Here is a 72,089-nt window from a genome sequence, read left to right as displayed (position 1 = left end):
TTTGGGCTTCCAATCTGGATAAATGGCCGGAGCTCGCCACTTACGCCTTGGAGATCTTGTCATGCCCCGCAGCCAGCGTTCTGTCTGAACGTGTGTTCAGCACTGCTGGTGGTGTGCTGACAGATAAGCGCACGCGGCTCTCCACTGATAATGTAGACAGACTCACGTTCATAAAGATGAACAAATCATGGATCCGAAATGACTTTTCTACCCCTGTGTCATCCTGGGGAGAGTAAAAGCTTGATGATTGGTTAAAATCACCTCACCAACCGTTTTAAGCTTTCAAATTACTAATCATGTTTATCTGTATCTTGGCTGGAAAATAATTTGGGCTTTGTAGCAGTGTGCAGTACTGATTCTATTAGGCCAGCTATACTAAACTCCACCAGATTTAAAATTACTAATCATGTTTATCTGTATCTTGGCTGGAAAATAATTTGGGCTTTGTAGCAGTGTGCAGTACTGATTCTATTAGGCCATCTATACTAAGCTCCACCAGATTTAAAATTAATAATAATTTTTAGCTGCATCTAGCCCGGAAAATAATTTTGGGGCTCCGAGATGCGCAAGACACATAAGTGCCTTCTTGCTGCACTACCTGCAACATGACCCTCAGATTGTCAGAATTCGAAGTAATCCTGACTACTGGGTTGCCACACTCTTAGATCCCCCACACTCTTCGATCAACCTTTTCATTTTAATAAAGACCAAAAAAATGGTCATTTTTGAAATTATAAGCATTAGCAGGTTATTAGAAACTGAAATCAAACAGTTTTCAACTCAAAACTTTATTCTAGGTGATGTTACATTTGCACATAGGACCCCTTGTTCGAAAGGAGCTTCTGAACTCTCTCGTCCATTGAATTTGTCAGGTTTTGGATGGTTTCTGCTTCAATTGTTTTGCATGAGGACAGAATACCCTCCCAGAGCTGTTGCTTAGATGTGAACTGCCTCCCGCCATCATAGACACTCCATATGATGATGCTCCAGAGGTTCTGAATGGGGTAGAGGTCAGGGGAGCATGGCAGTCACACCATAAGTTTGTCCCCTCTTATGCCCATATCAGCCAGAGATGCAGATGTGTTATGTGCAGCATGAGACGGTGCATTATCATGCATGAAAATAATCTTGCTGCGGAATACACGGTTCTTCTTCTTGAACCATGGCAGGAAGTGCTGTTTGAGAAACTCCACATACATTATGGAGTTAATCTTTACCCCTTCAGGGATCCTAAAGGGGCTTACAATCTCTCTCCCCATGATTCCAGCCCAAAACATTTCTCCACCTCCTCCTTGTTGGCGCTGTAGCCGTGTTTGCGTGGGGTGTCCATCAACCAGCCATCCTCCACTCCATCCATCTGGACCATCGAGCGTTGCACGGCACTCATCCGTGAACAAAACAGTTTTGAAATCAGTCTTCATGTAATGTGTGGCCCACTGCATCCGTTTCTGCTTGTGTGCAGTGGATAGAGGAGGTCGACAGGATGGCGTACGCACAGCTGCAAACCTCTGAAGGACCCTGCATCTTGTTGTTCGGGGGACATTGGAGGCACCAGCAGCTTCAAAACTTGTCTGCTGCTATGACAAGGCTTTTTTGCCGCTGCTCTTTTAACCTGACGTAATTGCCTGTAGGAAAGAGTCCTCAATTTGCCCTTATCAGCATGCACACGTGTGTACTGTGAATCAGCTACATACTTCTTGATTGCCAAGACACTTCATCCTGATCATCGCACAATGTTGATTGTAGTCATGCCTTGACCTAAACACTCCACAATTTGTTGCTTCTCAGCAGCCGACACATCCTTTTTCTTTCCCATTTTGGCAGAAAATGTAGGCTGCTTAATAATGTGGGACAGCCTTCTTAAGTAGTCTTGCCGTTCATTGGACACACCTGCCAAACTAATTAGCACAGGTGTCTGCAATTGCTTACAGTGATATAAAGAGCCCTGACACACATCACCATCAATGAGTTTAACTGACAAACAAACAAATTCTTCCCTTATCACTCCTAAACACTTTTTGCATAATAATTTGGAACACAGTGTACATGTGCTTTTCCACAAAACACCAGTGGTTCACGTAGTGAATCTTACAGTTCTAACTTGCCAACCGTGGTCTGTATGGAGTTGTTCAATAAAGGGCCCAAAATTAAGATAACATAGACGGGAGAGGTCTCTATGAATAGGAATTCCTAAGAATTTGATACCCTGTAAGGGCCAGGCAAAGGGAAAGTTGGACTGGATGGAATCCTGTATGGATTTGGGGAGGGAGACATTGAGGGCCTCAGACTTCGCTGTATTGATTTTAAAATTTGACCATGTAACAAAGTGATCTATTTCAGCCATAACAGCAGGGATGGATATATGTGATTGAGTGATATATACTAGGACATCATCAGCAAATAGAGAGCACTTGTACTCGGTGCCTCCCACCTCAATCCACCTAATATTGGGGTTATGGCGAATTGATGAGAGCAGGTGCTCCGTCACTAGGATGTATAAGAGAGGGGACAGAGGACATCCCTGCCTTGTCTCATTGGTGATTATAAAAGGTGATGAAAATGTTCTGACGTGCCCCCTGGGCCTTGGGACATCCGGAGCCGGACCCTTTTTGGTGGATGCTGGTGGTTGTAGTCTCCGTAGCGGCGACCCGGTTCCGTGGCTCAGGGCGGTCAAACCAGTGGCGGAACTATTTATGTGGTTTTGATGTTTAAATGTCCGACTACGCCACCCGTGGATTGCGGTCAGAGTGAACCGCCGCTGCAGGGCAGACCGCTGAGGCTGGTGTTGTGGGTGCAGCAGAGCGTAGCATAACTCCCCACGGGAGGAGTATAGCCTCAGGGCAGTGTATGCGGAGGATTGGGGTGATGGTGCAGGGCAGCAGCAGTAACGACACGGAGTCAGTGATGTAGTCCAGGGCCTTTACTTATCCAGACCACTTCTGCAGGTAACGGCTGCCCACGTCGTACTGTGCTCACCAGGTGAGGGGCTCAGACAACTCCCAGATAACTTTGGAGCGCTTCACAGGACCCCCTTTGTGTGTCCTTTGTCTGGCCTTTCTTACCAACCCTTCTGTCCAGCTGCCTCGGGCCTCCTCTTGGTAAACTTGGCGCCAGTTTCCCTGACCCTATGTGCTGCCCTCCTAGCGGGTGTAGCGAGGGGCTGCGCCACATAAAATGTCACAGCCTCCGATTTCTAGCTGAGGGTCGTTTCCCGCCTCCACTAGTTTCGGGGACCGGTCTCCCCCTTTGGCCTGACCCCTCCACGCAGGTGGATTCGGGCGTGTGGTGGCGACTCGCCCGTCCACACCCCTGGGATCCCTTCATTCCTCGTTCCTGGAGCCTTCTCCGCTCCTCTTCCTTCCTTCTCCCTCTTCCAGGCCTGGGCCTCTGTTACTAGGCCCGCCTCTGGAGCAGAGCTCATGCAGAGCCCCTGCTCCCTGTCACTTCTGCTCAGACTACTCTGCACTGAACTAAGATGGTGCCCACCTTTTATACTCCCTTCTCAATGCACCCAGGAACTGCTTCCTCCCTGCTCCTGCACTACAGGGTTCCCCTTCCTCAGTGTTCCCTCCCCCCACTCCAGCCAGGGACAGGGACTGTCGTGCCCATCTCAGGGGCATATTGGTCGCCCTGCCCCATGGCAATGTGGTGTAATGCATGCAGGTGTCGGGGTCCTGATCCACACTCCATCCTTACCTGAGAGTGAGATATCACACCTCTGGGTGAGGTGCAATACCTCTGCAGCAACCGAGCCCTCGGGGTGCTACAGTTCCATTTATCTTCAGCCTAGGTGACGCATTGCGATACAGGGCCGTGATTTTGGCTATAAAAGGGTCCCCTAGACCCCTACCCCAAGCTTTTTAAGAGAATAATATATGGCATGCCAGGAGACTCTATGGAATGCTTTCTCAGCATCCAACGAGAGTATCTAATTACAAATTTTGAACTGCATCTAGCCCAGGAAATACTTTGTGCCTAGTAGCAGTGTCTGCTAGTCAGCGGATTATCCCGGCTGTTAAGCAAGCTACACCACCTGTAGTTTGGACACTTAATTTTTTCAAAGGAAATGCTTCGGGACCACGGGATACTCAGTGAAGAGCATCAGGAGGCACCCCAAGGCAAAGGGGCTGGGACTGGCGGTAGGACGCCTTGCGGTGGACAGCCGAGCTCGATCCTTATAAAAGCTTTTTAACTGCAGCAGCTTTAGTGGACGCTACTGGAGCTGGAATTACGCGGCTGCTGGCATGAGACTTGCCCTTCAATAGATCCTTGTAAAAGGATTTAAAGTGTATTCATTCAAATTAGAGAGACAATTTAAATTAAAAAGCTTAGAGCTGCCTCCACCACAGGGGGGCTCGCTCGACCCACCAGCGGAGAGGCACCAGTATTGGGAGAGGGGGGCTGGCCGTCAGGGTCCACCGCGGCTCTGGCACAAACGGAGGTGGCACGGGCAGGAACGGACTGGCCGTGTCGGCTTCTCACTTTTTGGATTTTAGAAGGGCATGACATGCCTATATCTGTGTCTCCCCCTCCTTTTACTCCTCCACCTCTTTTCTTTTCGCATGACTATATGTACTTGTCACTTTTCCATGTGTTAGTTATGTCTTCTGAGCAGTTTGTCAGCTTTTGGACACCTTTGAAGGTGTTTTCTATGTGTTTCTATGTGTTTTTGTTTGCCTGCCATTGGTTTTAATGGTGTTCGAAGGTGTTCGACGAACAGTTCGGCGAACACAAGGGTGTTCAACGAACCGAACCGAACTCGAACACTACTGGGGTGGCTCAACACTAGTCTTGAGCGCAAGTGCTCGCTACTTGAGTTTGCATCAGGTACTCCGCTATGCACCAAGTATCGCGGGTGCTCGAGTGACATGCTCGAGTCCCCACCCCTCATGTTTCACGGTTATTAGACACCCAAAAAAAAAACATGAGGACATCGCTCGTGCATGGCAGGCAATCCCCGCAAGTTTTTTTTGGCTGGATAACACCTGCAAAACATATGGGGCGGAGACTCGAGCATGTCACTCGAGCACTCACGATACTCGGTGCATAGCCGAGCACCCGATGCAAATTCAAGTAGCAAGCACTTGTGCTCAACACTATTCGCCTTATTGTCATTTTTTTTCTTTACTTTTGAAAAAATCCTAACCCCAACACAACCCTAACCCCCAACCTAATACAACCCCAACCCTAACCCTAGCACAACCCTAACCCTAGTGCAACCCTAACCCTAGCCCAACCCTAACCCTAGCCCAACCCTAACCCTAGCCCAACCCCTACCCTAACCCTAGCCCAACCATAACCCTAGCACAACCCTAACTCTAGCACAACCCTAACTCTAGCACAACCCTAACCCTAGCACAACCCTAACCCTAGCACAACCCTAACTCTAGCACAACTCTAACCCTAGCACAACCCTAATCCTAGCACAACCCTAACACCAACCCTAGCACAACCCTAAGACTAGAGTTTATTTTTTACGCCGTTCCTCATGCGGTATAAGTGGTTAGACGACATTATTCTTCGGGTCGGTGCGATTTAAGCGATACCAGATTCATATAGTTTTTTTATGATTGATAGCTGTCACACAATAGAAGACGCTTTTTTTTTTTGCAAAGACTAGTTTTTGCACGCCATATTTTGAGAGCTATAATTTTTCCATATTTCGGCCGACAGAGTCATGTGATGGCTTGTTTTTTGCGGGACAAGTTGATGTTTTTATTGGTACCATTTTCGAGCACGTGACATTTTTTGTTCGCTTTCTGTTCCGATTTTTGGGAGACAGAATATACAAAAACAAACAATTCCGGAATTGTTTTTTTTTTTTTTAATGCTGTTCCGCGTGTGGTAAAATTGATAAGGTAGCTTTATTCTTAAGGTCAGTACGTTTACAGCGGTACCACATTTATATTGTTTTTTTTATGTTTTGCCGCTTTTACACAATAAAAACTATTTTATGGAAAAAAAAATTTGTATCGCTTCATTCTGAGAGCTATAACTTTTTTATTTTTCGGCTTTTTTTTCTATAAAAGTTTTATTATCTTTGTATCACTTTATTGTGAGCGCTGTAACTTTTTTATTTTTCGGCTGATGGAGCTGTATGGCGGCTTGTTTTTTGCGTGACAAGATTACATTTTCAGTGGTAGCATTTTTATTTGCATTCGTCTTTTTGATCGCGTTTTATTGCATTTTCTGTTTGGCAGTATGATGATAAAGCATCTTTTTTTTCTTCGTTTTTTTTTTCTTACCGTGTTCACTAAAGGGGTTAACTAGTGGGACAGTTTTATAGATCAGGTCGTTACGGACGCGGCGTTACCAAATATGTGTACTTTTATTGGTTTATTTTTTTTCCATAATAAATAAATATTATGGGTACAATATACAGTATATATATTTTTTTTTTCACTTTCTGGCACTTTTTTTTACTATTAAACTTTGTCCCACTATGGGACTTTCACTTTTTGCAGCCTAATCGGCTTGATAGCATAGAGAGCAACTGCGCATGACCAAAGTAACTTCCTGCTGTCTGGTGACCCGGATGTTGTCATGACGACTTTGGGTCACCATGACAACATCCGGGAGCCGCCTCAGGCAGCGCCGGACACTGGCAGAGGAGGTAAGTATCGGCGCTTACCTCCCCTTGCCCCCGCAATGCGATCGACTTCGATTGCAGCATTTCGGGGGTTAATGTGCCTGGAGCAGTGCGGGACCGCTGCTGGCATATATCACCGAGTGTCAGCTGTGGCAATCAGCTGACACTCGGCGGCGATCGCCTAGTACCTTGGATCGGAGACCCTGCACTGCGGGAAAATAAAGTAAAAGTGCTGGACTGGCCTGGCAATTCACCAGACTTAAATCCTATAGAAAATTTGTGGAGCATTGTGAAGAGACGTCTTGGCAAAATGGACTGTACAACCAAAGAACGCATGATAAACAGTGTCATACAAGTGTGGTTCCATGATGAAGAATTGAAGAATTTATGCAAAAACTTGGTAGAATCAATGCCAAAACGCATTGAAAATCTCATATTTACTAAAGGAAGACATATTGCTTACTAAAATTAGTATGTAACAGTGCATTATAACATTTTATTATTAAATATTCAAAAATATATTTTTTTTGGCTTTGTCCCAATTAATTTGCACAGCACTGTAGCATAAGAATGCTGCTGCTGCTGCATCCCTATGCTATACAAGCGATCAGCCTGCAAAAAATCAAAATCCCATAGTGGGATAAAGTATGAAAGTGAAAAAAAAATGTTTTTAATTTTTTTTAAAAAACATATAGAAAAAATAATCAAATAAAAATATACAAAAGTACACATATTTGGTATCGCTGCGTCCGGAACGACCTGACCTATAAAACTGTCACACTAGTTAACCCCTTTAGTGAACATGGTAAAAAAAAAAAAAGAAAAACGAAGCAAAAAATGATCCTTTATCATCATACCGCCAAGCAAAAAATAGAATAAAACGCGATTAAAAAGACGAATGTAAATAAAAATGGTAACGCTGAAAACGTCATCTTGTCCCGCAAAAAACAAGCTGCCATACAGCTCCATCAGCCGAAAAATTAAAAAGTTACAGCGCTCACAATAAAGTGATACAAAGATAATAAAACTTTTATAGAAAAAAAGAATTATGTAAAAGCGCAAAAACATAAAAAAATTCCATAAATGTAGTACCGCTGTAAACGCACTGACCCGAAGAATAAAGCTGCCTTATCAATTTTACCACACGCGGAACGGCATAAAAGAAAAAAACAATTCCTGAATTGTTGCTTTTTGTTTATTCTGCCTCCCAAATATCGGAATAGAAAACGATCAAAAAATGTCACGTGCCCGAAAATGGTACCAATAAAAACATCAACGCAAAAAACAAGCCCTTACATGACTCTGTTGGCCAAAATATGGAAAAATGATTGTAAAAACTAATCTTTGCAAAAAAAAGCATCTTTTAGTGTGTGACAACTGCCAAAAAAACCCGATATGAATCTGGTATCGCTGTAATCACACCGACCCGAAGAATAAAGTCGTCTAATCACTTATACCACACGAGGAACGGCGTAAAAAATAAACTCTAGGGTTAGGGTTGTGCTGGGATTGGGATTTTTTCAAAAGTAAGGAAAAAAAAATGATGACGATATGGCGACTAATGTTGAGCGCAAGTGCTCGCTACTTGAGTTTGCATCGGGTATGCACTGAGTATCGCGGGTGCTCGAGGGATAAATGTTTCGTGGCTGTTATACAGCCAAAAAAACATGTGGAGATTGCCTGCCATGTACGAGCAATGTCCGCATTGTTTTTTGGGTTGTCTAACAACCGTGAAACATGCGGGGCGGGGACTCAAGCATGTCACTCAAGCACACGCGATACATGGTGCATACCTGAGTACCCGATGCAAACTCAAGTAGCGAGCACTTGCGTTGAAGACTAATGACAACTTATTGAATATGATGACCTAATGTTATCAAATTCTGTGTCATACCTCTGGGTTCAAAATGTTCAGTATACCCCTCGATAAAATCCTTGAGGGGTCTAGTTGCCAAAATGGAGTCAAAGTATTTCCCAAAACAAATGCATTAGGAGAGCCAACAGATCCCAAACTAAATGGGGGGTATTCAGCAAGGGCGTACATAGAAATCATGGGGCCCAATAGCAGAAGCTCAAATGCCCCCCCCCCCCTCAAAAAAATAAACAAATATTTGTCTGTGTCACAGAAGAGCAGATCTCACAACTTTCCAGCCTTTACATACTAATTTTCCTCCTGCTGAAGTCCTAGATTCCTCTTTCATTGCCCCATAATGTATGATGCCAATAAAAGTGCCCCCAAAACACAGTATGATACCCCTATGGTGCATTCCTCCACATTAGCCTCTACATGCACAGTATAATGACCCTATTGTACCCCACTCTAACTCCCAAGGCAAAGTATGGTGACCCTAACAGTATAATCCCCCAACTGTGACTCCCACACAGTCCTCCATACAGTATAATGGCCTGCACTAGACCTCCAAACAGTATGATGGCCCCCACACAAACCTTCCCACCGTATAATTGCTTTTATACAGTATAACGGTCCCCCACATAGCCCTCAAAATATTATAATGGCCCCACATAGCCTTCCATATAGCATAATACGCCACCCATAATCTTCCATATAGTATAATGTGGCCCCCTTAATCCACCATGTAGTATAATGCGCCCCCATAATCCTCCATATAGTATAATGAACTTCCCATGGTCCTCCATAGAATATAATGCGCCCCCCCATAATCCTCCATATAGTATAATGAACTTACCATGGTCCGCCATAGAATATAATGCACTCCCCATAGTCCTCCATACAGTATATTACACACCCCATAGGGTAAAATGCAGCCCCCATATAGTATAATGCACCCCACAGTCCTGCAGTATTATGGGCACCACGTACTCACTGATTTAAAAATACCATATATTTTAAATAAGCCGACCCGAGTATAAGCCGAGGCCCTTAATTTTACCACAAAAAAATGGGAAAATGTATTGACTCGAGGATAAGCCTAGGGTGGGAAATGCAGCAGCTACTGGTAAATTTCCCCATCTTGGTATGTATGGCACCCCTCATCCCCCAATCCTGATATGTATGGCATCCCTCATCCCCCAATCCTGGTACGTATGGCACCCCTCATCCCCCAGTCCTGGTACGTATGGCACCCCTCATCCCCCAATCCTGGTACGTATGGCACCCCTCATCCCCCAATCCTGGTACGCATGGCACCCCTCATCCCCCAATCCTGGTACGCATGGCACCCCTCATCCCCCCAATCCTGGAATGCATGGCCCCCTTATCCCCCCAATCCTGGTATGCGTGGCCCCCTCATCCCCCCAATCCTGGTATGCGTGGGCCCCCACATCCCCCAATCCTGGTATGCGTGGGCCCCCACATCCCCCAATCCAGGTATGTGTGGACCCCTCATCCCCCAATCCTGGTATGTATGGGCCCCTCATCCCCCAATCCTGGCATGTGTGGGCCCCTCATCCCCCAATCCTGGTATGTGTGGGCCCCCTCATCCCCCAATCCTGGTATGTGTGGACCCCCTCATCCCCCAATCCTGGTATGTGTGGGCCCCCTAATCCCCCAATCCTGGTATGTGTGGGCCCCCTAATCCCCCAATCCTGGTATGTGTGGACCCCCTCATCCCCCAATCCTGGTATGTGTGGGCCCCCTCATCTCTCAATACTGGTATGTGTGGACCCCCTCATCCCCCAATCCTGGTATGTGTGGGCCCCCTCATTTCTCAATCCTGGTATGTGTGGGCCCCCTCATCTCTCAATCCTGGTATGTGTGGACCCCCTCATCCCCCAATCCTGGTATGTGTGGGCCCCCTCATCCCCCAATCCTGGTATGCATGCCCTCCTCATCTCCCAATCCTGGTATGTGTGGGCCCCCTCACCCCCCAATCCTGGTATGCATGACACCCCTCACCCCCCAATCCTGGTATGCATGGCACCCCTCACCCCCCAATCCTGGTATGCATGGCACCCCTCACTCCCAATCCTGGTATGCATGGCACCCCTCAACCCCAATCCTGGAAGGCATGGCACCCCTCATCCCCAATCCTGGTATACATGGCACCACTCACCCCCAATCCTGGTATGCATGGCACCCCTCATCCCCAATCCTGGTATGCGTGGTACTCCTCATCCCTATACTGGTATGTGTGGTATGCCTCATCCTGGTATGCATGGCACCCCTCACCCCCAATCCCGGTATGCATGGCACCCCTCACCCCCAATCCCGGTATGCATGGCACCCCTCACCCCCAATCCCGGTATGCATGGCACCCCTCATCTCCAATCCCGGTATGCATGGCACCCATCATCCCCAATCCCGGTATGCATGGCACCCCTCATCCCCAATCCCTGTATGCATGGCTCCCTCATCCCCAATACCGGTATGCATGGTACCCCTCATCCCCAATCCTGGTATGCGTGGTACTGCTCATCCCTATACTGGTATGTGTGGTATCCGTCATCCTGGTATGCATGGCACCCCTCGCCCCCAATCCTGGTATGCATGGCACCCCTCATCCCCAATCCTGGTATGCATGGTTCCCTCATCCCCAATCCTGGTATGCGTGGTACCCCTCATCCCCAATCCTGGTATGAATGGCACCCCTCATCCCCAATCCTGGTATGCATGGCACCCCTCATCCCCAATCCTGGTATGCATGGCTCCGTCATCCCCAATCCTGGTATGCATGGCTCCCTCACCCCCATCCTGGTATGCATGGCACTCCTCATCCCTATCCTGGTATGCATGGCACTCCTCATCCCTATTCTGGTATGTATGGTACCCCTCATCCCAATTCTGGTATGTATGACCTCCTCATCCCAGAAACCTGGTATGCATGGCACCCAATCCCTCATCCTAGTATGCATGGCACCCCTCATCCTTATTCTGGTATGCATGGTACCCCTCATCCTGGTATGCATGGCACCCCATCCCTCATCCTGGTATGCATGGTGCCCCGCATTCCTATCCTGGTATGTGTGGTACCCCTCATCCCTATCCTGGTATGCATTGCACCCCTCACCCCCCAATCCTGGTATGCATGGTACCCCTCATCCCCCAATCCTGGTATGCCTGGTCCCCTCACCCCCAAATCCTGGTATGCCTGGTCCCCTCACCCCCCAATCCTGGTATGCCTGGTCCCCTCACCCCCCAATCCTGGTATGCATGGTACCCCTCACCCCACAATCCTGGTATGCATGGTACCCCTCACCCTCCAATCTGGGTATGCATGGTACCCCTCACCCCCCAATCCTGGTATGTGTGGCCCCCTCATCCCTTTCATGCTGTACACACATACAAAAAAATAAACGCTTATACTCACCTTTCTTCTCTGTGCTCCAGAGCTGCTGTGTCCTGTTCTGCTGGATGCTGGGGTAGGAGTGCGGCGCCGGAGCACACCGCTGTCCGGTGCCATTTTGCTGAAGACGCACTGCAAATGTGTCTTCAGTAAAATGGCGCCGGATAGCGCTATGCGCATGCGCAGATCCGACGTATCACTCCTGCCCCGGTCTCCGGCGAAGAGAGGCGCCGCGGCAACGCTCCTCCCGGTCAGGTAAGTATCTAAGTATGGCGCCGGAGATCGCGGTATGCGTTTAGTGTCTACGCATACCGCGATCTCCGGCGCCATACACTCCTCCTACCTGTAACGGCTGGATGCGTTTGTCTGTCTGGAGCCAGACTGCGTCTATAAAGGCTTCAGATAGAGACACGCATCCCCAGTTATATTATAGATAATACCAACATACCATAACTGCATAATGGACAGAAAATGGAGGATACCACTTGGACTACTAGAAAAATACTGTTATTATATAGTACAACCATACAGTGACTAAATAATACTGATATACCCCCCACAAAATGGGGTTACTTGTGGGGGGTTTCTACTGTTTAGGTGCATCAGTGGCTCTCCAAACCCAACATGGCGTCCGCTCTCGATTCCAGCCAATTTTGCGTTCAAAAAGTCACAGTGCTCCTTCCCTTCTAAGCCCTGCCGTGCGCCCAATGTATTTTCTCCACATATGGGGTATCGGCGTACTCAGGAGAAATTGCATAACAATTTTTGGGGTCCATTTTCTCTTCTTATCCTTGTGAAAATAAAAAATTTAGGGCTAAAAGCTAAAAAATCATTTTTGTGGAAGAAGTTAGATTTTTTATTTTCACAGCTGTATGTTATAAACTTCTGTGAAGCACCTGGGGGTTCAGGGTGCTCACCACACATCTAGAGAAGTTCCTTCAGGGGTCTAGTTTCCAAAATGGGGTCAACTGTGGGCTGTTTCCACTGTTTAGGCACATCAGGGGCTCTCCAAATGCGACATGGCGTCCGCTAATTATTCAAGCAAATTTTACATTCAAAAAGTGAAATGGCGCTCCTTCCCTTCCGAACCCTGCCGTACGCCCAAACAGTGGTTTTCCCCCACATATAGAGCGTCGGCTTACTCAGGACAAATAACACAACAAATGGTATGGTGCAATTTTTCCTGTTGCTCATATGAGATGCAAAATTGGGGGTTGAAAAACAGTTTTGTGGGAAAAATGTGAAAATTTTATTTTTACGGCTCAATGTTATAAACTTCGGTGAAGCACCTGGGGGTTCAAAGTGCTCACTACATATCTAGATAAGTTCACTGAGGGGTCTAGTTTCCAAAATGGTGTCACTTGTGGAGGTTTCCACTGTTTAAACACATCAGTGGCTGGCCCAAACACGACATGACGTCTGCTAATTATTCAAGCAAATTTTACATTCAAAAAGTCAAAAGGACTCTGTGATGAAAGCCGGCCGGTGGGTGCAGCTCTCTGGCGCCCCCTTACCTCTCAGGTCAGTCAAGGTACTGCACCTAGAGAAAGTAGTGCCAGGAAGCTGCAACCAGCGCAGGGAACACGGTAGTGTGTTATCCCTTCAACGTCACTAAACCGTAACGTCACTACACAGCACAACTCGCTAGCGCCCTCTTAGCCTCAGGTCAGTCAAGGAACTGCACCTAGGATAAGCGGTCGCCAGGGAGACTGTCCTGTAACCTACTGGGTATCGGGGCCCTCTGTAGTGAGGGCGGTATATATATCTTCCTTGGCCGCGCCAGGAATATATATATCTGAACCTCCGACCGTCACTACCAGCCTTCCCCAATCCCCAGTTGGTATGCTGCCACCAGTCCCTATTTTAGATATACGCCCAGTCCGTGAATGGGCCTATATCGGGTCAGGAACCAACCCTGGGTAGCGTTTTTGGCTTGAGCCGAGCTCACACGGACGTGCGTTCGTTATGCAGAATAAAAGGCAGGCCCACAATTACTTGAGGTAATTGATTATAATAATACACTAGATACACGATATACAACTAAATATACACAGGTATAAGGTCAGGCTAAACTATACAACAATGGAATACAACACACAGAATCACCACAGCATATCAGTTACCGGTTTCTTGATTTTCTTGTGACGCAGGGAGAGGATTCTGCGGTCGCAGGCACGGTTCTTTGTTACAGGCTGAGGCCTACCACCGCATGGTCAAACTGCTCCTCCCCTTGGTGGCCTCAGCTGGTGCTCAGATGTTCAGCACCCCACTCTTGGGTCAAAACTGACTTGTCTCTTGTCTGTCCTGCTATCTTACCTGCCCCCTCCCGCCCACTGCTGGTGAGGTCAGCTGGCTCAGTCTCCACCCTCAGGTCTAACTTCGATCAGAAGCCCAAATTCTATGGAACCCAATAACTTCTTCTGGGATGGTCTCATGATACCCCCAGGGGTTCCCATGGATTCGGGCCGCCGTAACCGACCTTTTGATATCAATTATGATACCATACGGTCCTCAGGAATGGCTCCGCGCTATATCTTGGCTTCCAGAGCACGTACAAACGTCTACCGCGGAGGCTTGTGTGCGCAATGGCTCCGGGACGCCGTGATATTTTTTTATTGGCCCATCCCACGCAACATGCGTGTACTATTCATGTTTCTATATCTTATGCCTCCATGCTTGTGACAGACAAAGAAACTAGTCCTATGGGACAAATGGTCAGGTACAGATAGACGAAGCACCCCCCCCTGCTGGCTGTGTTTCCTCTCGAAGTCTTTGAAGCTCCTAGCATTCAAGTGTTAAGTAGGCTTCTTATCTTACAGGAGCCTGGATGGGGGGAAACTATCTAGTTGACGTTTTAACAGAAGGTCCCAAGGGTGGGGGCTGCTGAAGTGTGGCCATCCCTGGATATGATTTATCATTACCAAGATGGCGGCTACAGGTTCATCACACCTCCCCCTATACGAGGGCGCGAGGGGGTAGCACATTCCTGTGTTCCCCCGTGCGTCCTTCTGCACCCTCCCCTTGCCGGGATAACCCGTCAGCGTTACCGTGGTCACGGCCTCTTCTGTGGCGAATGGAGAAGTGGTACTGCTGGAGAGCGAGGCTCCAGCGTAGCAACCTGCCATTCGACCCAGAGACCGTGTGTAACCAGCTGAGGGGGTTGTGGTCCGTCTCCACGGTGAAATGGCTCCCGTACAAGTAGGGCTGCAGACGCTGCAGGGCCCATACAATTGCCAGGCATTCTTTTTCCACCGTGGAGTAAGCCACCTCCCGGGGCAGTAGCTTCCTGCTCAGCTACAAGACAGGATGTTCCTGGCCTGTCGTGTTGACCTGACTTAGCACAGCACCGAGGCCAAAGTCACTGGCGTCGGTCTGTACCACAAACGGCCGGTCGAAGTCGGCAGCTTGCAGTACAGGGGAGCTACTTAGGGCGGCCTTGAGTGCCCCGAAAGCTGTCTCGCAGGCGACTGTCCAGTCGACTGCGACGGGCAGCTTCTTCTTGGTGAGGTCCGTCAGGGGCTTGGCCAGGGTGCTATAGTGTGGGACGAACCTCCTATAGTACCCGGCGGTCCCCAAGAAGGACATCACCTGCTTTTTGGTCCTAGGAGTGGGCCAGGATGCGATGGCATCCACTTTCCCCGGTTCTGGCTTCAGAACCCCCCCGCCTACCCGGTGACCCAGGTAGAGGACCTCACTCATGCCCAGCTGGCACTTTTCCGGCTTGATGGTCAAGCCTGCCCGGTGGATCCGACCGAGCACCTGCCGCAGGTGCTCTAGGTGATCCTCCCAAGTGGGACTGAAGACTGCAATATCGTCCAAGTACGCAGCCGCGTACCCTTCAAGTCCCTCAAGCAGCGTATTGACCATCCGCTGAAAAGTGGCAGGGGCATTCTTCATGCCGAATGGCATCACTGTGGACTCGTACAGTCCAAAAGGGGTGATAAAGGCAGAGCGTTCCCTTGCCGCGGGGGTCAGAGGAATCTGCCAGTACCCCCGGCTCAGATCCATGATGGTCAGGTACTTAGCCCCGGCCATCCGATCGAGCAGGTCATCGATGCGTGGTATGGGGAACGCATCGGTGGCCGTTACAGCGTTGAGCCCCCGGTAGTCCACGCAGAACCGTGTAGTTCGGTCCTTCTTTGGTACGAGGACTACAGGCGAGGCCCACGCGCTGCTGGATGCCTGGATCACCCCCAGCTTCAGCATCTCGTCTATCTCTTGGCGCATGTTTCCCTGCACCTCGAAAGAGACCCGATATGCTGAACGCCGGATCGGCGGGTGATCGCCAGTGTCCACGTCGTGGACAGCCATCTCAGTCCTTCCGGGCAGGCTGCTGAACAGCCCCCGGAAGGGGTGCAGGGTGGTCCCCAGCTGGGACCGTTGGTCCTCCGTGAGCTGGTGGCCAACCCCCACATCCTCGATGGACCCACCCGCCTTGGCTTGGGTGAGCAGATCCAGGAGGGTTTCTACCTCTCCTTCCTCGGGAAGGTTGCACACTGGGTGGGCAGTCGCTTCCCGCTCATGATGAGCCTTCATCATGTTCACGTGGAAGGCCTTCCTCCTTCCACGGGCGTGATCCAGGGTGACCAGATAGGTGACGGCATTGAGTTTCTGGTGCACGAAGTAGGGACCTTCCCAGGCTGCCTGAAGCTTGTTCTGTGGTACGGGGACCAGTACCCACACCTTTTGACCCACCTGGTAGGTCCTCTCACAAGCATTCTGGTCGTACCACCGCTTCTGGTCGGCCTGGGCCTGGGCCATATTGTCCTGCACCAGCTTTGCCAAGGCCATCATCCTGTCCCGGTGGCGCACGACATACTCGATGACCGACACCTCGGGGGTGGCCAAATCCCCTTCCCATGCTTCCTTCACCAGAGCCAGGGGGCCCCGTACCCGTCGCCCGTACAGGAGCTCAAAGGGGGAGAACCCCGTTGAGGCCTGCGGAACCTCCCGGTAAGCAAATAGGAGGTGTGGGAGGTAACGCTCCCAGTCTCTCCCGTGGGAGTCGACCAACATCTTAAGCATCTGCTTTAAGGTGCCATTGAACCGCTCACACAGGCCATTAGTCTGTGGGTGATACGGGCTGGCCACCAGATGTTGCACCTGCATTTGCTTACAGAGGGACTCCATCAGCCGCGACATGAACTGGGTCCCTCGGTCGGTGAGCATTTCTTGGGGGAAACCCACTCTGGAGAAGATCTCCAGTAAGGCGGTAGCCACCTTGTCGGCCCGAATGGACGACAAAGCTACCGCTTCCGGGTACCGGGTGGCATAGTCCACTACCGTGAGTATGAAGCATTTCCCGGAGTGGCTGGGAGTGGACAGAGGTCCAATAAGATCCACAGCGACCCTCGAGAAAGGCTCTTCGATGATTGGCAGAGTTACCAGTGGGGCTTTGGGGCGCGGCCCCGCCTTCCCCACCCTCTGACAGGTGTCACACGAACGGCAGTAGGCACCCACCGCGGCTCCCATCCCAGGCCAGTAGAAATGCTGAGCTATCCTGGCCTTGGTTTTAGCGATCCCTAGGTGTCCGGCCATCGGAATCTCGTGTGCGATCCGCAACAATTCCGCCCTGAACGGATAGGGTACCACTAACTGTCGGTCCCTGGGCCACGCCTCCGGTGAACCCTGCTGGACCGTTACCCGGTACAGCCGTCCCTGGTCCCAGACCACACGCTCGCAGTCTGACTCCATGGGAGGCTGTGCCGCCTGTTCCTTGAGAGCTTTCAGGCTGTCGTCTGCTTCCAACGCAGCCTGAAATTCCTGACTTGATGTGGCCAGAATCGACGAAACTGCCACATCCTCTGTCAGCCCCTCCGGGCATGTCACCTGGCCGCTGTCTGACCCGGCAGACACTTGGTCAGAAGTGGGGAAGCCGTCGGACCTCTGCAAGGCTCCTTGGGCTCCGGCGCTCCCACTCCTGGTGACAGCGGCTATGACCGCTGTGACCGTGGGTAGTGCCTGCTTCCCCTCTGTTTCTGACCAAGCCGCCCGATCAGGCAGGCTTCCTAGGCCTTTGGACATCTCGGATGTGGGGAACTCCTGCCCTGGGGTCTTACCTGGCGGCTCCTCTCTTGGGACACCCCCACCTCCCATGGCCTGTTCCTCCCCCTGCAGTGGGCCTATACTCAGCAGCCTGGATACCCCTGGGAGCCCTACACTGCCGGTAGCTGCCCCCCTCTCCATCCCTGAGCTTCCCTCTACAGAATCCTGCCCGCCCCCTCCCTCACCGGAGGACAAGAGGTCACGGCACGCCGGCTGAGCACCTCTGCGGGCATCCCCACACTCCCCACCTGCTTTCACTAACCCTGTTTGTGTTGTGTCTGTGCAGGTGTTACCCTCAGGTTTCACTCCCTCCTCCTCAGCAGGACGCACACTACATACAACATGGTTGGCATTAGCAGCAGACAAATCAATACACTCTTGGGGGGCCGAACTTGGGGGTTCAGAGGGTACATACTGCGATACTAGACGCCCCAAGTCGGTCCCTAATAAAACATTTGCGGGAATATTTGGCGTTACTCCCACCTCCCGCATCCCCCTTCCGGCACCCCAGTCCAAATACACCATGGCAACGGGAAGTGCCGGCTCCACGCCTCCAACCCCGGAGACGGAAAGAGTCTTTCCTGGTACCAAGTCCTGGGGGGACACCACCTCAGGCCGTACCAGTGTTCGTTCAGCGCCCGTGTCCCGCAGTCCCATGACCGCAGAACGGCCTATGGTGACGGGTTGGATGTTGTCCAGGGACCTACCACCACCCCCTCCCACACACAAAACATTGGGCGCTCTCTGGGACTGGGATGGGGTCTTTTGGCGCTGGGGGCACTCAGCCCTAAAGTGTCCTGGTTTGTTGCATAGATGACAACGTCTTACGTCTGGTCCTTGCCTGGAGAGGGCAACAGGGGGATACACCCCTTGTGTTCTAGGGGCCGGGGAAACAGGGGCATGACTGGGCTTACCCCCTCTCCAGGTGCTGCTGGCAGACTTCTTCAGCTCAGGCGCCCTGTTATTGGCATACTCGTCTGCCAGGGCGGCTGTAGCAGAAGCCCCTGTTGGTTTTCGGTCACGGAGGAACTGTCGGAGGTCCTCTGGGCAGTTCCACAAAAACTGCTCCGTGACGAACAGTTCCTGGACCTCCTGGCGGGTAGTAAGCGCTAGACCCGAGGTCCAGTGCTCTGCGGCTCTCAACAGCGCCCGCATATGATCGGTCCAGGTGTCCTTGGGGCCACGCAGCAGGCTCCGGAACTTCTGGCGGTACGACTCGGGAGTGAGGTTGTACTGCCGGATCAGGGCCCGCTTGATGCAGTCGTAGTTCTGTACCTCCCCGGCAGGTAAGTCCCCCAAGGCATCCAGGGACTTACCCCTCAAACGGGGGGTCAGGTATCTGGCCCACTGATCCCGGGCCAGATGGTGCTGAAGACAGGTCCGTTCAAATGCCACCAGAAAGGAGTCCAGGTCCCCATCCTTCTCCAGTAGAGGGAAGTCCTCAGCTCGGACTTTGGACGACTTGGTCTCCTGATGGGTTGGTTGCTCTAGCGGAAGCCCCCGCTGGGCCAGGTCCAGTTGGTGCTGGCGCTCCGCAGCTCGCTCTGCACGCTCCGCAGCCTCCCGGCGCTCTGCAGCTTCACGCTCCGCAGCCTCCCGGCGCTCCGCAGCTTCGCGCTCCTCCTCCGCTGCCTTCTCTGATGCTGCCAGGAGGGTTTTGTAGACGGCATCGCCATGAGACTGGAGACTTGCCATAGCCGCTTGTAAAAGGGCTTGTGATCTGGACAGGCTGGGCTGGGTAGGTGGTGGGCAGCCCACTGCGGGACCGTATACTGGGGACTGGCTCCCTGAGGTGCCCGGGCTGGACTCCTCCTCGCCATGAGTAACAATGTCCTCCCCTCCTGCCACACGGACCGTAGCATTAGCCTCCTGCAGGGTCTTGCTCCTGGTGCCGTCTGCCATCTTGGTAACCGACACCGCTGCAACCCTGAGTTTGCACACACCTTGTTATACTTTTAGCCTGACCGTCTAACGTTGGGCTGACCTTAAGACTCCAGCAGTGGAAGTTACCACTGGCAGTCTTTAGTGCCTGGGAGTAGGGGTCCCACAACACTATTATTCTGCAATCCCACCGCTCTGCCACCAATGTGATGAAAGCCGGCCGGTGGGTGCAGCTCTCTGGCGCCCCCTTACCTCTCAGGTCAGTCAAGGTACTGCACCTAGAGAAAGTAGTGCCAGGAAGCTGCAACCAGCGCAGGGAACACGGTAGTGTGTTATCCCTTCAACGTCACTAAACCGTAACGTCACTACACAGCACAACTCGCTAGCGCCCTCTTAGCCTCAGGTCAGTCAAGGAACTGCACCTAGGATAAGCGGTCGCCAGGGAGACTGTCCTGTAACCTACTGGGTATCGGGGCCCTCTGTAGTGAGGGCGGTATATATATCTTCCTTGGCCGCGCCAGGAATATATATATCTGAACCTCCGACCGTCACTACCAGCCTTCCCCAATCCCCAGTTGGTATGCTGCCACCAGTCCCTATTTTAGATATACGCCCAGTCCGTGAATGGGCCTATATCGGGTCAGGAACCAACCCTGGGTAGCGTTTTTGGCTTGAGCCGAGCTCACACGGACGTGCGTTCGTTATGCAGAATAAAAGGCAGGCCCACAATTACTTGAGGTAATTGATTATAATAATACACTAGATACACGATATACAACTAAATATACACAGGTATAAGGTCAGGCTAAACTATACAACAATGGAATACAACACACAGAATCACCACAGCATATCAGTTACCGGTTTCTTGATTTTCTTGTGACGCAGGGAGAGGATTCTGCGGTCGCAGGCACGGTTCTTTGTTACAGGCTGAGGCCTACCACCGCATGGTCAAACTGCTCCTCCCCTTGGTGGCCTCAGCTGGTGCTCAGATGTTCAGCACCCCACTCTTGGGTCAAAACTGACTTGTCTCTTGTCTGTCCTGCTATCTTACCTGCCCCGTCCCGCCCACTGCTGGTGAGGTCAGCTGGCTCAGTCTCCACCCTCAGGTCTAACTTCGATCAGAAGCCCAAATTCTATGGAACCCAATAACTTCTTCTGGGATGGTCTCATGATGCCCCCAGGGGTTCCCATGGATTCGGGCCGCCGTAACCGACCTTTTGATATCAATTATGATACCATACGGTCCTCAGGAATGGCTCCGCGCTATATCTTGGCTTCCAGAGCACGTACAAACGTCTACCGCGGAGGCTTGTGTGCGCAATGGCTCCGGGACGCCGTGATATTTTTTTATTGGCCCATCCCACGCAACATGCGTGTACTATTCATGTTTCTATATCTTATGCCTCCATGCTTGTGACAGACAAAGAAACTAGTCCTATGGGACAAATGGTCAGGTACAGATAGACGAAGCACCCCCCCCTGCTGGCTGTGTTTCCTCTCGAAGTCTTTGAAGCTCCTAGCATTCAAGTGTTAAGTAGGCTTCTTATCTTACAGGAGCCTGGATGGGGGGAAACTATCTAGTTGACGTTTTAACAGAAGGTCCCAAGGGTGGGGGCTGCTGAAGTGTGGCCATCCCTGGATATGATTTATCATTACCAAGATGGCGGCTACAGGTTCATCACAGACTCCTTCCCTTCCGAACCCTGCCGTGCACCCAAACAGTGGTTTTCCCCAACATTTGGGCTATCAGCGTGGTCAGGAGAAATTGCACAACAAATTTTGTGGTCCATTTTTTTTGTAACATTTTTGTGAAAGAAGTTAAATGTTCATTTTTTTTTATCCACGTTCCAAAAATTTCTGTGAAGCACCTGAAGGGTTAGTAAACTTCTTGAATGTGGTTTTGAGCACCTTGAGGGGTGCAGTTTTTAGAATGGTGTCACTTTTGGGTATTTTCTGTCATAAATGCCCCTCAAAGTCACTTCAAATGTGATGTGGTCCCTAAAAAAATGGTTTTGTAAATTCTGTTGGAAAAATGAGAAATCGCTGGTCAACTTTTAACCCTTATAACTTCCTAACAAAAAAAAATTGTGGTTCCAAAATTGTGCTGATGTAAAGTAGACATGTGGGAAATGTTATTTATTAACTATTTTGTGTGACATATCTCCCTGATTTAAGGGCATGAAAATTCAAAGTCTGAAAATTGCAAAATTTTCGAAAAATTTCCAATTTTTTCACAAAGTAACACAAGTCATATCAAAGAAATGTTATCACTATCATGAAGTATAATATGTCACAAAAAAAACAATCTCAGAATCAGGGGGTCCATTGAAGCGTTCCAGAGTTATTACCTCATAAAGTGACAGTGGTCAGAATTGTAAAAATTGGCCTGGTCATTAACGTGCAAACCACCTTTAGGGGTAAGGGGTTAAAGAGCTTGTTTCCCCACCCAGCACCAGCCTTTTCAGCTTGGTTGGGTGGAGAAACAAGCTCTGTGTGACGCAAAGCAAGAAAATTGGACAGTGAGCTACCAATCTAGCTAAAGAGGCTGATGCTGGCTGGGGAAACAACCTTTACAGTCAGAATCCTGGCAAGTGCTCTGTCACACTCACAGTCTTTATTGCATTATTTGCATATGAGTTAAAAAACTAATTTCTTTGGAATGCCACAACAGTGTAAATCCATCAACATATTTTATATCTTCCAAGACCTACTTGCACATATATGCAGTTTGGTAGGTTGATCTTTGTGACGACAAAGCATTTATTCTTAATTAGGCCATTGTTATATGAGCCTGAAAGTTGATTCTTGAGTTGATGTTTGTTGTAACATATTGTGCTGCTATCCTTGGAGAACAGGGATGCAGGGTCATTGAACATCGATATTTGCTAATATATTGATTACCCATTGTATAAGTCCATACAACTTGTGGACTTGCAAGCAGAGAAGGACAAACTATGTAGATTGATTAAATAATCGGACAATAAGAGTTGACCACATCCCTCCTTCCACCTGACCTGTGGATCAGATGTGGGTGTAAAAAGGGATCTCTATCCTTCTGCAAGGAGATTTTACAGAAGAGCAGCAAGACACCATAACTCCAACCAGAGGAATACAGATTTGATCCACTGCCCATCGCTGAGCCTATGGACGCGTTTGGAGCATCCAGGTTGGGACAATCAGGTCACCTGGCCACATAACTCAATGAACTGTCAGCTTCCTAAGCTTGCCATTATCTCCTCTCTGTGGGTGTATGCCAAAAACGGGCTGCCACTGGTTGGGGTAATTTGCCATGGAAGCCCCAAAGTTGCAGCTGCTCTAATCCCGGCAAGCCAACGGAAGCGTAAGACTCTGTAATTTGCACCATCTTGTGTATTTGCTGGGACTATACTATGTGTTATTGTCTTTTGGTGGTTCAATAAAGTATTGCCACACTGAGGAGTTGTTTCATCGATACAGACGGATCCATACCATCAAGCTGAAGAATCGTGGGGAAAGTGGTGCCACACCTTTCACCTTCATCAGCTTCCAGGATTTGCAGGATGTAGAGGACGCCGTTTTTGCACTCAATGGATACAAGTTCGGTTCTCGTCGGTTACGTGTGGAGTTTCCCAGATCAAGATAGGGACCAGTAGGAAAAATATGGAGGACCCTGCAAGAGGAACAGACCCCCATCCCGACGAATGGAATACAGAGTCCTTATCTCAGAGCTTCCCCTATCGGGAAGTTGGCAGGATCTGAAATATTATGTGAGAGAACCTGGGATGTCTGCTATGCTGATGTACACAAGGATGGAATGGGGACCGTGGAGTTTTATCGCAAGGAAGACATGGAATATGCTTTGAGGAAATTGGCTAATACAAAGTTTAGTTCTCATGAAGGTGAAACCTCTTACATTCGTGTCTGTGCTGAAAGAAATGCCGATGAACTGTCCTCGACAAGTGGAGAAGGATGATCGGAAATCCATCACATCTGGCTAATTAAGAAGGGGAAGGAATATGACAACAAAGCATTTATTCTTAATTATGCCAAACATATATTGAGTAGGCCATTTTTATATGAGCCTGTACGTGGACTCTTGAGTTGATGTTTGTTTGCAGCATATTGTGATGCTATCCTTGGAGGACAGGAACGCAGAGTCATTGAAAAATCAATGTTTGCTAATATGTTGATTACCCATTGTATAAGTCCATACAACCTGTTGACCTGCAAGCAGGAAAGGACATAATATGCAGCTTGATTAAATAATCATCAACAATGAGAATTTACCTCATCCCACCTTCCCCCTGACCTGTGGATCATGGCCTGGAGGAAAGATGTGGGTATAAAAAGGGATCTCTATCTTCTTCAAGGAGATTTTACAGAACAGCAGCAAGACACCATGACTCCAATCAGAGGAATACTGATTTGATTCACTGTCCATCACTGAGCCCATGTACACGTTTGGAGCACCCAGATTGGCACAATCAGGTCACCTGGCCACATACCTCAATGAACTGTCAGCTTCCTAAGCTTGCCATTACCTCCTCTCTGTGGGTGCCTGCCAAAAGCAGGGTGCCACTGGTTGGGGTAGTTGGCTGTGGAAGCCCCAAAGTCGCAGCTGCTCTAATCCCGGTGAGCCAACGGAAGTGTGAGACTGACTGTAATTGGCACCATCTTGTGTATTTGCTGGGACTGTACTATGTGTTAGTCTTTTGGTGGTTCAATAAAGTATTGCTACGCTGTTTTACCCTCACCCTGTGTTGTCTGAGTAGTATTCTGCCCACAAGAAAGGAGAGCGGGCGTTCAGTGTCGTGGATCCTGGTCCATGCAGTCTTTCTAAAGACAGCCAGGCCAGATGACGAGAGCACGCACTGACCCTCATGTCTCCACAATCTTATTGACAGAATCTCTTTACAGGGTTATTTCCAAAATATAAAATGATTCTCTAACCATAGGACTGGGGATAGCCTAGGGGTCTGCCAGCTGGTATCTTCAAAGATCTTGAGAACAGAGTCAAGTCTTAAATGGAGCAGAGATGCACAAGGTCAACCTCCATTGTCTATGGGAGAAAGCGTGGGCTAGTGCTCAACTATTTCCTTCAGATCTGTAAATGACGGGGCTCTACGGAGCTCCATTCTCGGGATCGTTGGGGGTCCCAGCGGTAGGATCCTCAGTGATAAGTTATCCCCTATACTATGGATTGGGGACAACGTTATATTTTGAGAATAACTCCTTAACAAGACCATTTTCAGATTAGGGCTACCATGGACCTTGTGCTGCAGAAAAGAATTTGCACAGATTTTTGTCCATCATGGGTCAAAAAAAAAATCATTCTTGAGTACAATGAACATATTCAAATCGAAAAGATGCGAAATAGCCATACAAAGATTAGCTCCATTGTATGGGGTCAATTGTTGTCCACCGATCCACATAGCCGTGGCACATCCATGCAGAGATCTACCTCCTATTGACAGTGCAAGCCAATGGATCAATGGGTTAATTCTTGTTTTTATTGATTTTTATTTTAAGCAGCTTGTTCCATGGTACCACTACTCTCACGGTAAAAAAAAACAACATTCTTTATGCTTTTCTAATGTTTTAAAACGTATTGCCAATTTAATTAGTTTACTACCATATTCATCAAAGTATGCTTTGACTACATGTTTTTTTTAACACCTAAAAACTATTGTACATCAGTACAGTTTTTACAACTGCCCAGAATGTTTTGCACACAGTGCCTTCTGTAACAAGTGCAACCAGGGGTGATTTAAAAAAAAAAAAAAAATCAATGACACTTATGCCATTATCTACACTTTGGCCTTTTTTGGAACCAGAGTGTATAAACCACAATTATTGGCATTGTAGTATGTTATATTTGAAGCCAAATGTAAAAGAAAATCATACCATGTGGCGACAGTGTCCAAATTCAAGATCTAGTATGCTTAGTGGAGAAGGTTACGCCCTATTCCTGTCACTACCTCTTGGGGTTTTTTTTAGTCGTTTCTCTATCAGTATGCTGATGTGTATTGATAATGAATATGCCCTTCTTGCATTAGACATATACTTTCATTATTTATTGGTTGCATAGAACAAAATACACAATTGGGACACACGCCTTAATAATTGAGTTGAGGTTTTTCGTTTAGTCCCATTGCTACAGGTGTATAAAATCCAAACCCTTGCCATGCAGTCTATGACAGGCCGATCTGCGGAGGGTCTGCAGGATGCATTGAAGTTTTTAATTGGTACCAATTGGGGGTAAAGTTTTTTTTTGCTTTCAGGCAATGTTCAGACGGACATATTTCACAGTCCATATACGGATGCCATACACAGATTGACCGCGGGATTCCCGACCCAAACCTAGAGCCTCATAATACCTATGAGGCTGTAAGTTCTGGTTGGGATAACACTGCCTAAAGGCTCATTCAAATATCCGAGCCAATAGGTTCAAGCGAGGACTGCTAATTAGTGTTGAGCGAGTAAGTTCTGTCCGAGTATGCTCGGGCCGAGCTCCGAGTATTTACAGCTGCTCGGTGATATGGTTGAATCCCTCCCGTGTGCATGATTTGCAACTGTTTGACAGTTTTATTACATGTGAGGAATGTCTATTTCTTACACATTCCTCCCATGTAATAAAGCTGTCAAACAGTTGCAAATCATGCACACGGGAGCGATTTAACCATATCACCGAGCAGCTGTAAATACTCGGAGCTCGGCCCGAGCGTACTCGGCGAAAGGGCTAATAGAACATACTAGCTCAACACTACTGCTAATGCGTGGGCCGGCCGAGGCTACCCCGACCCAAGCGTGACAGCTTAATATGTGTCTATGAAAAGCTTGGGAGAGAAAACCCACGGCCAGTCCACCATGTATTGTGGTCAGATTTGGACAGATGTCTGAATGAGCCTTTATTTCAATTTCTGGGAGTTAGAATAAACAAAACAGCAATTCAGGAACTGACTTTAATTTTTTTTTAACTGCTGTTCACCATGCAGTAAAAATGATAGGACAACTTTATTGTTCGGGTCAGTATGCTTACCCACCAGCGTTTTTTTTTTTGTTTTTTTTTCTCTTGCTATTTTTGCACATTAAAACATTTTTTACAATAATGTATTTATTTTTGCATTACTGTATTCTGATAGCTATAACTTTTATTTTTCCACCAAAAAAGCTGAATGAGGACTTTTTTTTCCCCGTGGGATGAGTTTAAAGGGAACTTGTCAAGAGTTTTTTTCCCATTTAAAGTAGGGCAGCACCTGTAAGCCCTCATATACAGTATTCTAGAATGCTGTATATCTGTCCCCAATGACCTCTCCATAAAACAAAAATAGCTTTTATTATACTCACCTATATACGAAGCGGCCGTTGTCGTCTCCTCCCCCAGCACCACCTGTCTATATTCCGTGGTTTGGAGGTGGCCGAGTCCTGGCCTCACCTCTGGGGCGGCTGAGTCCTGGCCTCACCTCTGGGGCGGCTGAGTCCTGGCCTCACCTCTGGGGCGGCTGAGTCCTGGCCTCACCTCTGGGGCGGCTGAGTCCTGGCCTCACCTCTGGGGCGGCTGAGTCCTGGCCTCACCTCTGGGGCGGCTGAGTCCTGGCCTCACCTCTGGGGCGGCTGAGTCCTGGCCTCACCTCTGGGGCGGCTGAGTCCTGGCCTCACCTCTGGGGCGGCTGAGTCCTGGCCTCACCTCTGGGGCGGCTGAGTCCTGGCCTCACCTCTGGGGCGGCTGAGTCCTGGCCTCACCTCTGGGGCGGCTGAGTCCTGGCCTCACCTCTGGGGCGGCTGAGTCCTGGCCTCACCTCTGGGGCGGCTGAGTCCTGGCCTCACCTCTGGGGCGGCTGAGTCCTGGCCTCACCTCTGGGGCGGCTGAGTCCTGCATTGGGTGGATTTTGCAAATCACACCATGATATAATTTTGATCAGAGTGTGAGAATAATGTATTCCGATTCTCTCAAAAAAATTCTCTATCCTCTCCATTCTGTCAGTCAGAGGAAATCGAACTGCACTCGGATGACATCTGAATGTAGTCTGATGTTTTCCACGGACTCACTTGTATGGGTGAGTGCGATCTGAATATCGGCTCAAACTCAGGCATGCTGCAATTGTTTTCCCTGGGCCGGCTCTGTCTGAGAGAACTAAAATCGGATATGTGCACGGCCCCATAGAATAACATTGGTCTGTTATCCGATGTTTTGTTGGACCACACTCAGATTGAAAATACGGTCGTGTGCATGATTAGTGGGATTAGTCTCTGGAAATCAGCACCCCCAGAATTAGTCACCCACTAATTAGCATATTGCAAGTGCAGTTTTAAAATTTATTTTAAGGTAATTCTACAATTAATAGGCCACAAATTAATAAGCTTGTTAGAAAGTAGATATAGGGTTCAATAAAGACATGGTGACAGTTTTGGGGGGCTCGGGCAGCTGGCAGATTCTTTTTAACCTTGTAATATAAAGTATATCAGTGGTTGACATAATTAAAGATATCTGAAAACACCGGCAATATACACTTTTATTATGATGATGACTCAAGCACTTCATATCAAACAACTGGAAAACTAACTTGAATAAAGACAATATAGGCACATTCAAATTCTTTTTTTCCAAGGAAAAAAAACATTTTTTGTAGGACGGTTAAAAAAAAAGACCAAGAGATTGTGGTGTAAAATTGCAGAAATAAAATCAAGAACATTTTCAGGGTCAGAGTTGCAGGTAATTTTACACAATTACATGCAGTATGTAGTAGTAAATGTTCAGCAAACACACAGCCAATCCACCAGGAAGGCTTCAGCCAGTTTTCCATTTTTAGACAGCATAAAAATATACAAACCGTGATTGTACAATATCACATAATACTGATAGAAGTAACATGCCGGAGGAGATTCATTCTGTCCGGCCACTAGTAAAAGATGGAGCTTGTGAACAGTAGTACTAATGGGCTCGCCTTCAATGATTTTTGGCTTAGAGTGCGTTCTGCTAAAAATGTAATCAATATTTTTTGTTTAGCAGTCATATTATTATTTTACAAAAACTGATAAAACCACATGATAAAACATACAGATTATCCTTGTGGAATGATTCACTAGAAAGCAAAAATCGCATAAGGTATATAAAATAATGGTATTATTTACATAGCATATTCTATTTATATAGGACTTTATTAACTTCCCTCTAGGTCAACATTGGCCCAACGGTATATTCTGATCTACTGGTAAACCTGTATCCATACCAGGATTAAGTGCGTTTGGCGTTCGAAACGTGCAGGTTTCACGGATTTCTCCCCTTTCATTTATCTTATTTTTCCAACGTGTATATCTTTTCAATGGATTAATAATAAAATCACAATTTTATCTTCAATTGGAACTGGAAGCTGACCTTGAACTCAAATCTGCATCCTTATGGGTCCATGGTTCAGTGTGTCGCTCATGATACTACTAGTAAAAGCCTCATTAGCGAATCGTATAGGGACATGCGGGTCTGGACCAGTGCTATTATCTGGAGTGGATCTTGACACAATAATCTTTTTATTTATATAGCGCCAACATATTCCACAGCACTTTACAATTCAGACAATTTACAGACATTATGGGCACTGTCCCCATTGGGGCTCACAATCTAGATTCCCTATCAATATGTCTTTAGGGTGTGGAAGGAAACCTACCCAAACACAGGGAGAACATACAAACTGCTTGCAGATGTTGTCCTTGGTGGGATTTGAAACCAAGACCCCAGCGCTGCAAGACTGCAGTGCTAACCACTGAGCCACCGTGCTGCCCGAGACATCTCCTGACATCTCAAACAACCAAGCACGGTACAAGGCAGGAGCAGTATGGTCATGTACAGAGCAGGTCATACTGTGGAGCAAGTGCAATAAGTAACTATGGATGTTGTTATACAGGTACTGGAGCAAATAGCAGCACCATCTTCTGTCCATGGTTTCCTAATAAATGGCCCAATGCAGACCCCACAAAAAGTAGAAGTATGGATACTGCTGCTCTAGAGGGACGGGGGCCTGGTAGTACAATGCCTTCTGATGAGGGTCTTATATCTTGAGGTTCCCAATAGAGATGAGCGAACCCGAACTGTTCGATGCTGAACTGTGAACATGGACTTCTCCTGGAAGTCCGTTTGACAGAGAGAGACTTTTGCAGCCCCCGAGCCCTACCTATGACCATTTTACAGCACTAAAGTTTCGGGTCCCCATTGACTCCTATGGGGTTTGGCGTCAAGATTAGGTAGAGTTATGGTATCCGAACCGAACTTTGGACTAAAGTTCGCTCAAACCCAAACATCCATGGCTCCGCTCATCCCTAGTACCCAACACTAAATATATTCTTTCCTTCCCAGATACTCTATTGTATCAAAATTTATCCCTAGGTCCTTTAGATCCATCCTATATGGATGCCCCCAAGTTCTCTCAGTTAATTATGTAATTGAGAGGGCCATGGTTGGTCTAAATACATGGTTCAGTGGTACAGAGACCCTTATTACCACATTTCTTGTACCCAAAACTGTGGAATCTTATCATCTAACTTTGGCAATGGACTATTTAAAGAAGATGTCTCAGGATTTTTTTTCCTTCTAATCCATCCTAATTATGTATTTAAAGTAGCGTAAGTATTAAAATACTTACCGATCACAGTCTTCCCTGATTTCCAGCGCCGCTCCGTCCTTTTCTTGCACTTACTCTAGATTTCATACCTAATTAGCAGGAATTAAGGAGAAAAAATTCTGAGACAACTTTAAGAGAGCATGGTGACATTTTACCTTACTGCTCATTATGCTGGCACGTATTACGCACCACCTTCTCCGCTGTAGGCTGCTGTCAGACGTTGCGATGACGTGATTTTTGCACAGCAATGTAATGATATGCTCATGACGGCACTGAGCAGACATGCAAAAAATGGCGTCATAGTTGCTCATGCTGCACATTCAAACAGCAGTGCACATCTTGAAGAAGCCGTCAGCTCTCTTCACTTGTCTCTTCAAAGTAAATATCACCAGGGTTTGTTACCCCCATCTGAGAGTGGTATAATGTAGGGGCAGAAACTCTGATTTCAGCGATGTGTCACTTACTGAGCTTCTTAGTATCATTTTGATAAAATCCCTATTTTCACTGCTGAAGATCTACAAGTTATCTGAACTATGTATAACCCCCGCCTACACCACTGATTGGCAGCTTTCTGCCTATGCACAGTGCACACAGAAACCTGCCAATCAGTGGTGGGAGTGGGGTTATATTTATCTAAAAAATATTCAGGACTACCAGGCAGCAGGTTTACTAGTCCTCTAGTAATAATCTATTGCTGATAAAACTGTGATTTTATCAAAACTACAGCAAGCAGCCCAGTAAGTGACACATAACGGGAATCAGTATCTGTCTCTACATTAAGCTGCTCTCAGATTAGGTGGCAAAACCTGGTGACAGATTCTCTTTAAGCAAATACTTATACAATACTTCTGGACCACCAGTTCCCAGAACTCTGACTTTTATAACGTAACTACATTATTAAGGTCGAATTTAGCCAGAATTCTGACAAACTTTTCACCGTATCACTGTCATAACATGCCTTAGGTGTTCTAAACTTTTTGCACTTTGCTTAATGAGGGGCATGGTTTAATTGTAAAGGGGTTTGGCATTTTTCGCAAGGCCACCATGTGCTAAAATTCTGGCAGAGAAATTTGGTATAAAAGTCAGCCAAATCAATAAATGTATACAAAAATATGTCTAAAGAGACGCCAAATTATGTACAATGAACCACTCCAATATACTTGGTGCATTTTAAGACTGTCTAATCTAATTTTGCCATGGGTCTCTCATATTTTAGAGTCTTACTTTTGCTGTGTCAATGATGAAAATGATTGTTGTGTCACATCGTTTCCAGTTAAGAAAAGTCATGTACATTGTGTATCCATCCACGTTTTACATATTTAGAATCAGAAGAAAGATTAAATGTCTGTACATATATATATATATATACACGTATCCCCTCTACACTTCTGTTCATCCTAAACTGCAACCAGAACAGTACAGGTCATTTTGCCAGAAATTACTTTCATTACATTCATAAAAACCTGTCTCCATCTGCGTTACCACTTGATCTCAGCATAGCTTTCACATTTCATAGCCTTGTGTAGTTGATGGGTCCCATTGGATTACAATACAGAAGTATAAGACATGTACAAATAGGGATTTTCACGGCTGTGATATATTTGCAGCCAAGATAATTCACGCAGTGTGTGATGGGCGCTTCAGCTGAGAAGATTGTTATGCATGTGATCTACATTATTGCATCGCTCTGCAGAAGGAATGGAGATCGAAGTCATAGCTTATAATCCTGGATATCCCAAAATCTCTGCAAAAGAGGGAGCAAGAAAAACAAGCAGGATTCCCTTGTGTAGTACACAGATCCAGACTCTTACACTATTCTTTATATGGCTTCCTTATATATCACTAGAATAATATAATAACTGGAATAATAATAATGTGCACATGGGTGGGTCACCATTACGTTAAAAGCTGTGTGTGTGTGGATTTGTGTACAGTATCTGTAGGTAAATTTAGGTGTCCACATGCATATATTTATATTGTAATAAACTGTCTATTATCCTTGAATCGATTGATTATAGTGTAACGATTATGTAGCGGCACTATTTGGAATCAGTTTTAGAAACTTGTATAGTGAGCATGTAACAAGTAAGTGCGCCTGGAGTATTATACTGTGTGATAGCATAACGTTATTGCTTTACATAGGAGCCATAAGCTGGGATTCCTTATCTGCCTTCGCAGCACCTATAGGTAATTAAGGCATTCAGCCCCTAACGTTGGTCCTCGATTCTTTGACAATGGAAGCGGCACCGGTGGGTATGGCAAGATACTTGTGTCAGCTGCCAAAGTGTTCTAAAATGGCCATGTGACAGAAGAAGTACTGCTCGGAAGTCTGTATACTCAGCGCTCTCTGCTTCCGCATTCTTCTCACTGTCTGCTGAATGTTCAAGGTGCCCACGTCTTCTATTTGGGACAAGCAGATATCCAATGTACAGAATGTACCTGGGGGAAGGAGAAAAGATTTAACATTAGGTTTTATTTTGCCATAATTTGTATCTTGTGCTGGAGCTTTACTGATACTAAACAATTCATCCTTTTCATATTTATTTCCATTGTTGCCATCAAGTCGTATTGCTGTCTGGCCCAGTACCTGTCCTTCCGATTCCTGCACTGCAATGTACCACAATTGGAGGGCCGCCTACAGGACCTTTCCACTGGTTCCCGAGCTCATTGACCAGTCTTCTCTGTTCCTTCTTTACAGCATCTCTAAAATTAATAAGAGCGGCAGCGGAGCTGGGAACCCCAAAGTCTGGCCAGCTAAGGAACTGCAAGTGACTGATCTGCCTCCTTTCTCGACCCTAAGACATGAGACATGGTGATGTTACAAAGTGGAAGACATAAAAGAATTGCGGCTGTTATATCATTTTCTTTTAATGATGGGACACTAAAGCAAAAGGTGTTTTCCCATGAACAAAAGTTAATTTTAATCAACAGATCTTGGAATAATAATAACTTCCACAATTGAAAGTGTTTATCTCAGTACAGGAACATTTTATTTAATCTTATAAATGTGCCCCTGCTGTGTACTGTGTAATGGCTGTGTCTGACCATACAGGAACATGATCTGATCATACCACATCTCCTGGGCAGGGGAGGAAGGAAAAGATTATACAGACATGACAGCAGGGGATCACAGCTGATTCTTTCTTTGAAGTAAAACATTGTTTAAAAACAGGCAGAGAAACGTTTTACCTCACAAAAAGAATCAGCTGTGATCCCCTGCTGTAGTATCTGTATACTCTTTTGCTTCCTCCCCTGCCCAGGAGCTGTGGTATGATCAGACCATGTTCCTGCACGGTCAGACACGGCCATTACACAATACACAGCAGGGGCACACGTATAAGATCTCAGCACAGGAACATTTTATTTAAATACATTCAATTGTGGAAACTATTATTATTCCAAAATGTATTGATTAAAATCAACTTTTGTTCTTGGAAAAACTCCTTTAATCGGTAAATTAGTAATGAAAAAAATACTACAAATCTAAAATACACTCCAAAGTCCAATTATTATTACTTCCCACTTCTAATACTATCACAACAAGAAACTAGTATCCATAAAACTAATTTCTAACAGGAAGATATAGGTTAAAAATAAATATTTTATTTCATACAAATTAAAATCAAAATTAAGAAGATAAAGGTGTTTTCAAAATACAGTCCACTGCCATCTACAGGCTGAAATCACAATGACTACTACAAGATATATATATATATTAATGTTTTATTGCACCTATTCCCATATTTAAGGTGCTGTTATCAACAGAATGCTCTACAATTCTTATGTGATATTTGATCCATATATATATATATATATATATATATATATATATATATATATATATATATATATATATATATATATATATATATATATATATATATATATATATATATATATATATATATACACACACACATGCATCTATATAAAGTGCAAATGCCAAGACTATTTAACAAAAAGTCATTTCATACCCCCTTATTCCTATTAATAAATAGCAGCAGTATTCTGTGTACAAACAATAGTTCCATGTGCCAGTATAAAGTGCAAGTGCCAAAATCTGCTATAATAGGAAACTATTGAGAATAATTAAATGTATACAGGGACTGAACTGGGGGTCTTTTATAGGTGTTATAACTAGATTACTGTCTGTATGACAAATGTTATAGAGAGCATACTTACAAAATAGCAGCATCAGGAGGTAGGTGGCAGTGATAGTCTTTACCCCTGTATCTTCTTAATTTTGATTTTAATTTGCATGAAATAAAAATATTTATTTTTAACCTATACGGGATATCTTCCTGTTTGAAACTAGTTTTATGGATACTATTACAAATCTAAAATCCCTAAAAGTGTATCTCCCTGAATAGGTGGGAAATGTCTGATTCCTGGGTTTCTCATGGCTGTAACCTCCAATCACTACAATGTGGGGTCCTGAATCCCCCATCTGAATTGAGCAGTGGACAAAAATATGGAGTGCCACTCCAATCAAAGTATATGGGAATGACTAGGGCAGCTGATTGTTTTTTGTAGGATACTGGGTAGTGTGTGTCACTTGGTCCGTCTATTATAGCATGCTATTACACACGTGATTAGTACAATTGATATGTGGTAACACAAATATGTAGTTTTTTTCATTTTTTTGTGAAATTGGTGTAATTATTTTTAGTATGTAGTTGGTATTTCTAACAATTTCATGATCCTTTGTGGGAGTATACTCAAGTATTTCTACATTGTGAATACTATGAACAGTTGTTGTTTCCTATTTTATATCCACAAATATATTTCTGCATTTATTGTGATGGTTAGTATATCATGCTATCTCTAAATGTGACAATCTAGCCTTAACCTCACATGGGGGCAGCAGTACCTGGCGAGTGCTGATGTCCAGAGTCGTCCTTCGGTAATGTTGGTGGTTCTCGGCAGCATTGTTTGTGACAGTCATAGCTCCATAAGCGGCTATAGATCCTTGAGAAAGCGGCCAATACTGACCACATTTCCGATGACCACCTTCCTCAACGCTATTCAGTAAAAGAAGGAGTAGGAACAAAGCTGAATGTACAAATATTCACAATGTTCCCAAACATCATCTGAATTAACTCACCGTGTAGTCATGACAATCACCAGCACATTCTGCTCCCAAATCATTTGCCAAAAATCCTGGAATGTATTTTCCATAGGTCCTGAAGGAACACATCCATTTATATAGCAGATACATATAATTCTACCTAATTCACCAGTCCAGACACACATTTACAATGATAATCCACACTTTTCTATACGTCCCAGTCCTTATGGGGGTTGCCTGACCACTTACTTTTTTTTTTTTTTTTTTTTTTTAAATCCACTAATAATAGTGTGATATAATAAAAGCATTAATACCTCATACCTCTCATTCTGAGGCATCCCAGGTCCACCGCCGGTCTCTGTACTTCCTGCTCCGTCTGGACGGACATGTGACCGCTGCAGCCAATCACTGGCTATGATCAGTGATATGCTGGTTACCACTGCAGTCAGTGATTTCCTTTTTTCTACATTCCTAGGTCACTTTTATTATCACATACCATAACTGCGACCTTTCTACATAAGCTACAGATTAATGTGCAAATACTACAACTCCCATTATTTTACGTTAATACCCAAGGACAGTCATCAGGCATCCCATCACTGTACAACAAGCTACCATTTAATTATCAAATGGGATATACTGATTCATTTTTATATGACCCTCTCTAATAGCCAGAGCAAACTTACTGACTGGAGGTATAAACATAACATTTCTAAAATCAGTGTCACACATCACTGCAACCATCTCCTACTACCATCCACATAGTCGTAAACTTTATTCAGTACCTTGGGTTCCAATGTACATATTCTTCTGTAAGTATCCATCCATAAAACTGGCATTTATATAGTCCGAGCGCTAAAAGGTAAAGTACACAGGTGAGCAGTATAATTCTATAGTTTAGTATTGCTCATATAATTTTTGGTTTAGCCTCAATGTATTGTTATTCTCCTTCATGCAATGGAAATGCACCCTAACTCTTCATAAGACACACTGTATATGTTAGCAATTAACTACCGTATTTTTCGGACAATAAGACGCACTTTTTTCTCCCCAAATTTGGGAGGAAAATGGGGGATGCGTCTTATGGTCTGAACGTTGTGTACCTGCGGTGTTGGTGGAGCGGGATCTCCCTCCTTGGCGCCGGCGGCAGCAAAGGAGGAAGAGGTGAGATGCTGCGGGTGTCTGGCTGGGGTCCAGCACGGGTTGAACTGAATGCGGGCAGTGTCTGGCTGCGGGCCGGGGCGGTGAGCGGCGCAGGTTTCCGGTGTGCGCGGTCACTTCCTGAAGCTGTGAGCCACAGGAAAATGTCTGCCTGAGCCGGCGCATGCGCTGACTTGTAGCTCGGGCAGCCATTTTCCTGTAGACCACAGCTTCAGGAAGATGGCCGCAGACACCAGAAACCTGCGCCGCTCACCGCCCCGGCCCGCAGCCAGACACTGCCCGCGTTCAGTTCAACCTGCGCTGGCCCCCAGCCAGACGCCCACAGCATCTCACTTCCTCCTCCGCTCACCGCCCCGGCACGCAGTCAGACACTGCCAGCATCCAGTCTAACCCCAGCCAGTCACCCGCAACACCTCACATCCTCCTTTGCTGTTCTCTCTTCCGCCACCACTACCGGTCCCGGTCCCCAGGCAGGCCTCGGCGGCACGCAGGCAGGCCCCTATCGCCAAACACTGGCCCCGGCTCTCAGCCAGGCCCAGGGCCCAGCCCCCAGCCATGCGCCGGGCGTCAGCCATGCCCCCAGCCTGGCATCGGGCCCCAGCCAGGCCCCCAGCTGGGCATTGGGCCCCAGCCATCTCTTCTGCTGCAGCCACCAGGTTCCTGAGGGAGGGAACGGAGGGCCCTGAAACCCTGCTCCACCGTAACTTCCCGCTGCTGGAGCACCGGATTCCTGAAGGACCCTGCCTCCTGTGACCCTCGCTCCACCGACCCCCAGGTAAGATACTGTACCTATTAAGACTATAAGACGGACCCTATCTTATTAAAATATATTTTTTTTCTATATTCCACCCCAAAATTTGGGGTGCGTCTTATAGTTCAAAAAATACGGTATGTTGTTCATTTTAGACAATGCTTATAACACTTTTATTGGGCACTATAGGCAATAGTTATACATGCTGCTTATTACATATCTTTATATAAAATGTACAATTTACCCTTTGAGACAAATTCAATTGTTATAATTAAAATTATCTCACATCAACAAATACTACACTATTACAAAACATATAAAAGAAGAACATGGACCATTTGGTGCAATGTTCTTTATTGTATATTTAGTCCCAATCATCAGTAGCCTAATAATAATAAAAAAATAATAATTACATCATGCCAGTTGACACGTTTTAATTTGACTCTTGTTTGGTCTAGACATGGAACGTCACCGTAACGATTCCGATCACGGTTCAGAACAGCCCTAAAAAAATGTTTTTTAAATAAAAAAAAACAAAAAACAGTGAGAGTTGTTATATGAAAAGTAAACCTATTACTCCAGAGAAACTTAACTATTATAACTTATTTAGAATAGCTTTCATGAAAGTGGATCTATTGAACTCAACTCAATTGAGTATTTGACTAGTTTGTATACTATATATACAGTTGCAATCAAAATGACTAAAGATAATTGTTGAATCATTCTGAGACTGCAGTAGTCATTAAATGTGGCATTTGGGCAATAATTTGGAGAAATCACTTATATTAGTTGTGTTGAGTTATTTACATTGTTCCTGTTTCATTGAAAAACAGCAGAAAGTTTGTAAATAATAATAAACCTTATTTGTAATGGAGGTTGAATAATTTTGATAGACCCTTTACATATAGGTCCCTATTAACACTTACAGTGAAGCTAAGAAAGTGCCCTCCGGTTGTTCATTCCTTATCGCATCATATTCATCATAGATTCCTCGCCTTCCCAATGAGTTGGTATGCTCCTTCAGCTCAGACAAGGCCATGCTTCCCGCCACTGGTTTATGTACACTCCCTCTCTGCCCTTCCGCCAGTACCAGTACCACCTCATCTAGAGGATCTGGTTTTCCTGCACGGGCAGGGAGGAGAAGGCAGTTCCATGAACCAGGATCCCATGGTAGTAAACCACCTAGAGATTCAGGAAGACACTGTGCAGGCAAGTGCTCAAGAAGTTCACTCATGCTCACCATGTGCACCTAAAGGATGGATAATATTGCCAGTTAAACATATGGAACACATAAAGCTTTTAGTTGAAGCACTTATTTAGAAAAATATCTAAAAATTGGAACAAAGACCATAAAGAAAATATTTGGAAAGATACTAAACTATAGAATTATACTGTGAAATTTTGGCAAATTAGGGTTTCCTCGTGGATTGGATAGCGTGAATCACGTGACAGGTTCCGAAGTATATGACAATGTAGTAGAAATCCAGACTTACCCTCTCTCTCAACTTTTCCTTAAGAAGTAGACTGATGATAGAGTATGGAACTCTGAACCAGACTGGAGGAGAAACGATCAGGACTTTCTTTAGACGAGCGGGAAATGCACCCTGACATAAGAACACAAATTCTGCTCACATACAGGTAGCGGTTACCTTCTTCACTGCACTTTGGGAGGGGGAAGTACAATAGGATTATATTAAGAACTTTGTAAGTAGACTTAGGATTTTTGTCAGTGGAAAAAATGTTTAAGGGTCAGAAAATGACCTATTGTATAAATCAAGTGTTTGTATTACATGTGTTTTTTTATATAAAAATTGGGAATTTTTTTCATATTACAATTTATTTAAAATAAAATAAAAAATTTGTAATCTTGCAATTCTCACATTGGCCACTGAGGCTTTTTTTAGACTCATACTTCCTGTCCTTTCAGGAAGAGTTTTTAGCAGGCTCGTTATCATCAGAGGTAGGATTACAGTGACAGGTGACACCTCTATACACAGCTGATAACACAAAATCCAACAATCACAATGGGTGATATCACAGCTGACCCTGCTCCCCCTCCTTTCATAATGGCCCTTGTATAGGTTCATTAGACAATTCAATACAACAGATAAGAGTTGGGATTCAACCATTATGGCTATGTACATGTGTTGTTTCCTGGCACAATAGGAAGTTAAGAGTTTAAAAATTCCCAATGGCCAATGTGAGAATTAAACCAAATACCAGAAAATAACCAACATACGTTGGAAGGAGGGTAAGTAAAGATTATCTACCAAAAAAGACAATTACCCATTAAAAATTTACTTTTAATTTAAACACACTAAAATAATGTACTCAATAGTACAGTTGGGACAAACTAACATATACGAAAGGAGACATAGGGATATAAAGGTGAAAAAGGAATAGAAGTAGTGTCAGCTAGGCCGTAAATAATACGCTATAAGGGATAATAAACTAATCCCTTTCTGGCAGTGGAGTATATCAGCCCCCAATATTCAAATAGTGCCCCCACTGTACCACAGCTATCCTTCACCTAGTCCCCAAGGAACCTTAATAATGCAATTCAACGAGTACACATATGAATTTGACAAACAGCGTCCTCAGTAGCGTATTCAGCAAATATCCAATAATGACATCAATGGCATATAGAAAGCTAAATGTCCACAGTAATACTAACACCCCCAAAAGTCAAAAAAAAAAAAAAAAGTCCAATTAAATCTTGAAATAAATATAAAGTCCAGAGATTTTTCAAAAAGCCATATCAGATGACCAGTGTAAAGCAAAATAATAGTCCAATAATCACCAAAATAGTTACAGGAAATATAGATGATATTAGAGGTGCTGATTAGTGTTGAGCATTCCGATACTGAAATATCGGGTATCGGCCGATATTCGCGGTATCGGAATTCCGATACTTAATTCCGATACTATTGCAATATCGTATACCGGAATCGGAAGTTCCCATAATGCAATGAGACATTTTCATTTTATTCAGCCAATGAGGATCCTAAGAAGTGTGGGCACATCCTGTTAGGCATGTAGGCATCTTAACTAATGGCATGGCTGTGATTGGCTGCTGAAATGATGTCATGATGCACTATAAAAGCCACCGCCGCCATTTTGAGCTCACTCTGCTGTGAATTCAGTTAGGGATAGGACGCTGTTGTTCTGAGGGACAGTTTTAGCTACCTATTTGCTCTATACTGCTTTACCCAAGCTACTTTCTAAATCACTGTGCCTTGCAGTGCTAGTGCACAGTTCCCTGTGCTGTTCACCGCTATCTGCAAGGTCTGTGTGTGTGAGTGCAGCTCACCCTGTAGTGTGTGCTTCAGCCAAGTCTGGTTGTAGTGCACTCAGTGTGTGTCACTGCCTCATACATTGTCCTTTTTTGCCAATTCATAATTTTTCCTGATATCTCCTATTAGTGTGGTGGTTCCATCTGTATTCAGCTAAATTGGTTCCAAACACACTATATAGGAGTAGATAGAGAAATTTTTTTCCGTCTTGCAGCACTAGTGCACAGTGCTCTGCATCTGTACTGTTCACCGCTGTCTGCAAGGTCTGGTGTGTGAGTGCAGCTCACCCTGTAGTGTGTGCTTCAACCCCGTCTGGTTGTAGTGCACTCAGTGTGTGTCACTGCCTCATACATTGTCCTTTATTGCCAATTCATAATTTTTCCTGATATCTCCTATTAGTGTGGTGGTTCCATCTGTATTCAGCTAAATTGGTTCCAAACACACTATATAGGAGTAGATAGAGAAATTTTTTTCCGTCTTGCAGCACTAGTGCACAGTGCTCTGCATCTGTACTGTTCACCGCTGTCTGCAAGGTCTGGTGTGTGAGTGCAGCTCACCCTGTAGTGTGTGCTTCAACCCCGTCTGGTTGTAGTGCACTCAGTGTGTCTCACTGCCTCATACATTGTCCTTTATTGCCAATTCATAATTTTTCCTGATATCTCCTATTAGTGTGGTGGTTCCATCTGTATTCAGCTAAATTGGTTCCAAACACACTATATAGGAGTAGATAGAGAATTTTTTTTCCGTCTTGCAGCACTAGTGCACAGTGCTCTGCATCTGTACTGTTCACCGCTGTCTGCAAGGTCTGGTGTGTGAGTGCAGCTCACCCTGTAGTGTGTGCTTCAACCCCGTCTGGTTGTAGTGCACTCAGTGTGTGTCACTGCCTCATACATTGTCCTTTATTGCCAATTCATAATTTTTCCTGATATCTCCTATTAGTGTGGTGGTTCCATCCATATTCAGCTAAATTGATTCCAAACACACTATATAGGAGTAGATAGAGGAGCCTTTCTGCAGCATTGGGCCCTGCAGCCCCAGCCAGATTAGTATTAGCCTATTTTTTGCAGCCTCATCTATTGCATTGTAGGTTACCTTCCTACATTGTAATAGCTACAAAAAGTTTGTGATACTATCGTTATTACATCTTTAGGCACATCCAGTGTCTTTTTGTGACAAAAAAAACCTAAATAAAGTTCACCAAACACTCCACTTTACAGTTGTGTAGGCCACATTAGCTCATATTAAAGTCTAGTCCACACTTTATAAAATTAGTGTTTCTTATACCTGTTAGCAGCTGTTCAGGAATAAGCACACTAAGCCCTTAGTACTTTTCTGCCTATCTTTATCAGTCTACCAAGATGAAGAAGGCAGGGAGTAAGGCATGTGGTCGTGGTCGTGGGCGTGGAGTTTCTGCAGGGAGAGGACGTGAGGATTCTGTGCCTGCAGGGAGAGGACGTGGGGATTCTGTGCCTGCTGCGGGCACCAGTGACTCAGCATCCCCCAGTTTTACCAGGGAACAGTCCTTTATGCGCAGCTTTGTAGGAGCTAGCCGTACCCCACTGCTGCGCGAGGACCAAATTGAAGCCGTTGTCGGATGGATGGCAGCTAACGCATCGACTTCAATTAGTTCCAGATCCTCTCAGGTCCTGAGCACTGAAGAGCACCCATCTGTCTCTTCACCACCTGCCAAATTGCCCAGGCAGTCAGAGAGCCCTGGACAGGAGCCATCTCTACTTCTGTTCTCTGAATCTCTTGGCTTGGAAAGAGGGGGCCAGCCAAGCAGAATTCGAGAATTTGAAGAAGAGGTAGTATGCAGTGATGCGCAACCGTTTTGTCTCTCTGAATATGAAGAGGCGGGTGGGCCAGTGCCTATGGTCAGCAGCACACCTCAGTACGCATCTGATGATGAGACTCAGGTGCCACTTTCTGGTGCGTACTGTGCTGTCGAGACTACCCAGGAGAAGCAGTTGTTTGAAGAGGGTGGTGTAGATGATGAGGTCCTTGACCCATCATGGCGTGAGGGACAGGAAGGTGGTGGGAGCAGCTCTGAGGAAGAGATTCCCCGAACGGCCCAAAAAGGAGGGAGAGGGAGGGGGCAGACTTGGTTGCCTGTAGCCTCCACTTCGGCACCCATTAGGAGCATGGCTCTTCCAAAATCCAAAGCGGGCGCTCCCAAGACTTGCAGTGCCTGGTCCTTTTTTGACACAGTTGCAGATGACATTTGCTTTGTCAAATGCAAGCTGTGTAATCAGAAGGTGAAAAGAGGGAAAAGTGTCAGCAACCTCAATACCACAAATATGTGGAAACATGTGCGGACCAAGCACGTGGTGGAGTTACACAAACACACTGAAGACCTAGGCCAACCTACAGCGCCACCTACCACCTCTTCAGCTCGTGTTGTAGCCTCTTCCTCCAGCTCACACACAGCTGGTTCGGCTTCCTCACAGGATCGCCATGGAAGAATCTCTGGCACTGTTGTACAGAGACACAGTGTAATTCCACCCACAGCACCACTTTCCCAGTCATCCTCACACTCCCAGGCCAGTCTACAGCCATCGTTAGCACAGGCATGGGAGAAAAGGCGCCCATACTCGGCAAACCACCCCCGAGCACAGGCTCTGAATGCTGGCATTGCTAAACTACTGGCCCTTGAAATGCTATCATTCAGGCTGGTGGAGACTGACACATTCCGTAACTTTATGGCATTGGCAGTCCCACAATACAACGTGCCCAGCCGCTTTTATTTCAGCAGGCAAGCCGTCCCTGCCCTGCAACATCATGTGGAGGGAAAAATTAAACATGCGCTACAAAACGCCGTCAGTAGCAAGGTCCACCTGACCACTGATGCGTGGACCAGTAAGCATGGACAGGGACGATACCTTTCCCTCACTGCCCATTGGGTAAATGTTGTGGAGCCGGGTACAGATCTTGAGAGTGGCGCTGTACGTGTTCTGCCAACTCCAAGGATTGCAGGAATCCAGTCTGTACACATTGACTCCTCCTCATACTCCAGTTCCTCTGAATCAGCGCTGCAGGAGCCGTCACGGTCTACCTCCACATCGACCCGTGAACGGTTACCTGTTATGATGACCGATATGAGCACAGCCGTGGCCAAACGTCAACAGGCCGTATTAAAATTAATTTCTTTGGGGAATCGAAGCCACACAGCGCAGGAGCTCTGGAATGCCATCAAGCAGCAGAGTGACGTGTGGTTTGTGCCAGCGAATCTCCAGCCAGGCATGGTAGTGTGTGACAATGGCCGAAATCTGGTGGCAGCTCTGGGCCTAGGCAACCTCACTCACATCCCATGTCTGGCACATGTGCTCAACTTGGTCGTGCAGAGTTTTTTGAGGGACTATCCGGATCTTGATGCACTGCTTCACAAGGTCCGCATAGAGTGCGCTCACTTGCGGCGTTCCAGCAATGCAAGATCACGCATTGCAGCTCTGCAGCGCCGATTATGTCTTCCGGAACATCGCATCATATGTGACCTACCCACCAGGTGGAATTCAACGTTACATATGTTGGAGAGGTTGTGTGAGCAGCAGGCAGCAGTAATGGAGTACCAGCTGCAGCAGGCGCAAACAAGTCGCAGTGCGCGCCGTTCACACTTCACCACCACTGAGTGGGCCTCTATGAAGGACATTTGCCACGTTTTGCATGCCTTCGATTATTCCACGCGGATGGCGAGTGCAGATGATGCACTAGTCAGCATGACTATCCCCCTTATCTGCCTGCTTGAAAAAACACTGCAAGCACTAAGGGACGAGGTTTTGGAAGAGGTGGAGGATGAGGAGTCACAAATGCCATCTGCTTCTCTACAGTCTGCGCAACGTGGTTCCTCACAAAGGCCTAGGCAGGGGACACTTTGTGAGGAGGATGAGGAGGAGTCAATGGATGAGGAAGACATCTGTCCAGAGGAGGGAGGTACACAATGCTCTAGTAGTCAGTATCTAGAGCGAGGGTGGGGTGATGCAGAGCAGGCAGAGATCACGCCTCAAGCAGGGGACAGCGTTTCTTGGCCAGTTGGCAGTCTGCAGCACATGGTTGATTTCATGCTGCAGTGCCTCAGAAACGACCGCCGCATCGCCCACATTCTCAACACGGCTGATTATTGGGTGTCCACCCTCCTAGATCCTCGCTACCGGGACAACTTACAAAGCCTCATAACACCATTGAACCGGGAGCGTAAAATGCGGGAGTACCAAGACGCACTGGTGCATTCCATCATGTTCTCCATTCCAACCGAGAGCAGTGCTGCTAGTGCTTTACAAAGCAGCTCAGTGCGTCGAGGCAGTGGAGGAAGCTCTGCACAAAGAGGGAGCAGAAGCAGCGCCTCAGCACAAGGCAAGACCAGTATGGCCGAAATGTGGCAAAGTTTTGTGTCCCCGCCGCCACAAATGTCTACACCATCACAGACAGCTCCAGTCAGCAGGAGGCAACGTTTCCGTCAGATGGTGACAGACTACATGTCTTGCCCTCTTAGTGTACTCCCAGACGGCTCTTCTCCCTTCAAGTTTTGGGTCTGTAAGCTGGATACATGGCCAGAGCTTAGTCAGTATGCACTGGAGGTGCTAGCTTGCCCTGCTGCTAGTGTATTATCGGAACGCGTCTTTAGTGCCGCAGGTGGTGTACTAACAGACCGTCGCATGCGACTATCCTCCGATAACGTTGACCGGCTTACTTTTCTCAAAATGAACAAGGCCTGGATCTCTCATGAATTTGCCAGTCCTCTTCCAGAATAAATAATTGGTTGGCAACAGTATCCAGGTCTCCTGTTCTGTTCATGTTTCTACCACCTGAACTGTAATCCCTGAGCTCCAACACCGCCAGTTGGCGCTCGGAAGTGCCGTCTGCACAGTCAACACTTGCTGCCGTGTTATTGGGGTTCAGTAACGTCAGCTGTTCTCCTGCTGTGCGGACGGCAATTTCTCCTGATTTGTCCACATCCACTGTACTACACATTTTAAAGTTGCTCCAATTACTCCTCTGGCTCCTCTGTTTTCATTCTTATCCCTGGGCTCCAGCACCGCCAGTTGGCGCTCGGAAGTGCTGTCTGCACAGTCAACACTTGCTACCATGTTATTGGGGTTCAGTAACGTCAGCTGTTCCCCTGCTGTGCGGACGGCAATTTCTCCTGCTCTGTCCACATTCTCACTACTACAGATTTTAAAGTTGCTCGAATTACACCTCTGGCTCCTCTGTTTTCAGTATTATCCCTGAGCTCCAACACCGCCAGTTGGCGCTCGGAAGTGCCGTCTGCACAGTCAACACTTGCTGCGGTGTTATTGGGGTTCGGTAACGTCAGCTGTTCCCCTGCTGTGTTCACGGCAATTTCTCCTGCTCTGTCCATATTCACTGTGCTACTTATTTAAAACTTGCTCCAATTACACCTCTGGCTCCTCCGTTTTTAGTATTTACCCTGGGCTCCAATACCGCTAGTTGCTGCTCAGAAGTGCCGTCTGCACAGTCAACGCTTGCTCCAGTGTTATTGGGATTCAGTAACGTCAGCTGATCCCCAGCTGTGTGTCCGGCAAATTCTCCTGCTTTGTCCACATCCACTGTAGTACGGATTTAAAACCTCCTCCAAATACACCTCTGGCTCTTCTGTTTTTAGTATTTACCCTGGGCTCCAGCACCGCCAGCTGGTTCTCGGCAGTTCCATTGGCTCTTGTACCTTCTGCTACCCATCCGGGTTCCAGTACCGTCAGCTGGTTCTCGGCAGTGTCTTTGGCACGGGTACTCCCTCCTGCCCAGCCTGGTTCCAGCACGCCAGCTGTTTCCGGGTAGTGTCAACGTCACTTTGCCTCCAATGCGTTGTCCTGTCGTGTTGCGGTCGGGTTAGCCGACTCTATGGTGCCTGCAGTTTAGGTGACTCCTATGTGGGCTGCGGGATCTGGCAATGAAGGCTGGTTCCATAGTGCCAATAGGACAAGCACCCTCTGTAGGACTGTGGGTTTTGGTAACTGCGGCCGGCTCGCGGCCTTGAACTTTTTTTTTACATGGGTACCTTCTGCTACCCATCCGGGTTCCAGTACCGTCAGCTGGTTCTCGGCAGTGCCTTTGGATTAGGTGCCTCCTTCTCGGTATCCAAGTTCCACCAACGTCTGCTGGTCCTTGGTAGTGCTTTCTGGCACAGGTACCTCCTGCTTAGTAACCGAGTTCCAGTAACATCAGCTGGTCCTCGGTAGTTCCATTGGCTCTTGTACCTTCTGCTACCCATCCGGGTTCCAGTACCGTCAGCTGGTCCTCGGTAGTTCCATTTGCTCTTGTATCTTCTGCTACCCATCCGGGTTCCAGTACCGTCAGCTGGTTCTCGGCAGTGTCTTTGGCACGGGTACTCCCTCCTGCCCAGCCTGGTTCCAGCACGCCAGCTGTTTCCGGGTAGTGTCAACGTCACTTTGCCTCCAATGCGTTGTCCTGTCGTGTTGCGGTCGGGTTAGCCGACTCTATGGTGCCTGCAGTTTAGGTGACTCCTATGTGGGCTGCGGGATCTGGCAATGAAGGCTGGTTCCATAGTGCCAATAGGACAAGCACCCTCTGTAGGACTGTGGGTTTTGGTAACTGCGGCCGGCTCGCGGCCTTGAACTTTTTTTTTACATGGGTACCTTCTGCTACCCATCCGGGTTCCAGTACCGTCAGCTGGTTCTCGGCAGTGCCTTTGGATTAGGTGCCTCCTTCTCGGTATCCAAGTTCCACCAACGTCTGCTGGTCCTTGGTAGTGCTTTCTGGCACAGGTACCTCCTGCTTAGTAACCGAGTTCCAGTAACATCAGCTGGTCCTCGGTAGTTCCATTGGCTCTTGTACCTTCTGCTACCCATCCGGGTTCCAGTACCGTCAGCTGGTCCTCGGTAGTTCCATTTGCTCTTGTATCTTCTGCTACCCATCCGGGTTCCAGTACCGTCAGCTGGTTCTCGGCAGTGTCTTTGGCACGGGTACTCCCTCCTGCCCAGCCTGGTTCCAGCACGCCAGCTGTTTCCGGGTAGTGTCAACGTCACTTTGCCTCCAATGCGTTGTCCTGTCGTGTTGCGGTCGGGTTAGCCGACTCTATGGTGCCTGCAGTTTAGGTGACTCCTATGTGGGCTGCGGGATCTGGCAATGAAGGCTGGTTCCATAGTGCCAATAGGACAAGCACCCTCTGTAGGACTGTGGGTTTTGGTAACTGCGGCCGGCTCGCGGCCTTGAACTTTTTTTTTACATGGGTACCTTCTGCTACCCATCCGGGTTCCAGTACCGTCAGCTGGTTCTCGGCAGTGCCTTTGGATTAGGTGCCTCCTTCTCGGTATCCAAGTTCCACCAACGTCTGCTGGTCCTTGGTAGTGCTTTCTGGCACAGGTACCTCCTGCTTAGTAACCGAGTTCCAGTAACATCAGCTGGTCCTCGGTAGTTCCATTGGCTCTTGTACCTTCTGCTACCCATCCGGGTTCCAGTACCGTCAGCTGGTCCTCGGTAGTTCCATTTGCTCTTGTATCTTCTGCTACCCATCCGGGTTCCAGTACCGTCAGCTGGTTCTCGGCAGTGTCTTTGGCACGGGTACTCCCTCCTGCCCAGCCTGGTTCCAGCACGCCAGCTGTTTCCGGGTAGTGTCAACGTCACTTTGCCTCCAATGCGTTGTCCTGTCGTGTTGCGGTCGGGTTAGCCGACTCTATGGTGCCTGCAGTTTAGGTGACTCCTATGTGGGCTGCGGGATCTGGCAATGAAGGCTGGTTCCATAGTGCCAATAGGACAAGCACCCTCTGTAGGACTGTGGGTTTTGGTAACTGCGGCCGGCTCGCGGCCTTGAACTTTTTTTTTACATGGGTACCTTCTGCTACCCATCCGGGTTCCAGTACCGTCAGCTGGTTCTCGGCAGTGCCTTTGGATTAGGTGCCTCCTTCTCGGTATCCAAGTTCCACCAACGTCTGCTGGTCCTTGGTAGTGCTTTCTGGCACAGGTACCTCCTGCTTAGTAACCGAGTTCCAGTAACATCAGCTGGTCCTCGGTAGTTCCATTGGCTCTTGTACCTTCTGCTACCCATCCGGGTTCCAGTACCGTCAGCTGGTCCTCGGTAGTTCCATTTGCTCTTGTATCTTCTGCTACCCATCCGGGTTCCAGTACCGTCAGCTGGTTCTCGGCAGTGTCTTTGGCACGGGTACTCCCTCCTGCCCAGCCTGGTTCCAGCACGCCAGCTGTTTCCGGGTAGTGTCAACGTCACTTTGCCTCCAATGCGTTGTCCTGTCGTGTTGCGGTCGGGTTAGCCGACTCTATGGTGCCTGCAGTTTAGGTGACTCCTATGTGGGCTGCGGGATTTGGCAATGAAGGCTGGTTCCATAGTGCCAATAGGACAAGCACCCTCTGTAGGACTGTGGGTTTTGGTAACTGCGGCCGGCTCGCGGCCTTGAACTTTTTTTTTACATGGGTACCTTCTGCTACCCATCCGGGTTCCAGTACCGTCAGCTGGTTCTCGGCAGTGCCTTTGGATTAGGTGCCTCCTTCTCGGTATCCAAGTTCCACCAACGTCTGCTGGTCCTTGGTAGTGCTTTCTGGCACAGGTACCTCCTGCTTAGTAACCGAGTTCCAGTAACATCAGCTGGTCCTCGGTAGTTCCATTGGCTCTTGTACCTTCTGCTACCCATCCGGGTTCCAGTAACATCAGCTGGTCCTCGGTAGTTCCATTGGCTCTTGTACCTTCTGCTACCCATCCGGGTTCCAGTACCGTCAGCTGGTTCTCGGCAGTGCCTTTGGATTAGGTGCCTCCTTCTCGGTATCCAAGTTCCACCAACGTCTGCTGGTCCTTGGTAGTGCTTTCTGGCACAGGTACCTCCTGCTTAGTAACCGAGTTCCAGTAACATCAGCTGGTCCTCGGTAGTTCCATTGGCTCTTGTACCTTCTGCTATCCATCCGGGTTCCAGTACCGTCAGCTGGTCCTCGGTAGTTCCTCAGCTTTCTTGTACCTTCTGCTACATTTCCAAGTTCAAGCTTTTTGAAATGGTTCTTGGTAATCACTCTGGATCTCCCTGACGAGGACCCTGAAGACCAACCCTAAGAAGACGAGGACCCCGAAGACAAATGACCCTGAAGACGAGGACCCTGAAGACCACCCCGAAGAAGACGAGGACCCTGAAGACCACCCCGAAGAAGACGAGGACCCTGAAGACCACCCCGAAGAAGACGAGGACCCCGAAGACGACGAGGACCCCGAAGACGACGAGGACCCCGAAGACGAGGACCCCCGAAGACGACGACCCTGAAGACCACCCCGAAGAAGACCAAGAAGATGACCCTGAAGAAGTTGACCAAGAAGACAAAGAAGAGAAGACAAGCACCAAGATACAGAAAAACAAGAGACAGAAAACCAAGAAGCAGAAATACAAGAAGCTGCAGAACAAAAAGCGGAAGAACATTAAGCATAAGACTAAAAATCAGAGCAAAAGATAATATCTAAATTATAAGCAGAAGATGACTAAGCAGTGTATGGGGGTGAGTCCGTTCCTCCTCGTGGTGCCCCTGGAAAAGACCTGCTGCTGCAGGCCAAACTGAACGCGGACAAATCCTGTTGTAAATCTTTTGTGACGGGCAGAACGAAAGGTGTAATGTCCAACCTTTTATAGATAACAACTACAGGAATGCCTGTCACAAATAAGAATATGATGAAGAAGAAGAATATGAAGAAGATGAAGAAGTAGAATATGAAGAATGTAAAAAAAAGAATAATACGAAGAAGGTGAAGAAGAAGAAGGTGAAGAAGAAGTGGATGAAAAAGATGCTGAGGATGATGAAGGAGAAAGTGTGGGAGAAGTAAAAAAGAAGGTGAAGAGCATGGAAGTAGTGAAACATAAATATCTGACAAAATATAAAAATACTTAACATAGTTAATATTTCCGTAACTCAGAACATAATAAAAAAATATTAATTCCTGCTATTCCATTTGACTGGGCTAAACCTCTATGCCTTTATTGTCTCCCCCACCTCCCCCAATACATTCTACATTATTCTTAGTTGTTTTCCTTCATGTAGAAATAACCTACAAGGAAAGAAAGGGTTTATTTTAATTCCGATATTTATGTCCCATTGACTTGCATTGGTTTCCGGTATCGGAATCGGCGATATCCGATACTTTTTCGGTATCTTTCCGATCCAATCCGATCCGATATTTCCCGATATCGGAAGGTATCGCTCAACACTAGTGCTGATGGATACAAAAATGACAATGTCCCAAATAAAGAAAATCCAATGAGAAAAAAACGCAGCTAGTCAGAAAAAACATGTATACATGTAATAAAAATCAATGGACTTATCTTGTTGCATCCAAGAAATGTTCAGGCTGGTGTAAAGGCAAGTTCCACTTGTTGATCCAAAAATATTCAGTTTGTAGAGATCAAATTCAATGATGCGATCACCAGAGGAAAGAGTTAACATATATTCAAAAAGACATCAGTGCAGCAGGTTTCACTTCAATATGATAATATACCAATGGATCAAATGTCCAAAAAAATTTTCCCATAATCCCTACGCGTTTCGCCCCCCCCTCCTTGAATGTGGGGAAAAAAGAGAAAGTTTAAATGAGGGATAGGGTGCATCAATAATAGATGCTACCAAACCGGAAAGCAGTCACACATAGACTAACAAAGGGCTCACCTATATATCCCCCTCCACGTGCTGCACGCTAGCCAAATGAATCCACCTGTCCACATTTAGCAACATTAGTGTAGCCTGGAGCGCAATCTGCGTTCCACAGTCCCTCATAGCATAAGATCACTTCCTATGCCTACGTTAGACATCATTTCCGGTTTGCGTAAGTCCTGATTCAGACTAACGTACGTTACGCAAACTACATAAGTTATCATTTCCGGTTTGCGCAAGTCCCGATTCAGACTAAGCGTACGTTACGCAAACTACGTAAGTTATGCAGTCTCAGTAAATAACTATACCACAATGGCAAAACGCTAATATAATGTGCCAAGTGGAGCAGGGGGACACTGGGAAAGGTAATAATGCGCCCAGAACCGTGGCAACAATAGAACAAAGACCCATAGGTATAATAAAGAAAACAGCCAACAGACTGCATCAATAGATTAATCCAATAATAATCTCATCTATACACCCAGGCTAAGGCAGAATGTGCAAAGTGATTGATTAAAAACAGGGGGAAAGATTCCATAGAGGAAAGATATGCAATTATAAAAAGGGGGGTTATTTAGTAGACAAAATGGTGAATAGCACCTATAATATGCACGAACAACCTACAGTCCATTTTTAAATAGAAATAGTTGTACCAACCATTAAAGAAGTTGAAAAAACAAAAAACTAAGTCAACAAATACCCAAATGGGGAATATAAAGGCTAATATTGATTTATCACTATGGGCTTATTTGAAAAATAAAAATAAAAAGGAGTGGCTAGATGAAGCTAGAGAAACTTAGATTTTCATTTATGCCTCCAGGGGATAGGGATTCCAACCAAAAGATCCACCTGGACTCCCGCTGTAGAATTCTCCTATCCCAGTCACCCTGGCGGGTAGGGGGGCTGACTACTTCTATTGAACGAAAAGAAATTGAATCAAGGACGCCTCCATGATGTATATTCACATGCTTTGCTAAGGGCGTATCTCTCTTATTGCGAATGTCACCCAGATGTTCGCCAATACGGACCTTGAATTGTCTTTTGGTTTTACCCACATAGTCTTTAGGGCATGTGCAGTTACAGATATAGATCACGCCCATAGTCTTACAGTTAGCAAAGCACCTATTTTGATAGATCCGCCCAGTTACCGAGCTAGTAAAAGTATCTGAGACTGATATAAAATTACAAAAGATACAGTGCCCACACCGGAAAGAAATTTTCTTACCTCCTATCTCATGAGTAAACCTAAGGCCCAGGTCATTCACATTCACAGGCTGAATGAAACCAATGAATGATGCCTCATCTCCAGTCCAGAGGACGAGGATGTCATCGATATAACGGCCCCAAAATTGAATATGTGGGCCACCGATGACATCCCCGTCCCCAAAGACTACTGTATCTTCCCACCAGCCCAGGAGCAAGTTAGCATAAGTGGGGGCACAAGGGCTCCCCATTGCTGTGCCCCTGAGCTGGTGGTAGAATTTACCATGAAAAAGGAAATAGTTATGTGTCAAGATGTAGTCTAGTAGCTGGAGAATAAATTCATTATGTGGAATTAGGTGGTTTCCTCTTGTTTTTAGGAAAAATTCTACCGCCAAAAGACCTGCTTTATGAGGAATACTGGAGTAAAGGGCTTCAACATCAATTGAGACTAAAATGGTCCCTGGGTCCACTGTGATACCATCCAATTTAGTTAGTAAATCTGTTGTATCCCTCAAAAGAAGAGGGGAGGGCTGTTACAAAAGGCCTAAGTATCTGATCGAGATATATACTCGGGTTCTGACATAAGGCATCCACCCCAGAGACAATGGGTCTTCCTTTCAATGGAGGGTAGCCCTTATGGACTTTAGGGAGAGCATAGAATGTAGCAATTACAGGGAACTTGGGGAGAAGAAAATTATTGTCATTATTGGATATTTGCTGAATACGCTACTGAGGACGCTGTTTGTCAAATTCATATGTGTACTCGTTGAATTGCATTATTAAGGTTCTTTGGGGACTAGGTGAAGGATAGCCGTGGTACAGTGGGGGCACTATTTGAATATTGGGGGCTGATATACTCCACTGCCAGAAAGGGATTAGTTTATTATCCCTTATAGCGTATTATTTACGGCCTAGCTGACACTACTTCTATTCCTTTTTCACCTTTATATCCCTCTATGTCTCCTTTCGTATATGTTAGTTTGTCCCAACTGTACTATTGAGTACATTATTTTAGTGTGTTTAAATTAAAAGTTAATTTTTAATGGGTAATTGTCTTTTTTGGTAGATAATCTTTACTTACCCTCCTTCCAACGTATGTTGGTTATTTTCTGGTATTTGGTTTATTATCATGGCTGGATTTTTTTAGGGTCCTCTGGATACTAATAGGTGGCTGGATGAGGTTAGGGAGGCTTTTTCGGGGGCAGAGTGTGGGGACACTGTCGTATCTGAACCTAATAAAAAGAATACTTTTTCAGATCTACTGGATGCCTATAAAGAGAATATAAAGTCTTGGTGGGAAGTTCAGTCCCTTGAAAATTATATTAAACAGGGGATAGTACCACGGGGATTGAGAATTAACCTGCTGCCAGCACATAGAAGTAGATCAGCTTCACTTGTATCTAAGTGGGAGAAAGAGTTGACAGCGGCATCTCTCCGATTGATGCAAATTTTATTGGAGGAAGAAAAAATTACTTTTGAAAAAACTGCATCTACATTAAAAGAGCAGGTTGATAAGGCTTTGAGCTTTAAATCTGCATCCGATTTTTCCACAAGAGAGGAAGCATTAAGGACACTCAGTGGAGAAATACCAACTGATTCTAAAAGATAGGAAACATAAACGGTTCATAAGAGATCTGGCTGATTTTAGAGAAAAACGGGCATATCCCATGTTGACTAATAAGTCTGTCATAACAACGGAAATTTACTCATCAGATCTAGAATCTTCTGATACAGAACGTACCCCTAAGGACTTGGGGAGATATCCAAATAGAGCAAGGGGGCAGAATAGAAGGGGCCCTTATAGAAGATGGCAAAACAGAGGCCCTTCAGGCCAGGGACCTCCTTCTGTGCCCTCATCCTCTGTGGCCTCACCCTCTCCTTCGACTTCCTCTTTTTTAGAGAACAGGGATATGCGTTATCAGTTACGGGAGAGAACGATAAACTACAAACGATAACTATGGTCAAATCTATCATCAGGCCTAGTATTGATCATGGCAATAATATTTTGAATTTATCCTCACATAAACTTACAATGGTTGAAGGAAAGGTCCTGGGCTCAGTGTTATCCTTTGTACCAACAACTCGGTTTGACCCCTTTCTATGGGTCAAGGATATTCATTTATTTTTAAGGAAACTGAGATGGAAAAAATTCTTTGCTCTGAATGACAAAAATAAATGTCGACAGTTAGGCATCTCTGCTGATGACTTCCACAACGTCCATCTGCTATCTGAACTAGCAGAGGAAGGAGCACGTGATTTGGGTGAGGGCCCCTTCTCTGATCTTAGACCCAAGAGTGTCAAAATGCCACCCATTGGTGACATAAGCAGCGTGGATATTTTTCTGATGTTGGTTACCAATGAAATTAAGAGAATTAATCCAAGATTACACAGGATCAATCCGAATTTAACATTTGAGGAAAGAAAAGCGCTACAGAATCTAAGTGACAATATCTCCCTTGTCATAAAACCTTCTGACAAGGGGGGGTAATGTGGTGCTACTTGATAATGATCAATATGTCTCCATGTGTATGGACATTCTTGCTGATAATATGACCTATCAGGTCCTACGAGATGATCCAACTACCCTATATTTAAGATCATTATCTGATATCCTCAAACAAGCCAGATCAAAGGGCCTGATTTCGGTGAATGAGTTTAATTTTCTTCTCCCCAAGTTCCCTGTAATTGCTACATTCTATGCTCTGCCTAAAGTCCATAAGGGCTACCCTCCATTGAAAGGAAGACCCATTGTCTCTGGGGTGGATGCCTTATGTCAGAACCCAAGTATATATCTTAATCAGATACTTAGGCCTTTTGTAACAGCCCTCCCCTCTTTTTTGAGGGATACAACAGATTTACTAACTAAATTGGATGGTATCACAGTGGACCCAGGGACCATTTTAGTCTCAACTGATGTTGAAGCCCTTTACTCCAGTATTCCTCATAAAGCAGGTCTTTTGGCGGTAGAATTTTTCCTAAAAACAAGAGGAAACCACCTAATTCCACATAATGAATTTATTCTCCAGCTACTAGACTACATCTTGACACACAACTATTTCCTTTTTCATGGTAAATTCTACCACCAGCTCAGGGGCACAGCAATGGGGAGCCCTTGTGCCCCCACTTATGCTAATTTGCTCCTGGGCTGGTGGGAAGATACAGTAGTCTTTGGGGACGGGGATGTCATCGGTGGCCCACATATTCAATTTTGGGGCCGTTATATCGATGACATCCTCGTCCTCTGGACTGGAGATGAGGCATCATTCATTGGTTTCATTCAGCGTTTGAATGTGAATGACCTGGGCCTTAGGTTTACTCATGAGATAGGAGGTAAGAAAATTTCTTTCCGGTGTGGGCACTGTATCTTTTGTAATTTTATATCAGTCTCAGATACTTTTACTAGCTCGGTAACTGGGCGGATCTATCAAAATAGGTGCTTTGCTAACTGTAAGACTATGGGCGTGATCTATATCTGTAACTGCACATGCCCTAAAGACTATGTGGGTAAAACCAAAAGACAATTCAAGGTCCGTATTGGCGAACATCTGGGTGACATTCGCAATAAGAGAGATACGCCCTTAGCAAAGCATGTGAATATACATCATGGAGGCGTCCTTGATTCCATTTCTTTTCGTTCAATAGAAGTTGTCAGCCCCCCTACCCGCCAGGGTGACTGGGATAGGAGAATTCTACAGCGGGAGTCCAGGTGGATCTTTTGGTTGGAATCCCTATCCCCTGGAGGCATAAATGAAAATCTAAGTTTCTCTAGCTTCATCTAGCCACTCCTTTTTATTTTTATTTTTCAAATAAGCCCATAGTGATAAATCAATATTAGCCTTTATATTCCCCATTTGGGTATTTGTTGACTTAGTTTTTTGTTTTTTCAACTTCTTTAATGGTTGGTACAACTATTTCTATTTAAAAATGGACTGTAGGTTGTTCGTGCATATTATAGGTGCTATTCACCATTTTGTCTACTAAATAACCCCCCTTTTTGTAATTGCATATCTTTCCTCTATGGAATCTTTCCCCCTGTTTTTAATCAATCACTTTGCACATTCTGCCTTAGCCTGGGTGTATAGATGAGATTATTATTGGATTAATCTATTGATGCAGTCTGTTGGCTGTTTTCTTTATTATACCTATGGGTCTTTGTTCTATTGTTGCCACGGTTCTGGGCGCATTATTACCTTTCCCAGTGTCCCCCTGCTCCACTTGGCACATTATATTAGCGTTTTGCCATTGTGGTATAGTTATTTACTGAGACTGCATAACTTACGTAGTTTGCGTAACGTACGCTTAGTCTGAATCGGGACTTGCGCAAACCGGAAATGATAACTTACGTAGTTTGCGTAACGTACGTTAGTCTGAATCAGGACTTACGCAAACCGGAAATGATGTCTAACGTAAGCATAGGAAGTGATCTTATGCTATGAGGGACTGTGGAACGCAGATTGCGCTCCAGGCTACACTAATGTTGCTAAATGTGGACAGGTGGATTCATTTGGCTAGCGTGCAGCACGTGGAGGGGGATATATAGGTGAGCCCTTTGTTAGTCTATGTGTGACTGCTTTCCGGTTTGGTAGCATCTATTATCGATGCACCCTATCCCTCATTTAAACTTTCTCTTTTTTTCCCCACATTCAAGGAGGGGGGGCGAAACGCGTAGGGATTATGGGAACATTTTTTTGGACATTTGATCCATTGGTATATTATCATATTGAAGTGAAACCTGCTGCACTGATGTCTTTTTGGATATATGTTAACTCTTTCCTCTGGTGATCGCATCATTGAATTTGATCTCTACAAACTGAATATTTTTGGATCAACAAGTGGAACTTGCCTTTACACCAGCCTGAACATTTCTTGGATGCAACAAGATAAGTCCATTGATTTTTATTACATGTATACATGTTTTTTCTGACTAGCTGCGTTTTTTTCTCATTGGATTTTCTTTATTTGGGACATTGTCATTTTTGTATCCATCAGCACCTCTAATATCATCTATATTTCCTGTAACTACTTTGGTGATTATTGGACTATTATTTTGCTTTACACTGGTCATCTGATATGGCTTTTTGAAAAATCTCTGGACTTTATATTTATTTCAAGATTTAATTGGACTTTTTTTTTTTTGACTTTTGGGGGTGTTAGTATTACTGTGGACATTTAGCTTTCTATATGCCATTGATGTCATTATTGGATATTTGCTGAATACGCTACTGAGGACGCTGTTTGTCAAATTCATATGTGTACTCGTTGAATTGCATTATTAAGGTTCCTTGGGGACTAGGTGAAGGATAGCTGTGGTACAGTGGGGGCACTATTTGAATATTGGGGGCTGATATACTCCACTGCCAGAAAGGGATTAGTTTATTATCCCTTATAGCGTATTATTTACGGCCTAGCTGACACTACTTCTATTCCTTTTTCACCTTTATATCCCTATGTCTCCTTTCGTATATGTTAGTTTGTCCCAACTGTACTATTGAGTACATTATTTTAGTGTGTTTAAATTAAAAGTTAATTTTTAATGGGTAATTGTCTTTTTTGGTAGATAACCAATGTGAGAATTGCAATATTTTTTTGGCAATTTTTGTAATACATTTAATAAAAAAACTGTTTTAAACAAAAGGTCATCTTCTGATGATAGTTTCCCTTTAATATAGGTGAGCTGTGCAAGTGATGACTGCAACTTTTCCACTTCAGGGGTTTAATAAATGGGGTTTCTATAGACAATGTAACCTGAAGGAAACACTCCTAATATTACAGATGGTCCGGATGCCAAAACTGACAAAAGCTATGACTGTTTATGGAAAACTTGGATCAATGAAAGCCGTAGCCTAGAATTGGAATAATGGTTATGTATAGCGGGGCAAATGGATGAATGGAGAATACACTCACCCTCAGCAGGCTCAAGATCTTCTTGCTTAATTCCAGCTCAAAGTTGCTGTACTGACTGCCCCCCATATCATAGATAAACACCAGGCCATTTCTCTGTGTGTCGACACTGCGGCGAGAGTGCACTATGCTAGTCTAGAACTGAACAAACATGTAGCACTCGGACAATGTGGTACTAATCGCTCAGATCCCCAAACTGTAAGTACTAATGGGAAGAGAGCTGAATGCTGCCAAGACAACCATCAATAACCACCATTTAACCATCAAACTGAAGAAAACACTTTAGTAAAATCGGTGCCATCTTGGCAGTTATCTCACCAATGATCAAAATGTGATATGCCTTAAGAATGGTAGAATTCAACTTTGGAGACCTTTCTGAACTCAGGAACTACAACGGTCAACAAATCACCTTGTCAGGATGATTAAGGATAGAATGGTCCCTAATAAAATGCATTTATAGAATTTATGCAAGTCAACATATTGTTGGGCTATGTTCACAGAGTTTTGTTTTGTTTTATTTTAGAGTGGATCCTCACCAATATACTCCTCAAAAATTACATTAAAAAAAGAACTTGTCCACTTTGCTGTTCATATGAGGAGCTCTTGGATGCTTTTTAATTTCCTGGAGAGGTTTTGAAAAACGTCTGGTTTGAAAAAAGAATTGCATGTCACTTTTTTTGAAGAAATACTGATGTAAACCTCTTAAAACTAGTTACTGTTCAATCAAAAGGCTGCAAGGATGCTTCAGAAAAGATGCTTCCTCCAAAAACTCCCCAATAAATGAGCATTTCCTGAAGTATTTTCCACTTGAAAAACTTGTCAAAAACTCTGCATACATAGCTTTACAGTGGAAAGTTATGGTGGAATAGCTCTATGTTTATTAGTTTACATTAGTGTTTCCTTTAGTTTGGTAGTTACATAACAGGCTATTTTCTAACTTTATTATTATGTACACCATACACTTGAACTTAAAGTGAACCTGACAGGTGATACATGCCGCCCGATCCGTAGGCAGCATGTACCAGGCACAGGCTGTATGATCTCAGCCAGGTGTGTTTGACTACGTTTAGAGAAAAATATACTTTAATAGCCGCCAAGAAATAGCTGGACAGGCAGGTCCCCAGCGGCTTCTCCATGCCCCGCTGCCCTGGAGTGACCAGTCTCTCCCTATACACACACGTAGGCAGAGAAATGTCTATCTAGAGCAGCGGGCGGTTAGAAGCCGCCAGGGAAACCCCTGTCCGACTGGTCTCTAGCACCCTTTAAAGTAAAGCATGTTCTTCCTATAAATGCCGCAATGTTTTAGAGTCAAACCTACCTGGGTGAGATCACACAGCCAGTGCCTGATACATGCTGCCCACGGATCGGGCAGCATGTACCCGCTGTCAGGTTCACCTTTATTCCAAGACTTCAACAAACATACATTTAGTCTTGACAAAATAAATTGTAGTAGAAATACGTCTATGTGCATATTTAATATTTTTTTTATTAGAATTACACATTTAGACCTGTTAAAAGTAATTTCATGACAGACTGGATATTGTCATTAAAATATCAATAATATATTAAATGAACAATAAACACTGAAAATGCACGAATACATTAAAAAATACCCCAGCACTTCCTTATTTAATCTCCTCCTTTTCTTTGCTCCTCTTTTGTCTCATTACAATAAAAAAGGGAAAATCAATGAAGAATTCTTCTCATTGTTTCTCAGGAGCGCAGTCATGTTCTGCTCACTGGTTTGTATCTGGCTGTAAGACAACTGGCTGCGGCAGAAGCCTCCCTGCAGTAAGCTGTGGGCTTCAGTGGGCCACCAACTGAAGATGGAACTGATCAGCTGGAGATTAACCCCTTTGTTCTCTAAAGGATTTGTACAAGATCTGTTTGTTTTAGGAACATGCAGAAAATGCTGCAGACTTTATGAACAGGGAGTCCAAAATATGCAAGATGTCACAGGATATTTCGCAAAGAATAGCTTCCAAGAGATGCTTACCAGCACAGCGACCCATGATTATGGCCAGCAGTACCCTGTATTACAGCCAAGTCTCATTCAGATCATCAATACTTAAAGGACCACTCCAGCATTTTTTTTTACTAGATCAGATGTGTAATGTATTTAGTTACATTGTCATAGGTCGGTGTCTTCATCTGTTTTAAGCCCCACTTGCTTTTGGAACCTGCCTGATCACCGTGTATTCTGGAAGTCATAATTCTCAATATAAGCCTATTGGACTCGGAATAAGGTTACAGGGCCACATCCTGAATTCCCATAGATGTGCGTAGAGAAGATTCCAAAAAAAATGATCTCCACTTCGGACTGTGTGATTTGGCAGGTCACAACTGCAGTCACGTGGTGCCAGAGTGTGGTTGAAAGTGAGTGAGAACGTTACTATATATACATATTACACTTACATACGTGGTCCCTAACAAAGGGATTATTAAAGAAACCTGCTGGAGTGGTGCTTTAAGGCCCAGAAAAGCTCTTTATATTTCTAATGTTCACATCATTTAATTATTATTGTACTACACGCTGTACACATTGTAGCACAGGAGAAAGGGAAATGCATGGACTACACAACTTTTTCTTTAGCAAGTTCGTGCGTCTTCCGTAACATTTATTTGTATGGAAATTGTATAAAGCTTTTTAAGCAGAATGACCTGAAAAAGCCCTTGGGCGTTAACAGATTTACATGCAAATTTCATCACAGTGGTTGAAATCCATGGCATTTCTGTGGGCAGTCTGCAGCAGAATACAGGAAAATACTGACTTGACTATCAATAGCATGACCTCAAATCCGTGCAGACTTTTATCCCAGAATGTTGTTTGGGTTTTGAAAAATTCCCTTCCCTTGCACTGTGCTATAACTTATGTGACCATGGCCATGACATTCATTGGTTTCTTTTGACATCTAGATCATTAACCTAATATACCTCCATCCATATGCCACGTTAAGGCACAATGACCTTCTAGAGTTGGTTGCCTCCATTAGCCTCCATGAAGGCCTCCTGCAGATCTGAAGTGACCCTGACTACATATACTCTATCATAAAACGTGTACTCTAAATCTGTATTTTTCACCTTCCATACATCTGCAGTTTTTGACATGTCTGCAGCAGAACTAATGTACTAGCTGCAGGCTTCATTGTTACTTCTCTCACCTCTCCACTGTACGGTCCAGCAGGTAGAAGAGAGCCTGGAGTACTGTGTGCTGCACCTCTCTACTGTTCTTTCTTGCTGGGTGGTGAAGTTTAGCTGTAAAGATGGCAATGGAGGCTCCAGTAGGTGCCCGTACACTCTATTGGAAGATAAAAATGTCATTAATACAGACCTTAACCTTTTAGAAAAAACTTTTTAGCATATACAGTGGTATGTAAAAGTTTTGGCACCCCTGTTATTGTGGACAGTTAAGCAAGTTGAAGATGAAATGATCTTTAAAAGGGCTAAAGTAAAAGGTGACACATATATATATATATTTTACACAGTGCATTGTGAAAGTATTTGGCCCCCTTGAACTTTTCTACCTTTTGCCACATTTCTGGTTTCAAACAAAGATATAAAATTCTAATTTTTTGGGGGAAGAATCAACAACAAGTGGGACACAATCATGAACAAATCGTGAACTTTAACAAATTAAAAACTGAAAAGTGATGCGTGTAATATTATTCGGCCCCTTTACTTTCAGTGCAGCAAACTCACTCCAGAAGTTCAGTGAGGATCTCTGAATGATCCAATGTTGTCCTAAATGACTGGTAATGATAAATAGAATCCATCTGTGTGTAATCAAGTCTCCGTATAAATGCACCTGCTCTGTGATAGTCTCAGGGTTCTGTTTCAAGTGCAGAGAGCATCATGAAGACCAAGAAACACACCAGGCAGGTCCGAGAGACTGCTGTGGCAAAGTATAAAGCTGGATTTGGATACAAAAAGATTTCCCAAGTTTTAAACATCTCAACGAGCACTGTGCAAGCGATCATATTAAAATGGAAGGAGTATCAGACCGCTGCAAATCTACCAAGACCCGGCCGTCCCTCTAAACTTTCATCTCGAACAAGGAGAAAACGGATCAGAGATGCAGCCAAAAGGCCATGATCACTCTGGATGAACTGCAGAGATCTACAGATGGAAGAGTATGTCCATAGGACAACAATCAGTGGTACACTGCACAAATCTGGCCTTTATGGAAGAGTGGCAAGAAGAAAGCCATTTCTCAAAGATATCCATAAAAAGTCTTGTTTGAAGTTTGCCACAAGCCACCTGGGAGACACACCAAACATGTGGAATAAGGTGCTCTGGTCAGATGAAACCAAAATCGAACTTTTTGGCCACAATGCAAAACGATATGTTTGGCGTAAAAGCAACACAGCTCATCACCCTCAAAACACCATCCCCACTGTCAAACATAGTGGTGGCAGCATCATGGTTTGGGCCTGCTTTTCTTCAGCAGGAACAGGGAAGATGGTTAAAATTGATGGGAAAATGGACGGAGCCAAATACAGGACCATTCTGGAAGAAAACCTGTTGGAGTCTGCAAAAGACCTGAGACTGGGACGGAGATTTATCTTCCAACAAGACAATGATCCCAAACATAAAGCAAAATCTACAATGGAATGGTTCAAAAATAAATGTATCCAAGTGCTAGAATGGCCAAGTCAAAGTTCAGACCTGAATCCAATCGAGAATCTGTGGAAAGAGCTGAAAACTGCTGTTCACAAAAGCTCTCCATCCAACCTCACTGAGCTCGAGCTGTTTTGCAAAGAAGAATGGGCAAGAATTTCCGCCTCTCGATGTGCAAAACTGATAGAGACATACCCCAAGCGACTTGCAGCTGTAATCGCAGCAAAAGGTGGCGCTACAAAGTATTAACTCAAGGGGGCCGAATAATATTGAACGCCCCACTACCTCTTGAAGCTCATCAAGAGAATGCCAAGAGTGTGCAAAGTAGTCATCAAAGCAAAAGGTGGCTACTTTGAAGAACCTAGAATATAAGACATATTTTCAGTTGTTTCACACTTTTTTGCTGAGTATATAATTCCACATGTGTTAATTCATAGTTTAGATGCCTTCAGTGTGAATGTACAATTTTCATAGTCATGAAAATACAGAAAAATCTTTAAATGAAAGGGTGTGTCCAAACTTTTGGTTTGTACTAATTATATATATATATATATATATATATATATATACACATACACATACACATACACATACACACACACACACACACACACACATTTTACATTTTAAAAATTACAAAAAGTAAAATGGGCCGATGCTGAATTTGGGCACTCTGCATGGTTAGTACCTAGTAGCGCCCCCTTTTGAAAGTATCACAGCTTGTAAACGCTTTTTATAGCCAGAAAAGAATCTTTCAATTCTTGTTTGAGGGATTTTCATCCATTTTTCCTTGAAAAATTCTTCCAGTTCTGTGAGATTCCTGGGTCGTCTTGCATACTCTGCTATTTTAAGGTCTAGCCACAGATTTTCAATGATGTTCAGATCAGGGGACTGTGAGGGCCATTGTAAAACCTTCAGCTTGTACCTTTTTGAGGTAGTCTGTTGTGGATTTTGACGTGTGTTTAGGATCATTATCCATTTATAGAAGCCATCCTCTTTCCAACTCCAGCTTTTTTACAGATGGTGTTATGTCTGCATCAAGAATTTGTTTAAATTTCATAGAATCCATTCTTCCCTCTACCTGTGATATATGTTCCCCATGCTATTGGCTTCAACACAACCCCAAAGCATGATTGATTCAACCCCACGCTTAATGGTTGGAGAGATGTTCTTTTCCTGAAATTCTGTGCTCTTTTTTTCCTCAAACTTACTTGGATCATTGTGGCCAATGAATTCTATTTTAACCTCATTGGTCCACAGGACTTGTTTCCAAAATGCATCAGGCTTGTTTAGATGTTCTTTTGCATACTTCTGACACCGAATTTTATGGTGAAGACGTAGGAGAGGTTTTCTTTTGATGACTCTTCCAGTCTGCTAAATCTTTCTGAAGGTCTTTTGCAGTGAAGAGGGGGTTCTGATTAGCCTCTCTAGCAATCCTATGAGCGGTTTCACTGAAATTTTGCTTGGTCTTCCAGACCATATCTTGACCTCCACTGTTCCTGTTAACTGCCATTTCTTAATTATATTTCGAACTGAGGAAAGGATAACTTTGAGCGCTTTGATATCTTTTTATAGCCTTCTCCTGCTTTGTGGGCCTCCACCATTTTCGTTTACAGAATGGTAGGCAGCTACTTAGAAGAACCCATGGCTGCTGTTTTTGGCACAAGGTTAGAGGAGGCTGGGTTTTATAAAGCTCGGACATTTGCATCACCTGGCCTTTCCTAATGATGATAGTGAACAAGCCATAACCCTAACAGGCTAATTAAAGTCTGAAACCTTGATCAAAGTTATCAGAGAACCCAAATCTCCAAGGGTGCCAAAACTTTTGCATCGGCCCATTTTCTTTTCTATAATTTTTAAAATGTAAAAAATATATAAATATTGCCTAAAATACAAAGGAAATGTGTTTTCTTTAACTTTAGCCCTTTTAGAGATCATGTCTTCTTCAACTTGCTTAACTGTTCATAATAACAGTAATTTTGACCAACGGTGCCCAATCTTTTACATTCCATAGTATATCTCATAACTTATGAAAATAAATTCTCACCAGCACGGTAAACTTGCCACTCAGCAATTCAGACAGCAATGGTTCCTGCAAAGGGTTTAGTCGGACGATCCCTTCTCTCTGACGCGTTTCCTGGCATAGAAATATAGAAAATAATGCACTTTACAACCATTGATATCAATAATGCTGTGGCTATCTGTCTGCTTGGTGAGACATACAGATGCCCATACACAGACTAGTGATTTAATGTCTTTTGTGGGATTTTTATTTTTAAGATAAAAATACAGGACTGGATTTTAGCAGCAAAGTAAATGTGAACACCAGCAACCATGGTGCTGTGAACCAATAAAAGGAGCCCAAGATCTCCATTGATGCCAATGTTCAATAAGCAATCAACATACTCAAGTCTTTCCTTGTAGGCCAGAGTTTCTCCTCTCCAGTCCTCACGGCCCCCCTAACATGGTCATGTATTCAGGATTTACTTAGTATTACACATGTGATGGAATTATTAGCAAGGCATCAGAAACGTCCACAGGTTCTCTCTATAGGATATCCTCAAGCCATGACCTGTTGGGGGGCCTTGAGGACTGGAGTTGAGAAACACTGTCCACTGATCAAAATGCTATTCAGTCCTGATATGTCTTTGTCAATGCTTGCTGTCAACACATGGAAACATAGAGCGAACAACTAGATGACTTTAAAAGGGACAGTCCAGGCACATGGCCATTTTCTACTAGGAACATCACCACACTTGGGCCGAAATTCATCACGTAGTTTTTGCCAATTCCAGGCATAACACTGATTGAAATGTCGAAAAAATTTTGTGACTTTTTTCATTTTTTGGCCAGCGCTGTTCACTTTTTGAAAACTGAACAGAGTTTAGCAGAGAGGGTAAATGTCCACAAATTCATAAAAAATTACGCCCCCCAAAATAACGGCATAAATTTTGACCTTTAAGTATTCCAGTCTCTAACTGGAGTAGAGTGGAGCACTGCAGCTGAAAGATGCGCCAAGTTTATTAAGGGGTGCACGCCTCTTAATGAATTTGATGCACCACACTCCTGTGCATCCTTTATTAAGACTGGCATACAAAACGTCCATCTTGATGAATCAGTCTTGGCGTCTGGTATTTTGCCCCTGCCTCTTAGGTCTGAGTTTACACAATGAGTATTTGCAGCATTTCTACATCAATTAGCTAAATTAGGTAACTTGTGGGTTTTTTTTTTACATACGTTTTGATTGAATTTTTTCAGCTGTAGTTTTTGTCTCCTGTTCGTGTCATGTTTAAAATAAGCAAAACCAAGAATAAAAACAAAATGAGCAAATACCCTGCAGTAAGTAAATTAATAAATAGTAATAATACATGTAAATAACATAGGGTACTTAGCTGACACTATTTTGATCTAAAGAGTGTAAACGCCATCCCACCACGACAAGGTGTACCCAATCAGGATGGTCCCTAACTCTTGTAGTTCACCTCGCTACATGCCAGCAGACCTTAAAAACGGGCAGAGTAGGACTCAGACCTGACTGTTTTGCACCTACTGGTGGAAGGAAAGCTATATAGACAAGATGTACAGCCCAATAAGGGTGAACCACACCAATGTATATACTAAATACAAAAAAACTAAAGCAAAACCAAAGAAATGAGCTGGAACACATGTTGCTATAAGTTGCATTTTTTGTCTCCTTTTGGTATGTCATATTTTAAATAAAACTTTAGTTTTGGATACATCCTGTTATTTAGCATTGATAAATTCATGTGCAAGTAACATGCATTTTTTTTAGTGCTTTTCCACTGCAGAAATGCATTAAAAAAAAAAAGCATATATATTTTTTTATATATGCAGATTTCCCTCATCTCATTCAAGTCTATGGGGAAAATCCACAAATAAAATGCATATTTACTCCAAGAAGAATTGACATGTTGCAGATTTCAAAAATGCATCGCAGGTCACCTTACGTTGTATTAAAAAAAAAAGCAAGCAAGCACAGTCGGAACAAGATTTCTATAAATCCCATCCACTCTGCTGAAACAGTAAAATGCTGCATTTTTTCTGCTGAAAAAAATATGCAACGGCAAAAATGTAAAAAATACTCTTCATGAGAACTTAAGGAGGTTGTCTACTACTTTTACATTGATGATCTATCCTTGGGATAGGTCATCCATGTTTGATTGGCAGGGGTGCCAGGTGTCGGACCACGACCAATCAGTGTCGGTTGTCGGCCGGAAGTACTCACTTGCCGAACTGCTCCGTCTTCTGATAGTGGCCGCTGCAGGGTACTGCATATCCTCCTCCTATTGATTTCAATAGGGGCCGGATGTGCAGTACCAAGCCTCGACCATTATCAGAAGACGGAGCAGTTCGGCAAGTGAGTACTTCCGGCCGACAACCGACACTGATAACAGCTGATCGTTGGGGGTGCGAGTGTCGGACCCTCTTCAACCTTAATGGGGATGGAGCTGGACAAGATGAGTGATGCAATGTATTCACTAGGTTTCTTTATTTTCTGTATAGATTCTAGACGCATGGAATATGCATCGGGCTCAACCACTTTTCTGTATAAAAGGATTAATACAACCATTCCTCTTGACATGCACATATGGAATGACTAGGACTCATCCCTTACCCTGTATGAGTGGAACAGTTCAATTGCTCGGACAACGTCAAATTTTCTTGCCATTAGAAACTTCACGGCGACATCCCAGGAGAGAGGGGGGACTGAGTGGAAGGAAGTCCAGGAATTCATCTCCTGCAGGAACCGCTGCGTGGCCTGGGAAAAAAGCATGGCTATGTAAAAATATCCCAGACTGGGAATGCCGGGGAGTGACACAGCGCAAAGTACACAATGCTGGGAAACCGTGGTGAAGAAATAGTGAGAAAAAGACAACTGGCCGCTGGCATGTGGCACGTCAGTGGGCTTTTTAGACGGCAATGACTTGAACAAAGAAGTTTTGTCCAGACGAGCCAAGTAATGTTAGCGGAGTAGGATAGGTTACATTTTATGGTTGAAGACTGACAGACAACAGATGGCACAGGCACAGAAGAGGCAGTATTAACCCATAAATGACAAAAACAATATTTACACAGTCGTTTTACCATGAATGTGCTAATATACAGTATGTCAACCAGATAACAATATTTTATGCACAGGCAGATAAGCTAGAAAAAACGTTGGGGTCCTGGGTTCAAATCCCACCAAGGACAACATCTGGAAGGAGTTTGTATGTTCTCGTGTTTGCGTGGGTTTCCTCCGGGTTTTCCGGTTTCCTCCCACACTCCAAAGACATACTGATAGGGCATCTAGATTGTGAGCCCCAATGGGGACAGTGATGATAATGTCTGTAAAGTGCTGTGGAATTAATGGCCCTATATAAGTGAGTAAAATAAATAAAGTACCAGGATTCTGCTGTAACTTTACTGCAAAGCTACAACTATAAGGCTCAGGTGTACTAAGCCTGCTGCATCAATTCTCTACCTGCTGTGAGCCGAGGCAGATTTGCAAACCTGGAGCCATTTTCAGACTTTGATTTTTTTGTAATAAATAGGACTAAAACTACATCTCATTTGAGACCACGTCCACTTTTCAAACTTGGCGACTGATGAGAAAAGTTGCAAATTTATTCCAAATCATCATTTGCAACTTGTTCAACATTAACAAATCACACTTCAGCTTTTACATTTTCAAAAGTGAATTTGAAAACTAAAAAGGGGTTTTCCATGACTTTTTTTATTTTATATTTATCCATATAGACTTGCCCAGCGCTTTAATCGCTGGCTGCTGTCCCTGGTCTTTGTTAACAAGGCTGCAGCGGTGACATTATCACTACAGCATGGGATAACACTTCATGGTATCTTCACACAACATCGTTTTAAGGTGGATTTCGCCTGGAACTGCCAGAAAAAGTGCAGAATAAACTTTAAAAATGATGAACATATACAGAGCAATATTAAAATGACTTGCAGTGTGTCATTGTTCACTTCTTTTAAGCCCTCATTCAGATGGCCAGTTTTCACAGATAGAACGCATACCCGTTATAGTTTATGGAGTTGTTCACAAGTCCATTTTTTTTTGCTGTCCACAAAAAGTCAAAGAGACATGTCTGATTTTTATCAGCGTCACGACTGACAATCACCCATACAAGTCTATGAGTCCATGGGAATCACAGACAGCCCACGGACCAGGGCGGTGGAGTCGGTAAGCCAAACCTCCGACTCCTCAATTTCCATGACTCCGACTCCCTCATACACGGCTCATGTTTAAGTGATAAATTTACTGCAGCACAGATTCATCTCAGCTAAAAGTCTAGACCCTTAGATCAGGAATAGGACAGACATTTATAGGACATTTCAGAACTTTCCCAAATTCTTATGAAAAAATATTCCCCACAAACTACATTGAACTACTGTACCCAATTTATTGTATATTTTAGGAGTCGGGAGTTGGTCCATTTTATACCGACTCCACCAAAATGGGCTCCGACTCCACAGCCCTGTCACGCATGGCACCAGGTCCTGTTCATCATTAACATTGCAAGGGATAGAAGAAGCTTTGTCATTTATTTATTTCTTCCTTCCTACGTGAAAATCACGGATGAAACACTGATCGTAAAAACTGAAACTGACCGAACACTGATGTCACTTATACCATTTTTTGCGTACATGAAAAAAAAAAAAAAATACCGATGTCTGAATGAGGCCTTACTGCTTCAGACTTCAAAAGTCGAGAAGTGATAAAGGAAATGACTAGACCACTCTTCAGGTGGCTTCTTCAAAGAAACTGTCAGTATTTATATATTATTAATTATATACTATATTCTGAAACACTTTTTTGCTCCAGCCTGCACTTAAAAGGGTATTCCCATCTCCAAGATCCTATCCCAATGTGTAGCAATATTAGCAAATACCTCTAATTAGAAATGTAGCATAGTTCTTCTGATTATCTATGTTATGCCATGTGCAGGGCATTGCAGTAGCTTAAGTATCCATGCTTACAACCACTCATATAGTGACAGTTAGCGGTTGTAACCATGGATGCCTAAGCTACTGCAATGCCTGCACATAGCAAAAACAACATAGCTAATCAGAAGAACTATGCTACATTTTTAATTGGAGGCATTTGCTATTATTATTACACCTACTACATATTGCGGATAGGATATTGGAGATGGGAATATCACTTTAATGCAATAAATGTGCCTAATGAAACAGGGATAAAGTCCATTTTTTAATGTATGTACTGGCTAAAATGTTATGTGCAAAAATCAGCCAAAACAATTCATTCACTTCTGCTTACAACATAAATGAATAACTACTTACGGTTGCTTCTATATTCTGCAGTGCTGTACAGAGATTGCAATCATTCTCGTCTATCTGTCGTGCCCCCAGTTGAGCGCACATTTCATTTTTCGCTTCTTACAGGGCTCATTTTTAGGGTACATTTCAGTAGACATTTATGGAGTATGGGATGAAACCTACTGAAGCTCAGATAGATTCAGATTTATGACCTGAGTGCCAAACATTGTGCTGCCCGTAGAAAGTATTTTAATACAAAAAAAAACAACGATTCTGTATATTAAAAGGGTTTTCCAACAACTGCCATTTATCACCTACCCACAGGATATAGTGTGATCACTATGGGGGCCACTCAATGACTACCATGGGTGCACTGAGCGGTCTCGCTTCTTGGATTGGCAGTAGAGCTCTGTAGCTGGCGGGGACAGCTGGACGTGGTACCCAGCTGTCACTGTCAGTCCCATGGACTTGCAATGGAGGCACCATATGTTTGACCACCTCCCCATTCACACTCCTCCTCAGTGCAGTAGGGGGGTAAGATCATGCTGTTCCGGACCCTCGTTCTAGTAGCTGTTTGGACTCCCAGTGGTGTGGCCACACAATCCCCCTGATTTTCGGTTGCAGGAGATCTATTTTCTGCCTGCAGTCTGCTTCGTGCAGTAGCATTATGGTGGATGGGATTTTTGGAAATGTTCCTCTGCAGGCGCCCTGCTGCAGAATAAATACACTATACATGGACAAGCAATTTTTTAAATGGAAAAGTATCTTTTACTTCTTAAAATGGCTCAGAAATCCCAGCACATGGATTAAAAAAAAACATTGCTGGCTAAAGCGCAGACTATCTCGCCTTCTTCCACATAAAAGACGGCTGCCCCAGAACGCACATTATTACACCACTGCTTTGCAGATACTCGCTGTAATACAGACGGTTTTATTATCTGCGGATTTGCCATTTTTAACGCAGTTTACTGACAAACTCAGCTCTGCTAAGCCGATAACAAAGAATACACACAGTGAACATTACCTGCTCCTCTTCTTGTGTCAGGGCTTGGGCCATGCCTGCAATCTTCCCTCCACTGCCCAATTCCTACTACAGGCTGGGGCTCCTGAGAGGCCTATATAATGGCCAGGCCTCTCCTGCAAAGCTTCACGCTGGAGGCCCAGAGACGAAGCACAGGGTCTATGGGTGGGCTATGGCTAGCCCCCTGCTACACAAACTACTACAGGAAGGCAGCTGCCAAGATTTAATATGGACCGGACATTTTCTTAACAGGGTGAGGGGGGAAAAGGAAGCAGTCATAAAAAACAGTGAGACATCCAGCAAAGATCCACAGGCCCCCTCTAGTGGCACCCATTAACTCTGCAAGACAAGGAAGAGCTCCACGCTTAACCCCTTCATCACCTCCGCCCCATAACAAGTAGATGAGCTACATACAGAATAACGGAAATATGTAACAAGTTGTGATCTATGGGATGATAACCGTTTATTACATTACTCGGTTCTGTGAAATCTTGCCACCTCCATCTTTTATTACAGCTCACCATTCACTCTAAGCTGTGTAACAGGCTGTAAATCTGTACGCAATTAAATGGTTACTGTACTTTCAAAAAAGTATCCAAATAAATAGCCAAATTGTCATTTACTGAAAATGTTGTTTTCTCCCCCAGAAAGGCCTCCAAGCACCGGCCTTTAAGGATCTCCCTTCCAGCCAACTTGCCGTCCACTGCTTAGTGTCAGAAGAAATCCCTCTCTGGCTGCCAAGAAGTGGGGTCCTACTCACTGAGTCTCGCTGTGCGGAGTCCTTCTCATCATATGG

At 45.0% G+C, this 72,089-nt stretch overlaps 1 protein-coding gene across 1 annotated transcript; it reads right to left on the bottom strand.

Moving 5' to 3' along the window:
• Positions 1-28,256: 28,256 nt before the first annotated feature.
• On the bottom strand, positions 28,257-71,620 carry PTPN9 (protein tyrosine phosphatase non-receptor type 9). The gene is made up of 13 exons (XM_073652797.1): positions 71,297-71,620; positions 67,607-67,750; positions 65,018-65,107; positions 61,515-61,651; positions 58,357-58,462; positions 38,848-38,958; positions 38,281-38,603; positions 37,768-37,858; positions 36,228-36,297; positions 35,479-35,557; positions 35,245-35,395; positions 32,962-33,169; positions 28,257-32,813 (listed from the first exon to the last, which is right to left on the bottom strand). Exons 1-13 carry the CDS (start codon positions 71,327-71,329, stop codon positions 32,647-32,649), a joined length of 1,710 nt encoding a protein of 569 aa, XP_073508898.1. The 5' UTR covers positions 71,330-71,620; the 3' UTR covers positions 28,257-32,646.
• Between the last annotated feature and the right edge of the window lie 469 nt (positions 71,621-72,089).

The sequence above is a fragment of the Phyllobates terribilis genome, unplaced genomic scaffold, assembly GCF_046119375.1.
Source record: "Phyllobates terribilis strain yellow unplaced genomic scaffold, ASM4611937v1 Scaffold_11__3_contigs__length_659146591, whole genome shotgun sequence".
NCBI lineage: Eukaryota > Metazoa > Chordata > Amphibia > Anura > Dendrobatidae > Phyllobates > Phyllobates terribilis.
The sequence above is the reverse complement of the archived record's forward strand: the minus strand, read 5'-3'. Positions and strand labels throughout refer to the sequence as shown.

Excerpts from the sequence above, each read along its gene's own strand:
- PTPN9 (XM_073652797.1), bottom strand. The coding sequence starts at position 71,329 with ATGGCCCAAGCCCTGACACAAGAAGAGGAGCAG. Across the intron at positions 58,463-61,514 it reads CTGGACCGTACAGTGGAGAG|TGTCGACACACAGAGAAATG; the intron begins GTGAGAGAAGTA and ends CTCTCGCCGCAG. Across the intron at positions 37,859-38,280 it reads GGCACTTTCTTAGCTTCACT|GGCTGTTCTGAACCGTGATC; the intron begins GTAAGTGTTAAT and ends ACATTTTTTTAG.